The 72,089-nt window shown below is 39.7% G+C and overlaps 1 protein-coding gene across 2 annotated transcripts; it reads right to left on the reverse strand.

Moving 5' to 3' along the window:
* Window positions 1-4,124: 4,124 nt before the first annotated feature.
* On the reverse strand, window positions 4,125-9,023 carry LOC145167506 (F-box protein At3g22700-like). 2 transcript variants are annotated; one of them, XM_079086718.1, is made up of 6 exons: window positions 8,865-9,023; window positions 7,056-8,329; window positions 6,495-6,560; window positions 6,224-6,433; window positions 5,223-5,364; window positions 4,125-4,210 (listed from the first exon to the last, which is right to left on the reverse strand). In XM_079086718.1, the coding sequence occupies exons 2-6, from the start codon at window positions 8,286-8,288 to the stop codon at window positions 4,200-4,202; spliced, it is 1,662 nt and encodes a 553-aa protein (XP_078942844.1). In that variant the 5' UTR covers window positions 8,289-8,329; window positions 8,865-9,023; the 3' UTR covers window positions 4,125-4,199. The 2 variants fall into 2 exon arrangements, with proteins under 2 accessions (XP_078942844.1, XP_078942843.1); XM_079086717.1 differs by lacking the exon at window positions 4,125-4,210 and having other exon boundaries at window positions 5,040-5,364.
* Between the last annotated feature and the right edge of the window lie 63,066 nt (window positions 9,024-72,089).

Here is a 72,089-nt window from a genome sequence, read left to right on the forward strand (position 1 = left end):
GGTAGATCTGTATGATTGGTTATATTAGTATAAGGATGCCTTAGTGATTGTATGTGGAACGTAAGATAGACTGACGACATCTAATCTAGGCTTTATTTCATGTTCTTGTATGATAAAGGGCTTAGAGTAGGATCATCGGTTCGGGTGTCTATCTCACATCTGGATTGTTGGATAGTTATTATGGTATATAGGATGTTGTTGTGATGTAGTGATCTGTTAGATCTGTATGATTATCTGTTTTGTTGGATGTTATGGGTTGTATGTTTTGTTTATGTCGACATGTGGTGGGTGGGTTGAGGCGGTCCTGATTTGTGTTGTATGACAAGATACCCATGGCGGTTCGGATGGACTGAAGGCCCAATAGAGGCGGTTCAGTCAGACCGAAGGCTCAAGAAAGCGGTCCAGATAGGTTGTAGGCTCGGAGGAGGCGGTCTAGTCATGCTGACGGCTTTAGTTATGTATGATGTGGGCTCGGAGGGCAGCCAAACTTATGTTGAGGGCCATGAGGGGTATTCCATACATAAGCTGTGGGTCGGGTATTCATGATTGTTATGTTCTATCTTGTTGTTTGATTTGTGTGGGGTGGTACTTTGGGGGAACTCACTAAGCTTTCGCTTACGATTTCAGGTATTTCAGATGATCGGGCTTGGCGAAGGCGTGATCGTTCGCATCCTTTGGATTTTATGTTTCGGGACACTCTGATTATGGATTATAACTTTTGGTAAAACCTGTTTTGTAAACATTCTTGTTATTGGGTTGATTTTGAAAATAAAAATTTTATTCGGATTTTTGGGACGTTACAAAAAATATGGTTTCATAAACTACTAAAAAATAAGAATACATCGTTACTACCCTAGATGCAGTTGAATATGATTGGATGAATGAGTTCATTGAAAAATATGATGAATCCTTCCATTCAGGATCCCGTAGAAACCTTTTGTGACTACAAGGTTGCACTTACTTTAACTAAGGGGCCTAAGTCACATCGAAACACCAATCATTTCCTCCAGAGATTCAACTATATTCAATATATAGTTAAGGAGGATATATTTATATTCACAGTTTACACAAATCAAAACTTAGCGGACCCATTCACGAAGCCCTTCCAAAGGCTAAGCATGATGTTTACGCTTAAGCTATAGGACTTTGTTATTCTAGTGAATGGATTGAATTTGGATTGAGTATTTGGATGTTGGAACATTCTAAGAAATAATTATGTAACGAATTTGATATATGGAGATATGATACTTTCATTAATATATGTTGTGCTGTATATTATCATGTTTAATCCTTGAATAAAAACTAATTATTCTAAAAGATCCATAGTCGATCATATGTGTGGGATCTAATATGAAGGAAGACTAATATGAATTGGATTGGTTGAATTTTAGAAGATGAAATTTGTAAAGGGGTTACAACCAGGTTCATAGGTACTTGCTAAAGAACAAGTATTGGACATGACTCGTTTGGTATAATATGATTTGCATAAAAGGTATATGTAGACCTGAGATACATATTAGGGACTCAAGTGTGAGGAGTATTGTTCTTTGATATGGTTCCTCCATGCTCTTTAACCAAGCAGTCATAGGTCCATCATTAAGTATAATATGATCTGCATAAAATGTATATGTAGACAAATTTGGATTTGTTCCTCTTGTGTGTTGAGAGTGAAAAATCTAAGGCGCCAGACTAAAGTTTAACACCAAACGAGAATAACCGCAATCCATATCTCATGTTCAACATAGTGTCCGAAACAAAGGGATAACTAATACATCACCTAGTTACATCAATTGAAGCTATGCGCTTTTGAGAATTGGATGTTGTTGAATGTCACTTCGTCATGTGTTATTGGGGGTAGTGAAATGTTGCTAGACATTCACGAATGTATACGTCTTTTTATGATGCAATCTCGAGCAAGAGGAAGATTGTTGGTTCTATATGCTCAATAATGATCATAAAACAATATTGCCAATAATCTATAGTGTCATAGGGTCACACCAATAACAAGTAGACACCAATTAGTCAATTTAAGAATAGAATTTGATCCATGTTAAAATGTAATAACTCTTGCATATATTATTTAATTTATGAAAAATAATATGGTATGAATTAATTCAAGTGTGTAAATCACATTATTTAAAGGTTAAATAAGTTAAATAAATCTGTATAACTATATTAATGTCAAGTTTAAATTATATATATATATATATATATATATATATACACACAAAAAAAAGGTTATTTAAAAGGATTGGAGTTTATACTTTATAAATAGGTTAAAGTAACTTATATAAAATATAAAAGTAAGTTTTTAAAACTCTCTCTCTCTCTCTCTCTCTCTCTCTCTCTCTCTCTCTCTCTCTCTCTCTCTCTATCTCTCTCTCTCTCCTATTAATTTCGTTCAGCTATCATCTAGGGAGATCCAATGAGGTTTGTCTGCCTCTTATTTCAACCATTGCACGTTATTGAAAGGTTCAAGACTTACAACTGCTTTGGATGACTTCTAGAAAGAGATTAATGACAAAAGGTTTGGATTTTATCAAGGTTCTAAGCTTATGGACGAAAATACATACATATATACTACCTTTTCTCTCTAAAGGGTTAGGAAAAAAATTGCACACAAAGTTACTCTTTTGAAACATCACATTCGAATTTGATTTTCAAGCTTAAGAGTTTTGTGACTTGCCTGAGTGAACTAGAATTCAGTGGTGTTGGAATCTTTTTGGTGGATTATATCTTTAGAGGAACATGTCTTTGTGTTCTTGCCATATTCACCGACGTCAAACTTCCTAGAGGATTTAAAGGCTTTAAAGGTTGTGATCCTAAAATCCCTTATGGTTGTTTATATTATCTTTCATGCTCATGTAATGCAGTCCTTTGTCGGATTTTATGTTTTCAGGTTTCATTTTGAAGTCTTCCATTGCAAACTCGAAAGTTTTATGTTTTGAAACTCGATCTTGAACACTACATTTCCGTCATCTTCTTCTCCATTTGAGCCAACAACTAATCAAACACCACACTGATGCAGCTCTCCTGAGAATGTTGAAAACAATTATTAGAAAAACAACAATGATGCAAATGATTAATAAACAAAAAAGACTATTGAGACCCATACACGTCTAAAAGGCTAAATAAGAAGAATGAGAACTGAGATTGATTGAAAGTCGAATGATAGGTTCTTATGACTGGTATGCAATAATGGTCGATTGACGAAAGGTTGTGAGTCTACAGTCGATGACTGGTCGGAAAAAGGTCGTGAGTCTACAAGTGATGAAGAACCGACGATAAGTCGTAAGTCTACAGGTGATGGCATATCAGTGATAGTCTGTGAGTCTGGTAGATCGACGAAAAGTCATGAGCCATTGTGTGGTATATATTGTACGTGTAATGGAATGCATGGTATATTCGGGAACTCATTAAGATGTGTCCTCACGTTTTGAAGTTAAATGTTTTTAAAGTTGTTCCATTGACAGAAAGAATGGCATGACTTGACTGTATAAGCATTGAGATTGATAAGTTTTGGATTTCCGCAAACTCTAATATATATGTTTCTAACTTGAGATTTGGTGTTTGAAACAATTTGATATTTATGCTTTTTTATGAAAATGGTTTTGAATTTTTTACTTATATTTTAAAAGAAATTTTTGATTTGAAAATTCGGAACGTTACAATTTTGTAACTTACAGCCAATCTAGTTTACTGGCCGATAATCAGTAACTTAGCCGAACAATCCATCTTATAACCTAGAATAAGGAACGAAGAATTTAAAGCCATTAGGTATTTTACAATGCTAAAAGAATCGGTTATAAACCCCATGACATCATGTAATCTCCTGGTGCTTCTTGCCATTGATCAATACGACGGGAGAAATAGAATAGACAGGGATAACCCCCATTCCTATCAGCGTGAAATGACATTCATTCAATCAGTCCTCTCCTCCGCTCTCTCTGTCCCTGGCTTCTACTTTCACATACCTTCTGGCCTCGGTCGTTGACTTTGCCCCTTCCACTCCTCCATTTAACAAGCAATTTAGTGGTTGTTCGCTCCTGATGTGTGAATCGCAATGCTAGTCGTAAGATATCATTTCTAATTTAGCAAGGAGAAAGAAACAACCGGATAGATCTTCTTTTAAGGACAGGAAAATTGGGTCACATCTTCTTCTATTTTCCCGGAATTCGTTGATTGCTCCGTACGAATTTTCAATGGAATCCTGTTTGACACAAAAACAAAAAACTTAAAATGTCTTCATATATTTGAAATAAAAATCATTTTTTGTTGCAAAGTGACTTTTGTAGAAATGTAAATTTATTATTGAAGTGTAACCTATTCTATTTCTAGTTCGAATAAAATAAAAATCATTTTTTGTTGCAAAGTGACTTTTGTAGAAATGTAAATTTATTATTGAAGTGTAACCTATTCTATTTCTAGTTCGAATAAAAAAAAATCAATGTCCATAACGATTTTTCAAGCATTATAAACAATAACAGCTAGACATGGAATAACAATGTAGCTAATTAAAACAAGAGCAATATGAAAAATATGTTTAAGATCTCAATCTAATCTTATTCCAAATTTTTAGTTTGTATTATATAGTCAAGCTTCAAAAACACATACTAACTTGAAATCAAGCATCCCATATCACAAGTCTCATGGAACATCATCACTTGATCTCAAATTAGACATACTAACTTGAAATCAAGCATCACATATCACAAGTCTCATGGAACATCATCACTTGATCTCAAATTAGACAGATATCAATCTTATTCACAAGTCTCATGGAGCATCATCATCACTTCATCTCAAATTAGACAGAGTATCAATGTTATTCCCTTTGTGATTGTATGTCTCATAAATGTGGTCATGATGATCTTAATTCTTGTTCCACTTAAAATGTTTTATCCATAGCTTTTTGTGGTTTTGAGCAACCAAAATTATGATTCATGGCTAAAAAGTTATTTTAATTCTATCATTAAAAGAAAATATGGAGACTAGTTCATTTAGTTGGATCTTCTGATCTTACAAAATGTATAACAATATTATGTAAGAGCTCAACTTTAACAACATTGATAAATATAAATCTAAAACTGATCCAAAAAAACGTAAGTTTTAACGAAAGTCTAAACCACAAATATCATAAAAAAAAACAAGTGTTCAACAAGTTTCTAAAATAACAAATATAAAAAACTAAGATTAGTTTCCTAGATTGGCATGATGGTTACCAAATCTTCTCATAAGTTCTGATATTTGTGCCTGCATCGTTTTTCTTGATTTTCGTTCAATTTCTCTTTCCTTTGTGATTTGGTCTTGCAAATCTTCCCGTGCTTTTCGTTCCTTTTCCATCTGGATTTGCAACTCCCGTATCTAAAAAAATGTTAAAACAAGCATATATAATTAATGAACAAAATATTTTTAACTATTAAAACAAACTATATCTATTAACATGTTTAATTCGTTATAGCAACATACATTATTTTTTATCCATAAAAACAACATACTTTGCTTGTTAACAGGGATAGGGGAATGTACTTACACTTTTTTTTATCAACAATACCAAAATATTATTGGGTTTATCCATAATACCAACATGCTTTATTTTAATACGTAAGATTAGTCTACTTTACATTTTGCCATAATGACAACACTTCATTTTTACCAAATAATAGCAACACATAGTAACAACATGCTATATTTTTAACCATGATAACAAAAGAATATATTTTCACTTTACCAATATAGAAAATATACTTACATTATTATCCATAATAGCAACATATTTTATTTGTTAGCCAATAACAAAAATATACTTTATTTTAATACATTATACAACATGCTTTATGTTTATCCATAACACAACGTGCTTTATTTTTATCCATAACAGCAACATACCCGTACTTATCTTTTTATCGATAGTAGCAAGCATTACTTTTTATTCATAATAGCAATGTAGTCTATCTTTTTTAGTAATAGGAACACACTTTATCTTTTATGCATATCAACATATTTTATTTTTTATCCATAATAGAAACATAATATATTTTTTTTCTAACAATATAGATGTACTTACATTTTATAAACAGAATAGCAATGTACTTTATCTTTTAATCCAAAATAACAACATACTATATTCTACTAATATAGGCATTAAAAGTCATTTTTATGTAAATAATAGCAACATACTTTTTTATAAAAAAAACATAATGGATTTAGTAAATAAGTATACCTGCAACTGCGACTGAACATACTCAATCGAGAGCATGGAATGCCCGTAAGATGGTGTTTCTGTCGCTGCGAAATTATGATTAGAGGATCCAATCCCATAAATATGATCCTTTCTCCCTCCCTGGCTTAGGGCCCACAAGTCAACATCATTTCCTGTATGTTCAGTTATGTCCTCCCCATACTTCTCAATCATAGATCTCTCATATGCATCCTAAAATTTACCAAAACAACATTATTATTGTGCTAAAAAAAAAAAAAAAAAATTAACTTACATATTCCTGCCACGACCGAACAGTACACCACTCTAACCCACTTGTTGTCAAAAACCATTTCCGCACCTGGCACAGATGACATTGTTTATGAGTTTATTTTTTACTTAACAAGATTTTCAAGATTAAGATATAACCAAAAAAAAAAAAAATTGTGGGTCTTTATTTTAGAAAAGGAATATTCAAAACAAACGTACTTTCATATTAATTGGTAAACGATTTGGTTTCGATTTCTAGCAAACTGAATCAAAAGAAATTATTTTTCATGAACCGAAGACTGATCCTTTGAAAACTATATTTATGAACTCATAAATGTTAACTGTCTACATATGCCAGATCAAGTAAGAAAACTATTATCTAAATGTATTTTTGCAATCTACATACGCTTTTTCGGTTTTAAAATTTTAGTACGATTTATGAAAATAGTTTAAATACAATACGACAAAGAAAACTATCATAATTGTCTTAAAATTAATTACTGACCAATCCAATCTATGAGTGAGTAGTATATGACTCGTCCAATATACAGAAAACAAATACATAAAACTAAAAGAAGAAACATACATGTAAGGAGTGCTGTTTGGGTGACACGATAGTCTCGATGTATTTCCCTATTGGAGAGATATTGGAATCCATTCTTCTTTGGTATACTTGTTCATTTGGAGGATTGATTGGGTATGTAAACACCATTTCTTTGGTATCTTTCTTCATATCAAATACGTAAACATTACCTTCATTTTGAACGAGCAAATTTCCATTTCTCATAAAGTGTAGTAGCGACCCACCCAAAAGAAAAAACGACATTGGGCCATAAGTTAACACCTTCGTCCAATCTTTATCTCCATCCATCCTCCATAACTCGATCATTTCAGAGTTTGTCATATTATTTTCTTTCCCAATGAGAATGGCAATACAGAAGTGGATGCATCCTTTAAGAACCATGAAACCCAAACATCTTGTCCTTTGGTTTCCAAAACAGGGCATTGCTATCTCTGTGAACTCTTCCGTCTTTGTGTCGAACCTCATAACTGAATATGACTTAATAAAGGTTTCTCGTTCTATATCAACTTGTTTTAAGAAATAGAGTTTTTCATTCAATAGAATTTGACTTGGATGCTCCTGCTTACTTGCAAGTGAAGCCCAGTTGGAATCCCTTTGTTGGAAGTTCTCTGTAGACTCGACCTTTCTCCATGAGTCGGATTTTAGTGAGTATATATAAATATAAATACTGGGATAATAGGTTACACGTAGAAGCCTGTAGTCGTCAAGAGAAGATATATAATACAACCCAAATATACCATGATCATAGGTCGTGTAACATTCTTTATCATGACAACCCTTATTAGACAAGCCTTTACAGTCACCTGTCAAAGGATTCCATAAAATTAAACCAGTACATTCGTCAGAATATTGGAACTTTCCTGTGCCTACGCATAACAGTCCATGCAAAGATGTCAAAATCACCATTTTGTCATTAAATGAGAAAGCTAATGGTAAACGACGGCCTGCTGTTAAACCATCTTCAGGTGTTTCACAGTCGATGCTATGGAACCTTGGTCGATCAGTGTTAGTTAAGATGAATTGTTTGTGGTGGTTTTCATGGTCGTCGTTGGTGGTTACGTGGTGGTGGTAGGTGGTGGCAAAAGCACCTGATTTTAGGAACAAGTACCATTTCTTGCAAACACACATTACATTCGGCAGAGCTTTGACCGGAAGCCTTGGTAGTATCTGGAAAAATAGAATCTCCTGTGGAAGATTTCTGGTGATTGTATTTCTGGGAGGGCGGGGCTCCGCCATCGCCAATACTGCTTAGTTTTGTTTGTGGGGTAGGATTCAACCTAAAAGTCAAGTGGGGTGTTGACCATGTAAATAGAATAACATTAAAACAGTCCACTAAGTATCATTTTACAGTTAAAATCTTGAAATCTACAAAACGTTTGATAACATTTTCATTTCTAACCATGGAAATTCCTTCTCTTTCAAGTTACACTTGTAAATAGAAAACTCACTGTAAATGGCATTCACTATATTTTTCTAGAACATTTTGATTAAATTAGGTCCATAAATCAATGTATACTTAAGTCACGTTTGCAATTAATCATATAGCTCCTCCATTTGGTTTTTTTCATAAATAATGCATAAAAAACAAAAACTATTTAACTATTTCTTTTTCTTTTTTTATATATAGATCTACAGATCCACTAACATAGTTGCAAAACTAAGAAATGAAATCAACAAACTAACAACTAATCATTCATCTAAGCAATAAAAAACTCAAGTCAAATCTTCCACTAATTATTATTTTATCCTAAAAAATGGCATCAAATGAACTAATAACCTCTTCAAATAAAAAATAATAATAATATAACATACAAGGTAGCGCTGTAGGCGAAAAGATGCAAATGGCGTAGTCTCAGGCGACTTGGCCGTTTCTTTTCCGGCGAGTTCTTCTTGTGGAGGAAGCTAGATTAAAACCTAGAAAAGTAAAAGTGTGGAGCATTTTGGGGTTTTTTTTTTTTTATGAGAGAGAGAGTTACAGGGGAAAGGAGATAAAAGTAAAAGTGTGGAGCATTTTTTTTTTATTTTTTTTATTTTTTTTATTTTTTTGTAAGAGAGAGAGAGAGTTACAGGGAAAAAGGAGATAAAAGGAAATCAAAAATTTGAACGGGGCCGGCTGTCAGGGTCACACTCTTTGAAAAAAATATTATATATAAAATTCAGCGAGAATTTTATATACGTCTTTTTTAAACCTCAAAATATTATATTTGTTAGCTTAATTTTTCAATGTCATATTTATTCTTTATAAACTTTCAAAATATCATATTTGCCCAAATCCTTTTTTGTAATGTTTTTAATATTTTATAATCATTTTTATACCTTAGAATTATTATAATAAGTGAAAATTTTAATCATATTATCATTACGTCTATGATAATGGAATGTGAACTTCTAAATTGTTGGAATGTTGTCATCTTGATAAACAAAAAGATTCATCTTCAACCCTCTCTATTGAATGTATATTTTGATTGTTTAGTTTTTGTTGTTGTTGATTATTATCATGTTGTAGATGGATGATATGTTAGATATTACCATTAACATTTTGATGTTTAAAAAATGCATAGACGATATTTTGATATTTAAGAATGGCATATATGATATTTTGATGTTTAAAAATGACATATATGATATTTTGAAATTTTATGAATGGTAAATATGATATTTAGAAATTTTATGAAGGGTAATAATGATATTTAGAAATTAAGTTGAGTAAATATGATATTTTGATGTTTAAGAAGGACATATATGAAATTGTCCCAAAATTAAAATATAAAAAAATATATTTTCATAATTGCTCTATGTGGTTTGTGGTTTGCAAAATATCGATTTTTGAAGACTTTTATGGAAAACGTAATGTCACTGGTCCTGTGGTTTGCAAAATTTAATGAATTATACTTCTGACATTAAATCTAACTTTTCAGCTGTTATATTTTTATGAAAAAACTATTTTACTCTTGTATAAAATCTACAATATACAACAAACCTTAAGGACCATTTGTGTAAATTTTTAAATTTAAAATTTTATGTGTGTGTGTGTATATATATATATATATATATATATATATATATATATATATATATATATATATATATATATATATATATATATATATATATATGTGTGTGTGTGTGTGTGTGTGTGTGTGTGTGTGTGTGACAAAACTTCAAAAATGGTCCCCATGGTTTCACAAAATCTGAAGTTTGGTCCCTAATTTTAAAAAACCTCACGGATGGTCCATGTGGTTTCAAAACTTTTAATGTTAGTCCTTCCAGCTCACTCCGTTACCATTTAGCTTTTAACTCATTTTTCAAAATTATATTGCAGGGGCAATTTTGTCATTTCACTTGTCACCTTCACTCTTTAAAAGAAAGATTGCATGCCCGATTTTTATGCAAACCCTTTATCTGCGATCGTCATCTCTCTTCTCCCTTCCACTGTTGGTCGACCATTGCACCCTTTACAATATCTAATCGCTTCGCATTCAAAGATGGTGACTTGCAGATGTGGGAATGAAGCAATAAAGATCACTTCATCGACGGATCGTAACCTTGGAAGGCAATTTTGGAACTGTACAAGATGTGGGTTCCTTCGATGGTCTGACCCTCATATGTGTGTGTTGTGACATGCTCTGTAGGGAATTGGCCGTTTGTTGACGAGTTGGTCTTTGAGGTTTACCTGAGAACACAACACAGAAGAATCGTTAAAGGACGACCAGGGTTCTCCCGGGACGTCACTCCGACGATCAAGTTAGCTTTCTTTCTGAAAGAGATTTAGGTAAAATTGTATAGGGAAGAAGATGATCCCCTTCCTTGAGCAATAAGGGATCCTTTTATACCTGATGCTAACGGAATGGGGTGACTCTACCCATGTGGGAGTGAGACGTGGCACTTTCCTACTAGGAGAAGTATGCTCACGCCGTCTAACAGCCAGGTGATGTCAGTTTTCGGCGCCATCAGGCTCTTTGTCATGACCTGATTGGTCATGAGAGAATGAGAGGATCACGAGGAATATTCTTCCTCGTGGGGGAAAGTGAGTCGTCATCCTGGTGTTGGCCTGTCCGGGCTAAGACTGAGACCCGGCCAAGGCCCTGGCGAGATAACGTCCCGTTAGTGCTTTTCGTCAGATTTAACGTGGTCGCATACGGTAACGTTAACAAATCCCTTAGACCATTAGGCTTCTGCGTTGGAGACGTAGCAGAGTCGTTCTGGTCTAGTCATAGACACATGGCGGATTACTATTGCAAGTATGTGCGGTTGACAAGACGGAGTTGCTGTTGTTCGGGGGTTTCATCATGAGACGATTCACTGCTCTTTTTGTAGCATTTAAACCCTTGTTTCTCCAGGAATTTCCTCCTCACTTTCTGCCTTCCTCACTTTGCTTCTTTTCTCTAAAGAACCCTTTCGATCTTTCCTTGCATTCTTCCATGGCTGTCGCTTGTCCTTTAGGAAGGGAACTCACTTATGAGGAATGGGAATCCTTCCAGTTCCGGTTTGGGTTTGTCCCTGAACATGGGGTTCAAATTCATTTCCCTAAAGCATCGCTCTATAGTCCCCCTGAGGGCAAGGTCGGCATTCTGATTGCTTTGTTCGAGGTGGGTCTACGCTTACCCACTACAGACTTTTTCAACCTGATCATACGTGAATACGGGGTTTCTGTGAGGGAACTAACCTCAATCGCCATAAACAAGATTATGGGCTTTGATCTTCTCTGTCAGACCCTAGGTTACCAGCCGACTGTCCCGGCGTTCAAGCACTTTTTCAATGCTTCCACCCAGTGTGGGACTCGGACCCTTTCTCGCCAACGAGGAGTCCCTACCCTCATCCATGATCAAAAATCCAAAAAGAATTGGCAGGATAGGTTTTTGTGGGTGAACAATGACCTTGTGGTGCTTAGCTATCCTAAGACCAAGGCGTATGTAGACCGTGCTCCAACGCTCTTTGGTGCTGACAAAGAGTTGGCAGATGCCCTAGAGAAGGTTAGCATTTATGGTGAGGACTGGCTCGACTGCTTCTTGGTTGTTGGTGGGATGAGCGCCGCTTGGAGGGCTCGTGGGAAAATGCCCGAGTTTTTTGTCGAGATACAAGGTATGGTGCTTCTTCTTCTGCTTTCCCTCCCCCCCCCCCTTTTACTCGGCAAAGTACTTTGAAATCGATAATTTTGTTAACCGCTGTTACCTTTTGTTTTTTGTCAGGCGTGGAGAAGATTATCTCCTTAGAGAGAGCTCTATGAGGTTTATTCGACGGTAATCTTGAGTGTCGCGACATCGAACTTGTAGAGACTCTCTCGCCACCTGTTTCCAGTTGGGGTATCGGGGCTATATCTGAGTCTCCCGCCGGTTCAGAAGATGTTGTTGGCGCTGGCAAGGAGCTGGATTTGCAGGACGTTGTTGTTACCAGTACTTCTCAGAAGGATCATGTCCATTCCGGGTCCCCAAGGAGTCTCCGACGTGTCAAGAGGCGATTCGGTTTGTTGGAAACCTCTTTTGGCGGTAACGTTGAGACGGCTAGCACCGAGCCCCCGCTTCGCAAGAAACGTAACTTGAGTTTCTTGCTAGGGGGTTCCAAAGGTTCCACCAGTGTCCCCGATGAAAGTTCTTCGAAACTACTAGAGGGGGCACACAATAGGGCGACTGAACTACCTGTTAATAAAGAGAAGAAAACTACCGATGTGACTGACCCCGATCCTGCTGATGAGAGAGCCAAGGCGAAGTTTGGATCTCTACCTTGTCGTGGTCATGCATCAACTTCTCCTGGTAACACGGGAGTTGTCCCTCCTCCTTCAGGGTCTCACTCGGGTATCTATAGGTCGTCTTGGAGCTTAACCCCTAAAGACCTTGTATCCGACCACGAAACTGCTCTTGAGTGGTGTCGGCATGCTTTTCCGCCCACCACAACTGAAGCTTTGACCGTTCTGGCAGATAAGCACAAGGTTGACGGTCTTCGTTATGTCGCCGCCCAAGTTTCTTCTTACTTGGTATCGGCTGCCGAGCACGTTTCCTGTTGGATTAGTGTCTAAGGCTGTAACTATATTTGGTAAGTACTTTACCCGGTTATGCATAGGTCCTTTTGGGTTGCCTTCACCATAGCAACTTGACAGGATGATTTGTTAAGAGAGAAGAGATATTATTAATATATTATGAGAATAATATATATTTAAGGAATAATAATATTATTTGATTAATATAAGTCATATATTAATTGAGAATTAATTTGGTGACTTAAAGAGGTTAATTGAATAAATGGCATAAACTGTCAAATGTGTGATAGTTGTATTTTGGGCTATGTATCCTTATGGATATTAGGGTGAACGAAATTTAGGGGCTTGGGAACCTTAATTTCGTCCAAGCCTTGTATCTAGAAGGATCTTGGATTGCTTAGGGCCTAAGTCATTCAATTAGGGTTAAAGGAGAAACCCTAATAGCTCATAGTATAAATAGGACCCTTGGGGTGGAGAAATCGGCACTCTTGCAAGCCAAGGAACCCTAGGGCCGATTTCTATCCCTCCTCCCTCTCTCTCAAGATCATCTTCTTGCTAGTTGGTGTTTGTAAGCCATTAGAGGAGTGACAATTGTGACTCTAAGCTCCAAGAAGAAATAGTATCAAGCAAGTAATTCAAGGTATTCTTTCAGATCTGATTTCATATGATTAGATTCAATATATTACATTAGATCTAGTATTGCAAGTCTTGGATTCAATGCATGTTCAATTAGAGAAACCTAGATCCAAGCAATTAGGGTTTGCATGTGCACATAGGAAAGTTCTTATGGCTCAAACCCATCATTTCCGACATAGAGGCTATCCAGTCCTATTCGGACAAGATGAGCATTGAATTTGCGGAGTTGAAGGCTCAGGTGGCGAAGATGGAGGCTGATAAGTGCAACTTGGAGGCCCAGCAAGAGCTTGCGTTGTGCGAGAAGGTGAGCCTGGAAGAACATGTGGCAAGGCTAGACGGGGAGGTGAAGCGCTTGACTGATCGTGTAGGGGACCTGACCTTGGAGAACACTGGCCTGAGCGAATGAACGGCGGATCTAGAGGTAGACCTGGTTGGGGAAATCGTTGCGAGGGGTGTGTTGGATAAGGACATTGTGTGGATCCTTCGTGATGGGCTCTTCCGGATTGTGGCCAAGGTGATCGAAAGCCCCCACTTCCTCAAAGGCTTGGTGTACATGCAGGCTGCTTGCATGGCAGCGGGTATGGAGCAGGGGAAGGGAGCTTTTAGAGAACTGGTAGCTGATGGGAAGTTCTACCCAGAAGTGGAGGTGGATGTGGCCACCAAAACACGGGAGATGGAGGACGTCATTGCTACATTCACAGAGACAAATTTTGTTGGCTATCTTCGTCTTGGCAACATAGATTTGGCTGGGCCCCGTGTTCTCTGCCAGGATGCTCAAAGTGATGAGTCGGGTCCTGGCCCAAGTTCTCCACCTGGTGATGGTACCGCCCCTGCTCACGAGTAGTGTCATTTGCTTGATTTGGTTTATGCAGCTTTTGTGAACAATGTTTATTTTGTCTTTTCTGCCCTTCGTGGCAGCTTAAAAGTCCGGGAGTCAGGCAACGGACAATGTTTATTTTTATTTTATAAATATGAATGTTTTCTGTTATCATATTTTTTTTTATTATTGTTTCGTAAATGGTTTATGTTGGTCATCATGCAATATTTGTGTAGGGCTTGCTTAAATCCCTGGCCCGGTCTGAGTCCTTTTACTTGTGAACTCTTTGAGCTTTGCTCATGCTTGTCTTTGAGAAATTTTTTCTAATTTCCTGCTTAAAGACCCTAGGTGTAGCCGAGATCGTCATCTTGAGACTCACCTGGTTGTGCTTTTTTTATCAGTGGAAGGTTATGACTCTTCTACACTTATTTTACATGTTCTTTTGTACGTTTGTTTTTGGTAACGTTTGCTATAATATGTGTGGTGAACATGTTTTGGGGGAAAGGTTATGAACCTTTTTAACCCCCTGGTTTCCTTCTTGTAACGATTTCGCTCAGGTGACGTTGGATGATCAATCCTTGTTTTCACATGGTAAATGTACACATCCTCTTTATTTTATTTTTCAAGCTTGAAAATAAGGAGCATCTAAATTGCTCTTTTTTTTTCTAATTCATCTATTGTTAGAGTGTCACAAAACTGGAAATGGTAAACTAAGTCTTACTGATTAATTTTACATTCCAAGACCAATAATCCACGCCTTTTCTAACATTTAATTTATCTTTGACACTCGTTAAAGAGTAGAAATGGCGCAGGCTCTGCGCATTCCAAGTTCTTGGTATTGCATGCCCGTCTTGGGCTTCTAGTACATAGGCGCCATTCTTATGGGCTTCTACAATTTTGTACGGTCCCTCCCAAGTGACACTAAGTTTTCCTAATGGTTCGGCGTGGCTGGACTCGTTTTTCCTTAACACCCATTCTCCAATTTTGAAGTTCTTGACCCGGACTTGGCGATTGTAAAAGTTCTCGGTACGTGATTTTTACAATGCTTGGCGCATATGTGCAGCCTCGCGTTTCTCATCTAACATGTATAAGTCCTGGCGTCGCCTTACTTCATTGGCTGTTTCCTCGAATCTCTCTGTTCGCAGTGAGCCAGCTACTATTTCCAATGGGAGGACTGCTTCCGTCCCATAGGTAAGGCTGAATGGTGTTTCTCCTGTGCTCGACCTTGTGGTGGTACGATATGACCACAGCACCATCAGGAGCTCGTCTACCCAGTCAGACTTTGATCTGAGTAACCTTTTCTTTAAACCATTAACTATGGTTTTGTTTGATATCTCGGTTTGTCCATTGGCCTGAGGGTGAACCACGGACGTGAACCGATGGTAGATCTTCTTGTTTTCACACCACTCCTTGAACGGGTTCCCTTCAAATTGTGTTCCATTATCACTTATGAGAACTTTGGGTGTGCCATAGCGAGCTAAGATATTTCTGTTCATGAACTTTATCATTTGCTTTCCCAAGACAGTGGCCAACGGTTCCACCTCTATTCACATAGTAAAATAATCCACAACTACTAACAAGAATTTCACACACCCTAACGCTGGTGGGAATGGTCCCACTATGTCAATCCCCCACTGATGGAAGGGCCAAGGGCTGGTGACGCTGGTCAACGGCATGGGCGGTTGATTCTAGAAAGGAGCGAATGCCTGACATTATTTACATTTCTTGGTTAGGGCTGCTGCCTCGTTGTATATGTCTGGCCAATATACTCCTAGGCGGAGTATTTTGCCCGTGAGTGCTCGAGCCCCTTCGTGCGCTGCCGTGTCTCCAGAATTACTTTCCTACAGGAGCGTCTGTCCTTCTGTCTTAGAGATGCACTTTAGCCATGGGCTTAAATACCCTCTTCAATATAGTTGGTTGTCTCTAATTGCGAAATGTGACGCCCTGACCTTGACTTCTCTTGCTTCTAACGAGTCGTCTGGGCAAGTAATCGACGTATGGTTTGGTTCATTCTGGGGTAGTTGAGACTATATTAACCTTTTGGTTATCAATGCTTCTCTCTGGGAGTACTTCGACTAACACTTTCCTTGTTAGGTGATCGAAGGAAGTTAAGGCTAGCTTGCTGAGAGCGTCCGACCTCGCATTTTTTCCACGGGAGATTTGCTTTATTGAAAATTTTTTGAACATGCTTGTTAAGCTGCGGACTGCATCTAGGTACTTCTGCATCCTTGGATCTTTGGCTTCATATGTTCTGTTTATTTGGTTTGTGATGGGTAACAAATCACTAAGAGCTGCTAATTGCTTTGCACCAACCTCCTTTGCTAACCTCAGGCTTGCTAGGAGTGCCTTATATTCTGCTTCGTTGTTAGATACTTGAAAATTGAATCGTAGTGCGTAAATGATTTCTTCGCCTTTGGGGCTTTGAAGGATCAGGCCTACGCCTGATCCTTCCTTACTTGTTGCGCCGTCGATGTATAATTTCCAAGGCTCTTTCCTGGCTTCAGGCTCCAATTAGTCGATGGAGATTGTCGTTGGTGTTCCCTTAATAGTATCTGGGATTTCAACTATGAAATCTGCGAGGGCCTAGGCCTTGATGCTAGTCCGGGGGTGGTAATTGATATCGTGTTCGCCTAATTCTATGGCCCACTTGGCCATGCGTCCAGACTTTTCCGGCCTTAGCAGAACTTGCTTTATTGGGTAGCTGGTTAGGACATCCACCTTGTGAGCTTGGAAATACCGTCGTAGCCACCTGACAGCGTATACTAGGGCGAGGACCAGTTTCTCTAAAACTGGGTAATTAATCTTTGGCCCTTGAGCCCTACTTACAAAGTGGATGGGGACCTGTTTTCCTTCCCTTTCCACCGCCAACACGGAGGAGATAGCTTCTTCCGATGCTGCTAGGTACATATGTACCGTTTCTCCTGGTAACGGGCAAGCGAGGGTTGGTAACTGGTGTAAGGCATCTTTCAGTCGTTGTAATGCTTCGTCTGCTCTTTCTGTCCATTTGAATTGCTTTTTATCTAAGCACCTTTGCGGCTTTGGTACAAGGGAAGCGCCCTTTCTGCTGATTTGGCAATAAATCTTCCTAATGTCGTTAGCTGACCATTGATCTATTGTACACCTTTGAGGTTGTAGGGAGTTTTTGACTCGAGGAACTCGTGGATTTTGATGGGGTTGGGCAGAATCCCTTCCTTGGATATCTGATACCCAAGGAATTGACCTTCTTCTACACCGAAAGTACACTTGGTTGGATTTAACCTCATATGCGCTTTAGCTAGTGCTTTAAGAGTCTCTTCCACATCGTGGAGTAATGTTTCTTCGTTACGGCTGTTGATTACCATATCATCAACGTAGACCTCGATGGTCCTACCAATTTGATCAGCGAATATCTTGTTCATTAGTATCTGATATGTAGCACCCGCGTTTTTTAGTCCAAACGGCATTTTCTAGTAGCAGAAAGTGCCCTTCTCGATGTGAAAAGTTGTTTTCGCCTCGTCCTCTCGTTTCATCTGTACTTGATGATAACCTTTATACGCGTCAAGGAAACATTTGAATTGAAACCCTTTGAGCGATTGGACTTTCTGATCTATCTCCGGAAGGGGGTAATAATCCTTTGGACAAGCATTATTAAGGTCTGAGTAGTCAATGCATATTTTCCATGACCCATTGGCTTTCTTTACCATAACGGGATTTGTTATACATGTCGGGAACATTGCTTCCCTAAGTATGCCGACACTCACTAGGTTGCCTACTTCTGCATTGATAGCCCTGTTCTGGTCTTCCGCATGGCCCCTCTTCTTTTGTATGAAAGGATTGCTTCCGGGCGTGATGTTGAGACTGTGCTCTATAACCTGTCGGTTTACGCATGTCAAATATGTTGGCTTCCAGGCGAAAACAGTGGAATATTGCTTCAGGAGCGCTACCAGTCGTGCCTTGGTCTCGCCTGATAGGTGAACACCGATTCTCACAAGCTGCTATGGGTATTATGTGTTAACCTGGTGTTGCTCATTGGAACAATCCTCCTTCGACTTTTTTGGAGCTTGCACCAACTCAGGAGCAGCTATGATCTGATGGCAGTGCTACGCCCTAGTGTTCGTGGCAATAATTGTTACTGATCCCTGGCGTGTACTAAATTTAACTATGCCATGTATCGTCAATGGCACGGACTGTAGTAGGGAGATTGCTGACCGTCCGAGTAGAATATTGTGTTCTGCTGGAAACCGAATCACAGAAAATTTGATTGTTCTTATGATTCTGTCCCTTTCGTCACGACTGGTGTAACATCTCAAAATTCAAGACCAAAAATTTTATTTTAAATTAAGTTATTATAAAACCAGTAGAATAAAAACATCCATAATATCATCCCATGTCGAAACCAATGTATCAATAATCGAAATATGTCATCATAAACAATATCATAGTGTAATCCCAAAGATATCATGTGCGAAAAACATAGTGTGATGTGTTGCAATTATGCCGACTCCTTTCCTCTCGAAGAAGAAGTACCTGAAACCAAAACTGTAAACCGTAAGCACAAAGCTTAGTGAGTTCCCCTATCATACCACATAACCACATACTGCCAGGCATATCTGGGTGCCCGACCTACCCCTTCGGTCTTTCCGACCGGATACTGCCGAGCATATGAGGGTGCTGGCCTCTCCTTCGGTCTGTCCGACTGGATACTGTCGAGCATATTTGGGTGTTGGCCTCCCCTTCGGTCTATCCGACCGGATACGTGGTCTATTTCACCCCCTACTACTACCACACAATATCATATCATACTAACACATAAAACATAACAAATAGTGGCATACCAGACAATTATCACACAGACAATCATCTAACTATCAACAACTACTATTGGGCCGGCCTTGGTGTCGTAGACCCACTTCTACCGGGAAAGTAACTCACCTTGTAAAGCTGAATGTAGAATCTCACGGTAATAAATCTCTAGTGGTAGCTTCGACAACTCCCCGAGCTATCATTACCACAATAACACTTAATTAAAAACTAATAATTCTTCTTAGGGTAAAATGACCATTTTACCCTTGAGCTAATCGGGCCAATGCCTAAGGCCCAACACCATAACATGAAAGGCTCCAAATCTAAATAGTCTTCCCAAACCCACAAGTGGCCCACCAATGGCCCAATTTTCTGAATTGGCCCAAGTCCTCAAATGGGCCTTATCGAAAGCCCAATAAATACTTAGACCAAAATAAATAATTTCGAATGGCCCATTATGGCCCAAGAGACCCAATACTTTAAATCTCAGTTCTAAGCCCAGAGACTCTACTCCACAGTGGGCCATGAGGCCTCACAATCTAGGCCCAAACGTCTAAGGCCCAAAAATCCATATACGCCACCCTGCATGCGTACGCGCGGTGTACCTGGCACGTACGCCCTACGTACGCTGGTCTTGACCAAAAAGCGGGAAGTTGACCCAGTACGCGCAGCGTACTAAGGTGTATGCCCAGCGTACTAACCAGCTTCCTCAGGACCCCTTTTTGTGACTTAATCCATTAAGTCCTAACATCTAAAACATAGATCCAGGTCCTTTAAGACGTCTTAATCCATAAAGTTACAAACTTTACGTCTTTGCATGAATAGTTGGGGGTCAAAACGTGAATTAAGTCCTTGAACAAACTTTTTGACCATCAAACACTTGCATGGTTGTGGCTTAACCATCAAGGTCCAATTTTTATGACCCTAACTGCTTCCAAAGGCTCAAAAGGGCAACTCTTATGGTTTGGAACTATCAAGACACAAGAAACCTCAACAATGGAGTCAAAATAACCCAGAAAACACCCCAATATTACAACTAAGCATGAAACGATCAAGTTTGAAGCCTGATACCTCAAATGAGTATGAAATGGTGCTAATCCCCTGGATCTACAAGCTCTCTCTCCAACTTCTTGCTCCTTCTTCAAACTCCTTTCTCTTCCAAAACACCAAAATGCTCTCAAATGGCTTCCAAATCACAAGAACACACAAATAGAGGTTAGGGTTTTGTGGGTGCAGCTTAAGGGTGTGAGGGAGGCCGGACTTAGGGCGTAATGTTCTTTATATAGGGGTTAACCCTAAGTTTTAGGGTTTTAGAGGCTGCATGCGTACGTTGCGCGTACGCACATGGCCTCCGCGTTCTTATCTCTTGAGTACGCTGAGCGTACCTTGCATGGTACGCCCCGCGTACGACACTTCCTCATCCCAACACAAGAGCCCAATGGTCCAAGCCCAATCCAATTCAACTTATTAACCTTATATAAATATAAATATTACCTTATAAATCTTGGGCGTTACAAATCTCCCCCACTTAAATTAGACTTCGTCCTCGAAGTCTGCTGCTACTGTCGGGAATAACTCGGGGTAATGCTCCCTCATCTCGTCCTCTGGCTCCCACGTCCATTCCGAGCCCTTACGGTGCTGTCACTGCACCTTTACCAGCTCCACTTACTTGTTTCTCAGAGCCTTCGTCTTTCTGTCGAGAATGGCTACGGGCATCTCGATGTAGTTCAGGCTGTCATTCACCTGGATGTCCTCCAACGGAACCACTATGGAATCATCAGCTATGCACTTCCGCGGCTGCGAAACATGAAAAGTGTGAAATTGATGTAACTGCATGCGAAATTGATGGGTTTTAAATAAGTATACTAAAAATAACATTTTTTTAAGTATATATATATATATATATATATATATATATATATATATATATATATATATATATATATATATATATATATATAACGAAAACGAAAACGAAAACAAAGTGAGATCATTATGTGTTTTTCAGTTCTTGTGTATTCACATGTATCTAATTTTGTTATATATTTCAATAAACTTATGATTTTGACATATATAATTTCCCTAAAAATATTTCTACATGAATTACAGAATCTGAGTACTCCCCGAGTATTCGCAACTCGGTAGTCGGTCGAACAGGTACCGAGTAACGAGTTCTACAACTTTGTATGTATATATATATATATATATATATATATATATATATATATATATATATATATATCAAATGATACTTTTAATTTATACTTATTAAGTGCAATTGTTTGACATAGGTATCCATGAGTTAAAGTGATATGAGATTTCACTTTCAAACAGTTATGTACTTTCTTAAATAATAATAAAAGTCAGCAGTAGACACGTATAGTTATAATTGTGTTTTTTTAATATGTTTTTTCTTGACGTTAATATTAATAAAAGAGAGAAGACTAGGCCCTGTCGATATGACGAATATCATAATTTTACGAATTGCATATGTAGAGATTGATATATTAGGTATGGTCAAGACATCGGCTAATCCCTTAAAAAATTATCGGATATTAATACGAGCTTAATCAATATAAAAAATAAATACAAAATATTGGGATGAAACTAATCAAAGATAAATAAAAATTCAATGATTATGATAGTTTATAGCAAATCTGTTTTTTATTATTAGAAATATTAATTTAAATATTATAATATAAATAACTAAAAAAATAAAATGCTTTTAATAATGGTTATATTAAATTATATAATTATAAATATTAATACAAAATAATATCAGTATGACAACGTGCAAAACTGATTGGTTTTAAATAAGTATAGTAAAAATAATTTTTTTAAAGTTTATATATATATATATATATATATATATATATATATATATATATATATATGAAAAAATGAAAAAGAAAAAGAAAACATATATTAAATTATAAAAATCTATTCAAATAAGAAAGACATGGAAAGTAAAAATAAAAATAATAATAATAATAATAATTAATACATTTCAAATTGGGTTTTAAGAAAAATGGTTTTGACTTTAACAAATAATGATTTTGACCCAAAGTTTGGGTGCCAATAATGGGCAGTCGTTCTATTTCTCTTCTCTTTAACTTAGATAATAAATAACTGAAGTACGTAAATAATAGGACTAAACAACGTCGTTCTTTGAAAATGGATATATTTTTCTAGGGTTGGTCAGCTTTACTCATGATTCCAGTGAATGAGAGAATGTGCCACTGTTAGGGTGCAAAGTCACGCTTAGATGTGAAGTGTTAGGCTTACCCTCTTGTATGTGTAAATAGGTTGAATCTTTCCTATGAATAGGAAGTGAGTGACTCTTATTATATAAGAAAATATCTGGAGTGTTAGACTAGAGAGAGAATTTGTACAAGACCTACTTTGTATCTTCTTTCTATTGGATTAGTGTCTAAGTCTGTAACTATATTTGGTATGTACTTGACCTGGTTGTGCATGGTCCTTTTGGGTTGCCTTCACCAAAACAACTGGACAGGATGGTTTATGGAGAGAGAAAGGTTATTATGGTTTATTAATATATTATATGAATAATATATTAAAGGAAAAATCTTATAGTTTAATTAATATTAGTCAAGAATTAATTTTGTGGCTAAAAGAGATTAATTAAATAAAGGGGACTGGAACTGTCAATTATAAGATAATTGAATTTGGACTGTGAATCCTTATGGAAATAAGGGGGACGAAATTTAGAGTGAAAGCCCACTCTAATTTCGTCCAAGGGGCCTTATTCCAGAAGGTTCTCGGAGCTGCTTAGGGCCTAAGTCATCCGATTAGGGTTTTGACTGAAACCCTAGCTGCTCAGCTATTTAAGGGAGACCCCAGGGCTACAGTTTTCGGCTACCAGAGAGAACCCTAGAGTTACTATAGCCAAAATTGTGCCTCCTCCTCCTCTCTTCTCAATCATCTTCTTGCCTTGGTGTTTGTAAGCCATTAGAGGTATTACACTTGTGATATTAAGTTTTTGAAGATTGAAGATTCTTGCAACTATTGAAAGGTATCCTCTAAACTTATTTTATTATAGATCTTGTTTTTCATAGTATGCTAGTTTAGGGTTTACAAGCTTTGGATAATATGCATGTACAATAGAGAAACCTAGATCCAAAGCTTTAGGGTTTTGCATGTGCACATATGATGTTCTTTTGCTAAAAACCCATCACTTTCTAGATCTAACATTAGCTTAACAAGATTTATTTACTCTATGTGTTCTTGATGTGTATGATGATTCACTAGATCTTTCTTATTCCGCACATGTCATCATAATCAACACCACTATATTTGGTATCAGTGCGGGTGTTCTTGATTTGATCAAGAACTGATCCATGGTGGCTTTCTAGATTTGGTGATTCTTATTTTTGATCTTTGATCTTCATGATTTAGAGAGTTTTTGGATTCTAGAAATCAAATTCATCTTTGATTCTATTCATAATTCGATTTTCTTCACTAGAATTCAAGTGATTTTTACTTTCTCTCTCTAGAATACTCATTCAAAATCACTTTCTCTCTCTAGAAATTTTCAAGTTCTTGTGATCATGGGGTATTTGGAGTATGATTATTGGGTTATGATCGTTACAGATGTCAAATACAAAGTCAACGAATATCAATTTTATGGGTTATTGTTAAGTGGGTTGATTTCATGTGAAACTTTGGTTTCTTATGGAGGTTTGAAGGATGATCATGGAAGATTGATATTTCAACCACTTTCGAAGATTGATTGCTTGTTTGGATCTTCCAGTCTCATGTTAGCTTGTAGTGAAAATCGAGAGGAAGGAGAAGAAAGAGATTTGTTTAATAAGAGATACACTTCTCTTGTTGAAAGTCCAAATGATCTTCATGCTCTTAAGTTTGTTGAAGATGTTCTTGATGTTCATGAAGTTCATGATAAGAAGATTCAAGTTGATTCTCATGAAGATGAAAAAGTTTTTTGCTCAATTGGAGTTCAAACCAATGATATTTTGTGTTCTTGTGATTCGTTTGAAGGAATGATTCCTTATCGAAAGCCGGTAATCCAAGAAATTCACAAGTGTCAAACTCCAAAAGATTTGATTCAAACTCACAAAGTTGAAGTTATGGAAAGTGGGTTTGTTCATGAAATCAGATCTTCAAGATATAAAAAGATGAGAAAGAAAAAGAAGATAAAGATTAAACGTAAAAAAACAAGCGGGTTTACTCACAAAAATCATCAAATGTTGTTGTGAAGCAAATTTGGGTTCCAAAGCAACCATCTCCATGTGTTGCATTGAATTTGAAGTCAAAACCCAAAAGAGTTGGTGGTTCTTTTGAAGATGTTCTTGGATCGTTGAAGAACATGAAGAACACGAAGAACGAGTTGTACATCACACATAGTGGGTGGTACAATGTTCAAATTGGAGATTTTCTCGTTCCAACAAAAGAACCAAAATCTTCTAAATTTGATCCGTTCGTTGAAAACGGAACTCGATTCGTCAAAAAGGTATCTCAAATTCTCAAATGGATTCCAAAACGTCTATGATTTCGATTCGTACTTTACATTTTTCAATTTTTGATCGATTTGCCTCATTGGATCAAATCCGTTTCAAACTCCGTTGATTGATTCAATTATCTTTTTTAGATCAAATTTCAAAATCACTATCATTTTTTAAAATTCGATTACTGTTCATCCAATTAAAATTCAAGCCCAATATCATTTTTTATATACTGTTCATATCCAACTATGAGCCCAAAAGTTCGATCAATTACTGTTCATCATGGATTCAATGAGCCCACTATAACAAATCAGATAATATAGCCCAATTTGAATTTAAGAGTATTGATTTCGATTTGTTTTGGATTTAAGAGCCGATTTTAGTATTGCTTTAGATTTGTTTTGGATTTAAGAGTCGAAAAAAATTGTGTTACCGGTTCTTGGATTCGTTACTCGATTTTGAATGGTTCTTGAGTTTGTCGGAAATTGTTTGAAATTGATTTCGTTTTGGAATGTTCATATGAATTTGTCTTTGAATGTTGTTGTGATTGTTTCATTCGCATCAGGAAAGTTACAATTCCTTGGGTCAAATGTGTTTGAGTTGAGTCAAAATCGTGTCTTCCAGTCAAAGCCGATTTCAATGAATCGGTTTGGCAATTAATTTGGAATCGATTGTCTTGAGGATCGAATCGATTGTGACGGATGAATGTTCGTTGACATTCGAATTTCGCTTCGCTATGTGTTAAAACTTGATTTTGAATGTCGATTGGTCAATGTCGAAATTGGATTTGGAAGTCAACGTGAGTGAAACGAAAGTCAAAATTCTATTGAATGTAATGCAGACGGAGTTGAAGTTTGGTTTGCAGTTTCGTTTTTGGATTCTGATGTGTATATTGATTGTTGATTGAGTAACGAAAACTCACTTGGAAAACTCGATTGGAGAACTCGATTTTGGAAGTCGATGTTTGAAGCTTTGGTTTACAGTCGAATGGTTGTAAGATGTGCAAAGGGTCGGTGTTGGTTTATTGCTTAATATCGACTGGGTTATTCGATTTTGGAAGTTTGCTGTTGATGTATTTTTGGTGAATGAAAAACGAAGGATCGATGGTTGATTGATTGGTTATGTTGAGGATTCATGGTTAATTGATGATACACTGTCGAAGCAGATGAAGGGTTTGATGACGATGGTTAAAAACGAACTTGGAGGATAATTTTGGAGTCGACATCGCTTTCAATCTTTGCGAATGGTTGACTAGACTAGGAGGATAATTTTGGAGTCGACAGTCGAAGTGTGGTTGATTTATGTTTTGTTGGTATTGGTTATGGGTTGGTGAATGAAAAGCGAAGGGATAGTAACAAAAAGCGAAGAGTCCAAAGGCCATGGATTTGTTTCTGGAGTCGTGTTTCGATAGTCGAAGGATTGTTAATTGTTGCTTCGTTAGTCAAATACTTGCACCTAAAAGCGAAGGGTGCTTCCTTAGTTGAATTCCTTGTCTGACTAACGAATTGAAGAAGATAACCTAATGTTTCGAAATTAGTCCCTTATCTTGTGTCGAAGTGGCATAAATAGTCCAGTTTTGAATTTTGACAAAAATTGAGAAGAATGCAGCAGTTTCGAAGTGAGTCCCTGTAGTTTCGAAATTCAGCAAAAAATACCCAATTTCGAAATTGGGGTAATAAAGCTGAGAAATTGAAGATTTTACAAGATTAGTCCCTTCAGTTTGTGCGAATTTACACTTTATGCCAAGTTTCACAAATGGGGTAGAGTTTCACATATTAAGCTATTTTTGGCGCAACGGGTTTCTGCAGAATTCCGAAAATGACAGTTTTTACCGGGATTTTGGAAAATCTTACAACTCTCACCCAAAAGTCGAAAATTTTCACAAATTGGAAATTTTTTCGAGGCTTTTTCGTGATTGTTTTTCCGTGCAAGTTTTTCGGGTGTTTCATTTTTGGTACACATCAAGGGGGAGTATTGTGAAGATTAATCATCGGGCGCTTCTCACCCTTAATGGGTTTTATAATCATTTTTTGATTATAAAAAGGAGGAGAATGAAGAGTGGGTATTCGAAGCAGGTTTTTTGGGTATTCATTTGCGAATTTGAAGACCAGTGTTATTTCGAGGGGCAGTTTGGTCTTGATCGCGCGAGCTCGTTGGATATTGAAGCCGAGACATCCAATCCTAACTTTGAGGGGGAGAATGTTAGGGTGCAAAGTCACGCTTGGATGTGGAGTGTTAGGCATACCCTATTGTATGTGTAAATAAGTTGAGTCTTTCCGATAAATAGGAAGTGAGTGACTCCCATTATGTAAGAAAAGATTTGGAGTGTTAGACTAGAGATAGAATTTGTACAAGACCCACTTTATATGTTCTTTCTAGATCTAATATGAGCTTAACAAAATTTATTTACTCCATGTGTTCTTGATGTGTATGATGATTCACTAGATCTTTCTTATGTCACAACTAGCAATTTAGGGTTGAGATTGTGAAGCTTGTACAAAACAACTCCTCTATGCAACCTTGTTACATCAAAATAGTGAAATTCAAACTACAATGTTATATAAATTCATATGTGCATACATTTAGAATCAAGTTGAAATAGCCTCTTATAAGCCCAAGTTTGATCCAATAGCTAAACAAAATCGAATTGTGGGCCTTTGCTTAGAGTTCTCGGCCCAAATACCTTTTGGACCGAAAACCCTATCTTTGGGCCTTATTGGGCCGAAAACCCTCTTATTGGGCCAAAATAAGCCCAAACGCCCATGCACACTCCAAACTCGAGAACCCATTAAGCACATAGGGTGTTTTCGGCCACCCTAAAACCGAAAACCCCTCTACTATATTGATGAAATCGGTTTGGGATGAGACAAAAAAAAAGGAAAAAGATAAAGAATTAGTCTTGCCACCTCATAGCTTTACATCCCATGGACCCTCAAACAACCATGCATGGCACTTGTTTATCCACTAAGCTTCCATGCTAGACCATCAAGTGACCACCATGCAATCAAGCTTGTCTTTCCCCTCTTCTTTCCTTTAGATCGGCCGATCACCACAACACACACACACCAAACATTTTTCTTCCAACTCATTCTCAAGCTCTCTCATCTTCTCTCTAAAATTCATGTGTGCCATCCTCAAGGGTTTTCTCTTCAAATAACTCACATGAACTAGGTATATTCCTTGTAAAACTCTAGTGCTTATATACATATTTGTGTTAAGATCATTCCATTTACATACCCATTTTTGTACGTATGATTCTTAGAACATTCCACCATTTTTAAGAACTCTTCAAGTTACACAAGGCTAGGCTCAACAACTTCTTTCTTCTTCCTACAACTCACGAAATCTTCAAGGTGAGCTTCATACCCCCATGTTTTTCGTGTTTTTCATGCTTTTCGGGGGGGGGGGGGGGATACAAGTCAAGTTTTCGTTTAACCATTAGATATTTACATGCACCAACTTTATTAAAGAATGATTTGTGCTTATGATGCTAAATATCTCATGTTAACACACCATAAAAACGTGATTTGCAAGCTTCATGCATGATAGAATAAGTTTATCCTTTGGATAATTGCACGCATCATGGTTATGTGATGAATATGGAACAAATACTTGTGTAAAAAAAGGTTCATTATCTTATGTTAGTTTCATAAAAATCGAGACTCACTAGAGTCAAATCAACATGAGAATATTTTTGTCACAAAACTTTCAAACTGGTAACAAGGTGCAAAACAAAATACAAAGTTTGATATTTTACTAAAAATAAATTTATTAGTAAAATAGTCATAACTATGTTATCATTATTTTGATGGTTTTAAAACCCAAGATATTATGCTATTTTTACACCATATGTTACTACTAGATATATTCACTAATGATTATTTATAAAAAGTGTTATAAATAGTTTAATCAAAATGGTATAAAAAACAAATTTTATGACAGAAACATTGGCGTGTCACAAACTGTATGTCATAAAACTCATATAGCATGGGTAATAAAACTGTATGTCATGAAATCTGTAAAACGCGTGTCATAAACTGAATGTTATAAAAACCTGAAAATCGCGAGTCATGAAACACCTGTCACGAATTTACACTAGTAAAGTTATCTCATTATTCAATAAAGGGAGTCGATAATTGCGTAAATCCGTTAATGCTCTAGTGAGACACTATCTTCACCGTACCTACCAGAGTACACTCTAAGTCCTGTAATTATAACCAGAGTCTCATGGAGGGAGAGCGAGATAGTTGTGTATAGATCTATACGGGGATTGACACCCCCACACGTGAGCTGTTCGCTACAGCTAGACGAGGCCAATCTAGGGTGACAAATATCTTACCAATTTTGATGCCTGAAGAACGTCATGACAGGCATAACAGTCACATCAAGCATGGTTATAATGGCTCACATAGGGATTAACAACACTATTTTGATTTACAGGAAAACATACACTTCACTAGTTTTATGAAATTTAAAAACTACACTCCATTTTCAGTACACTACTGTCACTATTCCGATCTTAGGGTTTTAAGCCTACAGTTTACATACAATCAGAAAATATAGGCTTTTCTGGGGAACATACATACATATACAAGATACAAAGAAACTGTTGGGTCTTATGTACTATAACACTCCTATGGTGCACATACAACCCTATTTGCTTTGGATTTAAGTTTTCTCTAGTTGTACATGCAACAAAAGTTATCCAAAGCATGAAGCCTATAACTAGCATAGAATTGATACTTGAATCATAAAAGTAGTTAGAATATTACCTCTTGTTGTAGCTTCTTGTATTTGGCTGTTAAGAACTTAGCACCTCAAGCGTGATGCCTCAAACAAGTCACAAACACCAAGAACAAATGGAGGATAATGAGAGAGAGGCTAGGAGTTCCAAAAAACGTCTAGGTTTTCACCTTGGAGTACTAGTAATCGATTTTGCAAGCTTAGGGACCCTATTTATAGTTTGGAATCTTTAGGGTTTAAACTTGTAAACCTTAATTCACTTGGGTTTTTAATCCATTAACTTATTAGCCTTATGGACTAGCTCTTCATGGACTCTCACAAAGGTTTAGTACATTTCTAATCATCATGGATCATTAGCCCACACTATAAATATCACCGACTTACATAATCAGTCCCTGTATATTTAATTAGTCTCTTTCTATCACCAAATTAATTCCAAACTAATTCTTGACCAATACTAATTAAATAATATGATTACTCAATTAATATATTATACTTATAATATATTAATAGATCACAAATAACCTCTTTCTCAAATATCCATCCTATCAGATTGTTCTGGTGAAGGCAACCCGAAATGGACCATGCTACTATCGCGTCAAGTACATACCAATTATAGTTATGGGCTTAGACACCTAATCCAACAGTCTCCCACTTGGATAAGTCTAATAACTATTATTGCAAGTATGACTCCAAAATCCGATTAGCGATCGTAGCTCTCAAAAGTCGCTGTTGAACTCTGATCTTATCAGTAATGTGTCCATTAGATAAGGGATCATATATTCCTCCATTCTACAAGATATCGTATAGACATGAGACATGGATTATAATCATTCTCTCTGTCTATCTATTGTTTCGCGATTTCCGATTAATGACGACTGACTAATTGAACAAATCAAATCAGTCCAGGCTTGGCCAAGCGTTTAGGGTGTCATCACTAAATCATCGCGGGGCCCACATATATCGCTTTTATCCCTCTTAGGGTAAAAGGAACGAATAAACTTCGACTCATATTCTTGCTCCATTTACTCATCAAATCACACACAATAATGCGATTTATAACACCAAGTTACTGGTGCGTTTTCACATCATCAATGTGCAACCGACTTGTAAACTGCAACTCATATCTCTCTGTTTCAAGAATATAAGATATTATCGTCTCACAATCACTCGTGATAAAATCCATGAAGTGATTCAGATGAGAGTGGGTTTAATCCAATACTCAAATCAAATTATAGGAGTACTCATGAATACTGCAGCAAACTTGTGCTATGTCTAACACTTGGACAATCTACAGACGGATTCATGACAATCTTGCTTTAATACCTACTTCCAAAGTATGATCAACTATGGATGGTTTGAATAATCTTATTATTCGGGATGTTAAAACATGTGAAGTGAAACAAAAGAATAATCGAATCCAATATGGTCTCAAAACTTTAGAATATAAATAAAACACATTTTATTTAATCACCATATCGATTACACATTATTCATTGTATAATGTTTTGACTGATCAACTTAATACTTGAATTAAAACAATAGTCATCCCATGCTCCAAGCATGCACACTATGTTTACCTATGGTCCTTACTTCGTGAAATATATCAATTGTAAACATTTCCAATGACACTCATTTCACAATGCTAAATCCTTATCGTAAGTGTAAGAATACCAAGTCCTTGCCACTTACTGTAATCTGTTAGATTCTAAGCTTATATGCGGTGATCCTTTTGTAACGGCTATGTACACAAGTCATAGAGATTTTGCCAATTACAAAACGTTCCCCTTTAGATTGTTACAAGACAATTCCATAGATACGAAGTTTCATATTTAAAGCACATTCCTTTGAACATCCTTCTTGCATAAAAGTTTCTAACTTACTCATAGATTCTTGATATCCAGCTCCCATTATGTCACACCCCCAAACCGGAACGGCGGAAACGTTCGGGGGCGGAGGACGTCATGTATAGTATCACAGAAGATCCTATACCTTCTGATATGATGAAAGATAAGTATAAATGACTCTACAATCCTTGATATGAGTACTAAATGAATATAAGTTATATAGAATACATATCAAACAAACAATCGATTGTGTGAATCTGCCCTAAGCCCACAACCAAACAAGGAACAAGAAGTAAGGCAGAAAGCACACATCCCATTGTTTGTTAGATCTTCATTTCATATAACTCTGGTGCATTCCTTTGGTACTCACGGAGTTAACTGTAATAGTTTATTTAGTAAAAATAGTATCCACAATAGTTCCTTCTATAACCACTTAGTTTACACTAGTTATATATGATCTAATATCGAACAGATAGTTAACTGTGTGAATCTGCCCTAAGCCCACAACCAAACAAGGAACAGGAAGTAAGGCGGAAAACACACATCTAACTATCTGTCGGATATTACATATATATAACCCTGATGTGTAAACTAAATTATTATAGAATTAACCACTTAAGGTCCTTTAAGTTGTACTGGTTTAATAAAATGGATTAAACCTTTCACTGTTAAGTTTCTAGTTTAGTTTACTCAATGTTCTATCTGAAAATATGTTTTTGTACTAGAAAGCGATGTATTGAATTTGTATACTATGACCTGACCTATACCTGGTACTCCTTATGATTACTTGGTGTATACAATATATATATATATATATATATATATATATATATATATATATATATATATATATATATATATATATATAAAGATCGAGTAGATAGTAGACTGGGTGCATCTGCTCTAAACCCACAACCAAACAAGGAACAGGGAATGAAGCGGAAAGCACACCTTCTACTATCTGCTGGACTCAATTAATATATATCCTAGATGTATCTACCGAGAAATTATAAAGTTAGCATTATAAGTCACCTTCTAACTGAATGTTTATGTTACACATTTTACATATGTTTAATGTTTTTTCTTGTATCATACATCGTGTTTGCTAACCCTGGTACGTGGTATTCGTACCTTTGTTATTGAAACGCGGTATGAAGTAAGTGTCATTCTTCAAGTTTGCTAACCCTGGTACGTTGTATTTGTACCTTTGTTATTGAAACCCGGTATGACGTTGTACCTCGTGTTTGCTAACCCTGGTACGTTGTATTTGTACCGTTGTTTGTGCAAACCCGGAATGATATGGTATTACTTCGTATTTGTTAACTTGAGTTTTATATATGTTTATGTGTTTCTTGTATCATACTTCGTGTTTGCTAACCCTGGTATGTGGTATTCGTACCTTTGTTATTGAAACGCGGTATGACATAAGTGTCATTCTTCAAGTTTTCTAACCCTGGTACGTTGTATTTGTACCTTTGTTATTGAAACCCGGTATGACGTTGTACCTCGTGTTTGCTAATCCATGTATATGGTATTCGTACTTTGGTTTATGCAAAAACGGTATTCCTGTGTAATTTCATGATTTGTTCTTCTGTTATAGTTATAGTATGTTCCTTCTGTTATAGTATGTTTCTCTCTGTACTAGTTATAGTATGACTCTCTGTACTAGTTATAGTATGAACTCTCTATACTAGTTATAGTATGAACTCTCTGTACTAGTTATAGTATGAACTCTTTGTACTAGTTATAGTATGAACTGAATCCTTAAACTATACCTATTATAGTTTACTAGTATGTTTGTTTGAATTGTTACAATCTTGAAATAAAGACTCATTTATCTACTAAGTTATGATTTCACTTTTAAAAACGGAGTTTTATAAACCATAAAGTAAGATAACTTTTAAAAGAGTTTTTGCAATGAATTGATCACTTAATAACACATAAGTAATCCTTAAAATGATATTAATCACAAAACATTTACACAATTATTATTGTGTTCAACTTGCATTTCCCCCCTTAAAATCATTTAAAACATTTAAAAGATTGATTATAGGGGTATGAACTCACCTTATGTGGGTGATTCTATTACAGCTTCGCGTAAGGATGAGAAGTTCCACGAATGAAGTCCCGAGACACAAACAAATCCTAAAGGACATATAATGGCATATATTGGTATGAATATAGGGTTTAGAAGCAACTACACGGAAGGAAACACCTTTAGGGATTAAGAAACACTTGGATTAAGTGTTAGAATCACATGTGATTCATAAAAGGGGAGTGTACGGCCATGGTGTTCACGGCCTTATGTGTTTACGAAGAGTTTATGGCCAAACTAGTAGCCTTAAGAAGAGTTTATGGCCAAACTAGTAGCCTTAACAAGGGTTAACGGCCAAGGGAGATGCTCCTGGCCGTAAACTCTCATTGTTCTTGGAAATTGTTTGATTTCAAGGATGCAAATTAGAAGCTTCTACTAGATAATAAGTATAGGGTAAGGATGCTTACGATATGGAAGCAAAAAGGGTTGATTTCGGCCCAAAGAACTAGTAGGTGTTCTTGGTGTTCTTGGTGAAAAAGAAGAACACTTGAAGATCTACCAAAATGAAGTGATTTCATGGATGAAATCAATGATCTTTACTAGATAGTGAAAGGAATCAACAATTCAAGGGAAGAACACTTACAATCTTGAAGATCTAGGATTAGAAATCGGATGATAGTTGAGAGAGAATTGGATTTCTTGAGGTGAAAGTGTGAGAAAAGGTGAATAATGAAGGAAATCTTATATATATATATATATATATATATATATATATATATATATATATATATATATATATATATATATATGCGAGGGTTCACGGTCCGAGGGTTTACGGTCGTGAACCTCGTTTACGGTCCGAAGTCGGTTAGAGTTTATGGACGAAGCCTCGTTTACGGTCAGAGCTTCGTTTACGGCCGTGAACCGAGGGTTCACGGTCCGAAGTTGTTTGCGGCCATGCGAAGCTTCTTAATTCCTTTTGGCTTTTCTCTTCCAAACTATAATACACCTATTTAACTAGGCTTCAATACTTATAATTCATCAAATTTCTAGAATCTTGGAAGGAATGAGTTTAACCAAAGAGAATTTTACAAGAATAAAATTTTCGGGTTGTCACATTATCCCCCCGTTAGAGAGAATTTCGTCCCGAAATTCAGAATTCTTAGTGGTTATTAGAGAATTTGGGAAAAGGATGGGTATCTTGGTTCTATCTGATCTTCTGTTCTAAATAGTAGAGAGTATACAGGTTTGGCTTACTTGACTACATTTATCCAATGGTAGGATGTTCACTCGTAGTTCTGAACAACTTTTTCATGGAGTTCATGGTAAGACTCATACTTGAATCACCCATCATCATTTCGTGTATACAAGTCGTATATAATTAAGATTAGTAAGACGATCGGATGTGCGACTCTGCCCCAAGTCCGCAATCAGACGAGAAACAGGAGATAGGGCGGAAACACACATACTAAATCTGCATATTCATAATCATATACCAATCTCACGTATACACTTAATAGTGATAGGTGGGTTGTATTCGTCCTTAGCCGCTGTGCTTGAACTTGATCTGTTGAACAAGTAGTATTTCAGGAAGGTCTGCTGAATATACGACAACAAGGTTTCGGAGGGCAAAGTACTCTTCGCACGAGTACTTCGGGGTTTAGAATACGAGGTAGACGATTCCGAGGTCTGGATCGAACTGCCATTACGAAATGACGACGGTATCGTGAATTTGATGGTTAAGGCATTGGAAACATATGAACTTAGTATGGTGAGGACCATGTCAATTCACGACAAAAGATGACATCAGACTCTTTACAGAAACAAATGTTAGGCTGATTTGAAAGAAACGCTGATTATACGACGGTGTATTCCGAATGTGTTCGACAATGTACTCTGTGTAAACGTTCTAGTGCTTTCTGTTCTCTCCTTGATGTTAACACTTCTACGTATCGTACCGCGATGAGCAAGTACATACATTGAAATTGCTTTGATAACTAGTGTCAGCATTTTAGGTTTCGATCCTCTTTGGTACTTCTATGATCGCCTGGCATGTACAAGTTATGTATAATTAAGATGAATAAGACGGTCGACTGAGTAACTCTGCCCTAAATCCACAACTAGACAAGGAACAAGAATTAAGGCGGAATCACTCACTCTAAGTCTGTAAAATCTTAATTATGCACAACCCTGATGTATATACTAAGCCATCATAGTTTCCCTGAACGGATCTTTAGTTCTCTTGTGAATAATGTGACTTGTTCAGACGAGCGAGTTATTATAATTACTTTTAAATGTTTTCCCCACGTTTTAATCTTATATAAATACAAATTAAATTTTAATGTAATTTTATTTAGAAGACGTACCAAAATTTCAAAAGAGGGTCCTTCGTTACTCCTTTATGTCAAGTCGTTAGATTCCTCCTTCTCCTCCGTCACCTTTCTCTGTTGGACAGTCTTTCTTGGCATGTCCCATTTCACCACATGCATGGCATACCTGAACGATACTAGCATCGGTGGTTGAAGTGATATGCTGAGTCGGAGTTCTGCAGAAGCAAACTCCTTCGTCATTTCTCTCCGTTGGACATTCTTTCCTGAAGTGTCCAAATTCGCCGCACTTGAAAGATACTTGTTTTACTTGGGGGATTGGCTGTGCCGGCGCCCTGCAGAAACGGGCAGTGTGCCACTTTCTGTTACAATTTCTACATTGTAACTCTCGGCAAGCTCCGTTATGGTGATAGTTGCATTTGTTGCACTTTGGGAGATTTCCAGCATATCGCTTGACGGGGGTTGTAGTGGCAGATGAAGTACCAGATGTTGTGACTCTTGTTGTGACCACAGGGGTAGTCAGAGGCTGTCGTATCTTGTTAGAACCTTGAATCGACTTTTCCCCCTTTTTCTTTCGTTTCTTGTTCTTAGGTTTATGGTCTGGGGTGTATTTGCCAACATACACTCGTTGGTTCTCGTGATTGTTACTACAATTAGCATAATCGGCACCACTTCTGCTTCCTCTGGCGTTAATAGCATCAAAATGTGCCATGACGGCTGTCACAACAGTTGTGACGGCAGCCTGAAAAGTAGCGGAATCTATCTGCAGAATTGGTGCCTCGCCTGTTGGTTGGTTTCCTTCTTCTGAACACATGATTATGTTGCATAGCGAAGAATGATTTCATGAATAATGATGGTCATCACTAGATGTGTCCCATCATCTTAAATGTACTAAACAACTTCACGCTTTATTAGACTACTCTCAATGTTTCTGTCAACATTTCCGACATATGTCCATACTAGTAAGTAGAAGTGGGTTTTGTACGAATGATATTTGAACTAAGTTATCCTTGTTTCTTAGTGTATCTGGTTCTGACTTTCATAGGGTTCTGGAAAATAATTCATAATGATAGTCTATATATAAAATAAACTTCATGAATCAGAAGTGGTTATTGTCACACCCCGTTAAAGCGGAAACACGAAGGGTGACAGGCTAAGGTCTCATAAGACAAGGTACATAGGATTACCAACCATAATCATTGAGAATTTTAAGTTTACATCATGATCAAAGCAAAATTACATTTTAGTTCCCTAGTACAAAGTCTAATACATAACAAAAGAAACATCAGGTGCAAATTCTTGTGGATGTCTAATTTAGATCACTGACCGTTCCCTGAAAAGCATGCAAAAACGAGGGTCAACTATAAAATAGTTGGTGAGGTCACAGTTTTATAAAGGTACATCATTTCAGTAAGAAAATGTAGATTTGTTCACAAAAGTTTCAACTCAAAATGAGTGTTGAATGCCAAAGCACTCCGTTCATAACCAAGCCTAACGACCGTTCTTGCCCCATTCCATCATGTCCATGGTTTCCATGATGTCAGTTCCCGGAAATATGCACTCACGGTTCTAGGTGAGTGGGGGCTGTCTACCCCTAATAGCGCTATCCATAAGACCGTCGGCTCGAAATACGAGTTAATAAGTTGTAGTTCGGTTCTCGAGGACTTAACATACAAAGTTCATAACAAGTTCATATCAAGTGTTCATAGCATAAAGTTCATAACACAATTTCATAACAGCAAGTTCATAAAAGAGTATTGTTCCAAGTTCATAAAACAATATCGTTCCAAGTTCATTAAGTTCATAAAACAATATCGTTCCAAGTTTATTAAGTTTATAAAACAAGGCTTAGCAAGTTCACAAAATAGAGTTCAACAAGCTCATAAAACAAAGTTCCATAAGTTCATAAAATAGTATGGATAACTCATAAAAGAGTAGCATGCTTTCCACCCCAAAAAATGAAAACAGTAAAAAGGGGCTGTGAATACTCACTAGGGAGAGTTTGCGGTTCGAGCTTCGCGGTTCGGTGTTGTAGAGATCGATTTCTACTAGTGCCCTATGGAACAAATAGTTTCTAGTGAGATACAATTCACTAATCCATTATCTAATAACTACCTATCCAACTAGTGGTGTCGTAAAAGTGCCTAAAGTGTGTACGATTGATTATCGGTATTATCGAATTCACGGTGCCTTGTGTTCAAAAATCTATAAAGGCATGAAAATGAACTCCAAAAATTGTAACAAATTATATTCTAGTTCTAACAGAGGTTATGAGTGTCTTGAAATTTTATAGGAATTTTTGAAGGCCATTAGTTATTTATTTGCAATTTATGTCTGAATATTAGGAAAAATTCTAAATAAATAGAAAACAGTTGCAAAAATTCCGAATTTAATTTCCACAGGTTCTTACAATGTTCCCCAAGCATAGAAAAATATTGGTTTGTGCTCTTGAGCCCTAAGACCCGATTTTGTAAATTCATGCCCTAATTAAATGAAAAATATGAATAAAATACCAAACAGTGACCAAATTGTATGCAAATTTATGTGGCATCAACATTTTGTACTTAAATAAGTTATGTAATTTTTCAGATTTTTATCTCATATGTAAGTATTTATTTTGATATTTTGTCCATTAAATCCTTATTTTTGTAGAAGAATAAATATTATGTTCTAGCACTTGGGGTTTTACAGAACATCTCTTGAAACCATGAGATTACATAAAACAATTTGTTTAAAAATTATTTTGGAGCTAAATGGGATATTCACCATTAATTATTTTAGGACTCTAAGTGCTTGTTGGTCCAGATGGTGCCGATCCTTTTGTAATTCATATGAGGTATTCAAACCACCAGGATCGTAGATATAATTTATTTTAATGGAGTTTGACAAGGACTGCTAAAGGAAACGATCCGATTTGGATAGAGGTAGAATCTATTCGCATAATCTGCACACTTATTTCCCATTCGAGAAGATTACCGAATGGAAAGTATTTCCCGGATTTACGTAGATATATATATATATATATATATATATATATATATATATATATATATATATATATATATATATATATATATATATATATATATATATATATATATATTCAAGATCGAGTAGATAGTAGATAGTAGACTGGGTGCATCTGCTCTAAACCCACAACCAAACAAGGAACAGGGAATGAAGCGGAGTATCCTAGGCACTCTAAACAACTTATATATATTCAAGATCGAGTAGATAGTAGACTGGGTGCATCTGCTCTAAACCCACAACCAAACAAGGAACAGGGAATGAAGCGGAAAGCACACCTTCTACTATCTGCTGGACTAAATTAATATATATCCTAGATGTATCTACCAAGAAATTATAAACTTAGCATTATAAGTCACCTTCTAACTGAATGTTTATGTTACACATTTTACTTATGTTTAATGTTTTTCCTTGTATCATACATCATTTTTGCTAACCCTGGTACGTGGTATTCGTACCTTTTTTATTGAAACGCGGTATGACGTAAGTGTCATTCTTCAAGTTTGCTAACCCTGGTACGTTGTATTTGTACCTTTGTTATTGAAACCCGATATGATGTTGTACCTCGTGTTTGCTAACCCTGGTATGTTGTATTTGTACCGTTGTTTGTGCAAACCCGGAATGATATGTTATTACTTCGTATTTGTTAACTTGAGTTTTATATATGTTTATGTGTTTCTTGTATCATACTTCGTGTTTGCTAACCCTGGTACGTGGTATTCGTACCTTTGTTATTGAAACGTGGTATGACGTAAGTGTCATTCTTCAAGTTTGCTAACCCTGGTACGTTGTATTTGTACCTTTGTTATTGAAACCCGGTATGACGTTGTACCTCGTGTTTGCTAACCCTGGCACATTGTATTTGTACCGTTGTTTGTGCAAACCCGGAATGATATGTTATTACTTCGTATTTGTTAACTTGAGTTTTATATATGTTTATGTGTTTCTTGTATCATACTTCGTGTTTGCTAACCCTGGTACGTGGTGTTCGTACCTTTGTTATTGAAACGTGGTATGACGTAAGTGTCATTCTTCATGTTTTCTAACCCTGGTACGTTGTATTTGTACCTTTGTTATTGAAACACGGTATGACGTTGTACCTCGTGTTTGCTAATCCATGTACGTGGTATTCGTACTTTGGTTTATGCAAAAACGGTATTCCTGTGTAATTTCATGATTTGTTCTTCTGTTATAGTTATAGTATGTTCCTTCTGTTATAGTATGTTTCTCTCTGTACTAGTTATAGTATGAACTCTCTGTACTAGTTATAGTATGAACTCTCTATACTAGTTATAGTATGAACTCTCTGTACTAGTTATAGTATGAACTCTCTGTACTAGTTATAGTATGAACTGAATCCCTAAACTATACCTATTATAGTTTACTAGTATGTTTGTTTGAATTGTTACAATCTTGAAATAAAGACTCATTTATCTACTAAGTTATGATTTCACTTTAAAAACGGAGTTTTATAAACCAAAAAGTAAGATAACTTTTAAAAGAGTTTTTGCAATGAATTGATCACTTAATAACACATAAGTAATCCTTAAAATGATATTTATCACAAAACATTTACACAATTATCATTTAAAACATTTAAAAGATTGATTATAGGGGTATGAACTCACCTTATGTGGGTGATTCTATTACAGCTCGTAAGGATGAGAAGTTCCACGAATGAAGTCCCGAGACACAAACAAATCCTAAACGACATATAATCGCATATATTGGTATGAATATAGGGTTTAGAAGCAACTACACGGAAGGAAACACCTTTAGGGACTAAGAAACACCTGCTGAGATGCAAGAACTGTCCGGTCAACTTAACGAACTGCTCAGCAAGGGGTTCATAAGACCAAGCTTATCACCCTGGGGAGCACCAGTCTTGTTCGTAAAGAAGAAATACGGATCATTCCGTATGTGCATCAATTACAGAGAACTCAACAAGCTGACAGTAAGGAGGAGCATAACGATCATCTACGACAAGTCCTAGAAACCTTACGATCGGAGAAGCTTTATGCGAAGTTCTCTAAATGCGAATTTTGGATCCGAAGAGTCGAATTCTTAGGACACGTGGTTAGCAAAGAGGGAATTCACGTGGACCCTTCCAAAATTAAAGCCATCGAGAACTGGTCAGCACCGAAGACGCCTACAGAAATTCGTCAATTTCTAGGCCTCGCTGGCTACTACCGCAGGTTCATTCAAAACTTCTCTTGAATTGCAAAACCTCTTACTGCATTGACCCAGAAAGGCGTGACTTTCGACTGGGAAGAGAAGCAAGAGAAGGCATTCCAAACGCTAAAATGAGCCTTGTGCACTGCAACGATACTGTCCCTCCCTGAAGGAACAGAAGACTTCGTGGTCTATTGCGATGCGTCAAACCAAGGGCTCGGCTGTGTTCTGATGCAACGAGGTAAGGTCATCGTCTACGCCTCAAGACAGCTGAAGACACACGAGGTCAACTACACCACACACGATCTCGAATTAGGGGCAGTTGTGTTTGCCCTAAAGATCTGGAGACACTACCTGTATGGTACGAAGAGCACTATCTTTACAGACCACAAAAGCCTGCAACACATATTCAACCAGAAAGAGCTCAATATGAGGCAACGACGGTGGGTCGAGCTACTCAATGACTACGAATGCGAAATTCGTTATCATCCGGGTAAAGCCAACGTGGTAGCAGACGCCCTAAGTCGAAAAGAATATTCTGGTCGAAGAGTTAAGTCATTGACCATGACTATCCATTCGCATCTATCCGCACAAATTAAGGAGGTTCAGCTCGAAGCTTTGAAACCTGAAAATGTGGCGGGAGAATCCCTGCGAGGAATGGATAAGAACTTCGAAGCCAAGGGTGACAGAGCCTTATATCTCATGGACCGGATCTGGACACCTAAACATGGTGGCTTCAGAGATTTGGTCATGAAGGAAGCGTACAACACTCGATACTCCGTCCACCCAGGTTCAGATAAGATGTATCTGGATCTCAAAAAGTCATATTGGTGGCCTAACATGAAAGCTGAGATTGCTACCTTCGTGAGTAAATGCCTTACTTGCGCTAAGGTCAAGGTCGAATACCAGAAACCATCAGGTTTACTTCAGCAACCGGAGATACCTGAATGGAAGTGGGAGCGGATCACTATGGACTTCATAACCAAGCTACCCAAGACAACGGGAGGATTGGATACCATTTGGGTCATCATCGACAGATTGACCAAGTCCGCACACTTCCTACCCATCAAAGAAAACGACAAGATAGAGAAGCTCACAAGAACATACATTCGGGAGATAGTACGACTGCATGGTGTTCCTATATTCATTATCTCCGACAGAGATAGTAGATTCACTTCGAGGTTCTGGCAGTCGCTACAAAGCTCCTTAGGAACGAGGCTGGACATGAGTACAGCCTACCATCCTCAGACCGACGGACAAAGTGAGAGAACTATCCAAACCTTGGAGGATATGCTGCGAGCGTGTGTGATCGACTTTGGGAAGGCGTGGGATACCCACTTACCTCTCGTCGAATTCTCTTACAACAACAGTTATCACACGAGCATCAAAGCTGCTCCATTCGAAGCCCTCTACGGCCGGAAGTGCAGGTCCCCTCTGTGCTGGGCTGAGGTGGGTGACACTCAGTTAGCTAAAGGACGAGTTCCTAATAGCACTCTCACGGGTCCGGAAATGATTCGGTAAACGACAGAGAAGATCGTTCAGATTCGTGAACGATTGAAAGCCTCTAGAGACCGACAGAAAAGCTACGCAGACAAACGGAGGAAACCTTTGGAATTCCAGGTGGGAGACCGAGTCCTATTGAAGGTCTCACCCTGGAAGGGCTTGGTACGCTTCGGAAAGCGTGGAAAGCTAAATCCAAGATACATAGGGCCTTTCGAGATTCTCGCTAGAATCGGCCTCGTAGCTTACAAACTCAACTTACCTCGTGAACTTAGTAACATACATCCTGTCTTCCACATCTCAAACTTGAAAAAGTGTCTATCCGACGATACTCTTGTAATTCCACTCGACGAGATCGAGATCAACGAGAGCCTCAACTTCGTGGAAGAACCTGTAGAGGTCATGGACCGAGAGGTCAAGCGAACGAAACAAAGCCGCATCCCAATCGTGAAGGTTCGCTGGAACGCCAAGCGAGGACCGGAATTCACATGGGAGCGCGAGGATCAAATGAAACTTAAATATCCTCATCTTTTTACTTAGTTACTTGTATTAACTTAGCTGCTTGAACCCTAATTTCGGGACGAAATTCCCTCTAACGGGGGGATGATGTGACAACCCGAAATTTCTAACTTGTGCATCCTTCATTTTTATTAAAGTTAGCCTCGTTTTTGCTATTTTATAATGAAGTTTTGGGTCTATATAAGTACATTAGGCTTAGTATAATCAACATATGAGTCTTAGGAGGGGTGGGAACGTGTGTAGCATCACATAAATCGAGCCAAACACACCCAGCAAGGTGTGTGCGGCCAGCCAGCCGCACACAGCCGACCGCACACTCCTTCTTCCGCAGCACACTCGTTTGGCAGCACTCACATACCTATAAGAAAGAGCCTTGGCCTTCATTTCACCCTTTTACACCCTCTTAGTCAAGAACCCGTTTTCTCTCAAGTGGATCCCGATTTTTCACCTAGATCTTCAAGCGGTAAGTGTTTCTAGCCTTTGATTTATAGATTCATTACTCCATCTAGTGTAAATCACTGATTTCCTGCATGAAATCAGCTCATTCTAGTGAATCTTCAAGTGTTCTTCAAGAACACCAAGAACACCTACTAAGTTCTTGGGCTCCAAACACCCCCATACGCTTCTACACTGTAAGTACCCTACTCCTACATGTGTTTAGATATATTAGAGCCTTGTTAAAAGCCCCAAAACTCGATCTGAAAGGAGTGTGCGGCCGCACACCTTCATGTGGTCGTACACCCCTTATTTTGGTGCTTTAAGGCCTCAAACTCAAGTAGTATTCTAGCACATAATCAAGGGCACTTAGGGGAAACAAGATACGAACTTAGAAACACGATTTGGACCATTTTTTCTAGGAGTGTGCGACCGCACACACCATGGACGTACACACCTGGCCGCACACGCCATGTGCAACCGCACACACCCTTTTAAGGGTCCAAAATGACAACAAAACCCCAATCCGGTTAAGCAATGGTCAAAACACCTTCACTAGAACCTCCCAAAGGCTTGGAACCACGTTTTTGACACACTCCATAGTGAGTGTGCGGCCACACACAGGCTTGGCCGCACACTCTGGCCGCACACACACAAAATCCATACTCTTGTGGCCTTACACTCCAATATAGGGCCATACACTCCTTATGTGCAACCACATGAGTTGGAAACACTTAATTCTAAGTGTTTTTATGTCCTTAAGACATGTCCCTATCACCATTAGTGGTTATATCTACTAGTGTATTCATATAAGTGTTATTACATGGAAAATAGGATTCGCTTGTGCTCAAGATTTCAATTGACACCCGGCGATCCTACATCGATCTTTCATTTGAGTTACTCACTGCAGGTGAGTTCATACCCCTTAATTAATCTTTTAAATGATTTTAAATGCTTTTATGGGGGGGGGGGGGGGGAATACAAGTTGAACACTTCTAGTTATTGTTTTAAATCTCATGTGATTAATAACTAGAACAAACAGGAAGATTTGCTAGTACTTTCAAATTGCTATCAAACTTACGGATTTTCAAGCTTTCAAACCTTTTATTAAACTCTTATGATGTTAAAACAGTTTTCAAACTCTTTTATACTTGCAATATTTTCAAATCCATATCTACACAAGTATATTTATATAAGTAAGACTTAAAGGACTTAGGACTGATAGCTCACCTTACTTCCTGTTCCTTGTTTGGTTGTGGACTTAGGGTACCCTGTTATTTGTCCGAATGTCGTTTAATTCTTAGTTATATATCATGTATATATGTGTAGGATATAAAAGCTTTCACTTCAGTTCAGTACCTTTGTGTAACAAAGGCATCCAAACAACCTTACTATTTAACTATAGTAGGTATAGTTAAGGGATTACTACTCACTACTACTATTACAACGATCCATACAAGAGTCAGTACATTTATGAGTCACTACATCAGTACTACATAGAGCATACTATACACTATACAAGAGAACATACTATACACTATATAGGAGAACATACTATACACTATACAAAAGAACATACTATACACTACTCAGACATTAAATACTAAAACAGAATGTGACATACTACTTCTCGATACGACACTTCATTGTGCTATCACCGTGTAACCAGAGTCTCCTGGAGGGAGAGCGGGCATTATGTGTATAGATCTATACGGTACAGACCCTCCCACATCCCGACTGCTAGCTACAGTCCGAGCCGTTAAGGCCCAGGGGTGACAAAATGTCACCATACTACGTGTGACCTGGAGGGTCATCAGTTATTCAGCCGTCGATCAGCATGGTTACATACGAGTTCACATTCAAACCTTAAATTAACTAAATAAGGATTTAAGGCTAAAATAGACTTTTCGAGGCGTACCGCCTGGAGTCTACATATTACTACTATGGACTTTCCGAGGCGTATCGCCTGGAGTCTACATATTTTCTACTTTGGACTTTTCGAGGCGTACCGCCTGGAGTCTACATATTACTACTTTAGACTTTTCGAGGCGTACTGTTCATTTAGTACCATCTGGAGTCTGTATTTCATTACTTTGTGACGTTGTCACATACTCGTTTCAGTAAACTATATTTTTATACTAATAGTTTTCACTGGGGAAAACCCTTATATTTACAAAAGAACAATTATACTAACAATCGGGTCTTGGTAGAAGACTACCTTTTTACTGGAAAACATAGGGTTTTCTAGGAAGTATACTATTTCCAAAACAATTGAAATCAATTACTACACTACATTGTTATCAACATTTTATGCAAGCAATGACACTAAATACTTATGAACTCACCAGCTTTATGCTGATACTCGCTTTCAAAATAACTTGTATTCTCAGGGCATCAGTAGACAGGTACAGATGAAGCTTTTGAGAAGATGGAGCACATACAAGACTCATATTTTATTTTGATTATACTTTTGGTGTCTTACAAACTATACAGAACGCTCTTGTATTACAATTATTATATTAATGCAGTGGATGTTGTTGCTTGTCTTTACTATTATGCATTGTTATGATACTGTACATGACGTCCTCCACCCCAGAACGTTTCCGCCGTTCTCGGTTTTGGGGTGTGACAGATTGGTATCAGAGCACTGTTTATAGTGAATCAAGCATATCAACCCATAAAAGATATACGAACTATAAACACATCGGGATTAAAACACTCTGACCTAGAATATATACCTTTAAATAATAAAACATTTAACTAAGTATATATATATATATATACATCTATTCATACCAGGGTCAGTATCATACTAGCACAGAACAAAAGTATTATGATTGTTGGACATCACAATTAGGTTAAGAGGCATATAGTCAAACCTAAGGGGATATAGCCTGATCAACTATATTTACTGAGGAGTGAGTAGCATGTGCCTAAGAATGATTGTCATGTTGCGACAAGTCTAAAAACTTACCAACACTACCACAACGAGAACATTAGAACAGAGTACCATAGGGGTATTCTGCATTACCATAGATTACATATGTGAGAACTAAAAAGGTCGTTACTAGTAGGGCAATAGTTGCTAAGTGCATACTCTAAGGTTACATGCGACTAAGGCGCTATAGGCTCAGAATCCGTGATCTTTGCTTTACTTCCTGTTCCTTGTTTGGTTGTGGATCTAGAGTTAGGGTCACCTATTCGAAGGTCTATCCTGTTTTGGTTGCATGTAATTGGTATGCACTATGCAAGTATTGAGTCAACTAATAACGATCATCTTATATGTATCTTAGGTTAGTACGTCTACTAACTATTCCTTCTCCATTCTCGCATAAATACTAAGGCTGACTTAAGGGTTAGCCCGAAGGGTGCCCGTCGCCGGTAAAAGATTATCTGCTCATTCTCTCTCTCTTCTTGAAAGAATAGCCTTCCTCTTCAGTATCTCTATTTCACTTATCTGTAAACATTCCTAACCCTGAAAGTACTCTAACTAGATCTCTAAGCTGCCAACATTTTCCTTTATGGTTTGATGTGAGACCTACTGTTAGGTCATTCTTCCTGAACTCATTGTACATCATTAATACCAGTAATATTGGCAGTTGTCAAATCTGTGGGAAAGGTTGTACTTTTGCATTTCCCTGCTCTATTGTTATGACTCTATCTGATATTTGGACTGTGGCGATTTAGTCCATGGAGCGCACTCATCATACTCACAATCGATTCTTACTATTATCATCATCTCTATCAATTTGCAGTAAAAGATGCCGCCTCGTCCTCGTCCGACCAGGGGCAGACCTGCAAATCGAACTCCACCACCACCGCCTCCACAGCAGTTCGATACAGTGATGTTCCAGGCAGCTGTGACCGCCGCCATGGCCCAAGTAAACTCTGGCGGTGTTAATGGAACGGGGACTGGCACTAACTCAAGCCAGGGTGAAATCCATCCACGTGCATGGGAGTGTACTTATAAGGATTTCATCAGTTGCAAACCTACATTCTTCAACGGAACCGGAGGGATCCTTGCACTGTCCCAATGGATCGAGAGAACAGAAGCAATCTTCGAGATGTGCTCATGCCCTGAAGGAAGCAAGATAAAGTTCGCTGCTTGCACCTTCACCCAAAGGGCCCTGACGTGGTGGAATGGCCATGTCAAATCCCTCTCGCTGGTAACAGCCAACGCCATGGGCTGGGACACACTGAAGGACCTTCTGACAAGGGAGTACTGCCCTAGGGGCGAAATCCAGAAACGCGAGGAGGAACTCTGGAACCTCAAAATGCAGGGTTCCGACATAGTGGCTTATACAGCCAGGTTCTGCGACCTGGTGGCTCTATGTCCTAATATGGTCCCCACCGAAAATGAAAAGATCGAGAGATACATCTGGGGTTTGGTGCCCCCGTATCGTGGGAACGTTCTAGCTTCAAACCCTGCAACCTTTGATAGTGCCAATGAATTGGCCCAAAGGCTGATTGATCATGAAGTTCCTTCTACCCCATCAACAACTACAACCACTACCACAACACCAACCCACGCGATCGACAACAAAAGGAAGCGTGGAGACCGAAGGAGGGGCAACTCAAATCAACCCTCTTCCAAGAACCAACAGACGGTGGCTGTCCATGCTGCCACTACTCCTGCTGCCCATGTGCCAGCCAAAACATATGCAGGGAACTTACCCAAGTGCACCAAGTGCTCTTTCCATCATAACGGCCCCTGCCGTGAGATGCACTCCACTAATTGCGAACAGAAGGGCCATACCGCCCGGTTTTGCAGAGCACAACCCAAACCCATCACCCAGGTTCCCGGTACCGGAGTAAGTCAGGCCTGCTACGGGTGCGGCGAGACAGGACATTACAAAAGAAACTGTCCGAAAGCTGGGAACGCGGGAGGAGCAGGGAGACTACTTGTTATTGGCCACAATGAGGCCGTGGCAGACCCCACGGTAGTCACGGGTACGTTCCTTCTCGATAACTCTTATGCTTGTATCCTATTCGATAGTGGGGCAGAAAGAAGCTTCGTAAACCAAAAATTCAAACAATTACTTAAACAATCACCGCAAACACTAAAAGAAACCTTCGTCGTAGAAATGGCTAACGGCAAGACAGAGAGTTCTCACGAGATTTACTTAGGTTGTTCTCTCACGCTAGATAATCATTCGTTCCCAATCGACCTCATACCAGTAGCTATCCAGAGTTTCGACGTCATCATAGGCATGGACTGGCTGAGTCTTTATCGTGCCGACATTCTGTGCTTCGAAAAAGCAGTCCGCCTGAATCTACCGAATAACGAAACCTTGTTGATCTACGGAGACAAACCCAGTACGAGCCTTCGTATCATCTCGAGTATTCAAGCCCAGAGGTACTTGCGTAAGGAATATCATGCATTCCTGGCGCACGTTGTCGATACGAGCCAGAAAACAAAAGACCTAAAAGACCTCCGCGTAGTACGCGATTTCCCTGACGTCTTTCCGGAAGAACTCCCAGGATTACCCCCGCAACGTCAAGTCAAGTTCCGAATCGACTTAATTCCAGGAGCGACCCCCGTAGCCAAATCCCCCTATCGTCTAGCACCTGCTGAGATGCAAGAACTGTCCGGTCAACTTAACGAACTGCTCAGCAAGGGATTCATAAGACCAAGCTTATCACCCTGGGGAGCACCAGTCTTGTTCGTAAAGAAGAAAGACGGATTATTCCGTATGTGCATCGATTACAGAGAACTCAACAAGCTGACAGTCAAGAATCGTTACCCTCTTCCTCGCATCGACGATTTATTTGATCAGCTGCAAGGGGCGAGCTACTTTTCCAAGATTGATCTAAGGTCCGGGTATCACCAGTTACGAGTGCTAGAGGAGGATGTCCCGAACACAGCCTTCCAAACTCGTTACGGACACTACGAGTTCGTAGTGATGCCATTCGGACTGACCAATGCGCCCGCAGTATTCATGGACTTGATGAATAGAGTATGCCGTCCTTACTTGGATCAGTTCGTGATCGTCTTCATTGATGATATACTTATCTACTCTCGAAGTAAGGAGGAGCATAACGATCATCTACGACAAGTCCTAGAAACCTTACGATCGGAGAAGCTTTATGCGAAGTTCTCTAAATGCGAATTTTGGATCCGAAGAGTCGAATTCTTAGGATACGTGGTTAGCAAAGAGGGAATTCACGTGGACCCTACCAAAATTAAAGCCATCGAGAACTGGTCAGCACCGAAGATGCCTACAGAAACTCGTCAATTTCTAGGCCTCGCTGGCTACTACCACAGGTTCATTCAAAACTTCTCTCGAATTGCAAAACCTCTTACTGCATTGACCCAGAAAGGCGTGGCTTTCGATTGGGAAGAGAAGCAAGAGAAGGCATTCCAAACGCTAAAACGAGCCTTGTGCACTGCACCGATACTGTCCCTCCCTGAAGGAACAGAAGACTTCGTGGTCTATTGCGATGCGTCAAACCAAGGGCTCGGCTGTGTTCTGATGCAACGAGGTACGGTCATCGCCTACGCCTCAAGACAGCTGAAGACACACGAGGTCAACTACACCACACACGATCTCGAATTAGGGGCAGTTGTGTTTGCCCTAAAGATCTGGAGATACTACCTGTATGGTACGAAGAGCACTATCTTTACAGACCACAAAAGCCTGCAACACATATTCAACCAGAAAGAGCTCAATATGAGGCAACGACGGTGGGTCGAGCTACTCAATGACTACGAATGTGAAATTCGTTATCATTCGGGTAAAGCCAACGTGGTGGCAGACGCCCTAAGTCGGAAAGAATATTCTGGTCGAAGAGTTAAGTCATTGACCATGACTATCCATTCGCATCTATTCGGACAAATTAAGGAGGCTCATCTCGAAGCTTTGAAACCTGAAAATGTGGCGGGAGAATCCCTGCGAAGAATGGATAAGAACTTCGAAGCCAAGGGTGACGGAGCCTTATATCTCATGGACCGGATCTGGACACCTAAACATGGTGGCTTCGGAGATTTGGTCATGAAGGAAGCACACAACAATCGATACTCCGTCCACCCAGGTTCAGATAAGATGTATCTGGATCTCAAAAAGTCATACTGGTGGCCTAACATGAAAGCTGAGATTGCTACCTTCGTGAGTAAATGCCTTACTTGCGCTAAGGTCAAGGTCGAATACCAGAAACCATCAGGTTTACTTCAGCAACCGGAGATACCTGAATGGAAGTGGGAGCGGATCACTATGGACTTCATAACCAAGCTACCCAAGACAACGGGAGGATTGGATACCATTTGGGTCATCGTCGGCAGATTGACCAAGTCCGCACACTTCCTACCCATCAAAGAAAACGACAAGATGGAGAAGCTCACAAGAACATACATTCGGGAGATAGTACGACTGCATGGTGTTCCTATATTCATTATCTCCGACAGAGATAGTAGATTCACTTCGAGGTTCTGGCAGTCGCTACAAAGCTCCTTAGGAACGAGGCTGGACATGAGTACAGCCTACCATCCTCAGACCGACGGACAAAGTGAGAGAACTATCCAAACCTTGGAGGATATGCTGCGAGCCTGTGTGATCGACTTTGGGAAGGCGTGGGATACCCACTTACCACTCGTCGAAATCTCTTACAACAACAGTTATCACACGAGCATCAAAGTTGCTCCATTCGAAGCCCTCTACGGCCGGAAGTGCAGGTCCCCTCTGTGCTGGGCTGAGGTGGGTGACACTAAGTTAGCTAAAGGAAGAGTTCCTAATAGCACTCTCACGGGTCCGGAAATGATTCGGTAAACGACAGAGAAGATCGTTCAGATTCGTGAACAATTGAAAGCCTCTAGAGACCGACAGAAAAGCTACGCAGACAAACGGAGGAAACCTTTGGAATTCCAGGTGGGAGACCGAGTCCTATTGAAGGTCTCACCCTGGAAGGGCTTGGTATGCTTCGGAAAGCGTGGAAAGCTAAATCCAAGATACATAGGGCCTTTCGAGATTCTCGCTAGAATCGGCCTCGTAGCTTACAAACTCAACTTACCTCGCGAACTTAGTAACATACATCCTGCCTTCCACATCTCAAACTTGAAAAAGTGCCTATCCGACGATACTCTTGTAATTCCACTCGACGAGATCGAGATCAACGAGAGCCTCAACCTCGTCGAAGAACCTGTAGAGGTCATGGACCGAGAGGTCAAGCGAACGAAACAAAGCCGCATCCCAATCGTGAAGGTTCGCTGGAACGCCAAGCGAGGACCGGAATTCACATGGGAGCGCGAGGATCAAATGAAACTTAAATATCCTCATCTTTTTACTTAGTTACTTGTATTAACTTAGCTGCTTGAACCCTAATTTCTGGACGAAATTCCCTCTAACGGGGGGATGATGTGACAACCCGAAATTTCTAACTTGTGCATCCTTCATTTTTATTAAAGTTAGCCTCATTTTTGCTATTTTATAATGAAGTTTTGGGTCTATATAAGTACAATAGGCTTAGTATAATCAACATATGAGTCTTAGGAGGGGTGGGAACGTGTGTAGCATCACATAAATCGAGCCAAACACACCCAGCAAGGTGTGTGCGGCCAGCCAGCCGCACACAGCCGACCGCACACCCCTTCTTCGGCAGCACACTCATTTGGCAGCACTCACATACCTATAAGAAAGAGCCTTGGCCTTCATTTCACCCTTTTACACCCTCTTAGTCAAGAACCCGTTTTCTCTCAAGTGGATCCCGATTTTTCACCTAGATCTTCAAGTGGTAAGTGTTTCTAGCCTTTGATTTATAGATTCATTACTCCATCTAGTGTAAATCACTGATTTCCTCCATGAAATCAGCTCATTCTAGTGAATCTTCAAGTGTTCTTCAAGAACACCAAGAACACCTACTAAGTTCTTGGGCTCCAAACACCCCCATACGCTTCTACACTGTAAGTACCCTACTCCTACATGTGTTTAGATATATTAGAGCCTTGTTAAAAGCCCCAAAACTCGATCTGAAAGGAGTGTGCGGCCGCACACCTTCATGTGGTCGTAGACCCCTGATTTTGGTGCTTTAAGGCCTCAAACTAAAGTAGTATTCTAGCACATAATCAAGGGCACTTAGGGGAAACAAGATACGAACTTAGAAACACGATTTGGACCATTTTTGCTAGGAGTGTGCGACCGTACACACCATGGCCGCACACACCTGGCCGCACACGCGATGTGCAACCGCACACACCCTTTTAAGGGTCCAAAATGACAACAAAACCCCAATCCGGTTAAGCAATGGTCAAAACACCTTCACTAGAACCTCCCAAAGGCTTGGAACCACGTTTTTGACACACTCCATAGTGAGTGTGCGGCCACACACAGGCTTGGCCGCACACACACAAAATCCATACTCTTGTGGCCTTACACTCCAATATAGGGCCATACACTCCTTATGTGCAACCACATGAGTTGGAAACACTTAATTCTAAGTGTTTTTATGTCCTTAAGACATGTCCCTATCACCATTAGTCGTTATATCTACTAGTGTATTCATATAAGTGTTATTACATGGAAAATAGGATTCGCTTGTGCTCAAGATTTTAATTGACACCCGACGATCCTACATCGATCTTTCATTTGAGTTACTCACTCCAGGTGAGTTCATACCCCTTAATTAATCTTTTAAATGATTTTAAATGCTTTTATGGGGGGGGAATACAAGTTGAACACTTCTAGTTATTGTTTTAAATCTCATGTGATTAATAACTAGAACAAACAGGAAGATTTGCTACTACTTTCAAATTGCTATCAAACTTACGGATTTTCAAGCTTTGAAACCTTTTATTAAACTCTTATGATGTTAAAACAGTTTTCAAACTCTTTTATACTTGCAATATTTTCAAATCCATATCTACACAAGTATATTTATATAAGTAAGACTTAAAGGACTTAGGACTGATAGCTCACCTTACTTCCTGTTCCTTGTTTGGTTGTGGACTTAGGGTACCCTGTTATTTGTCCGAATATCGTTTAATTCTTAGTTATATATCATGTATATATGTGTAGGATATAAAAGCTTTCACTTCAGTTCAGTACCTTTGTGTAACAAAGGCATCCAAACAACCTTACTATTTAACTATAGTAGGTATAGTTAAGGGATTACTACTCACTACTACTATTACAACGATCCATACAAGAGTCAGTACATTTATGAGTCACTACATCAGTACTACATAGAGCATACTATACACTATACAAGAGAACATACTATACACTATACAGGAGAACATACTATACACTATACAAGAGAACATACTATACACTACTCATACATTAAATACTAAAACAGAATGTGACATACTACTTCTCGATACGACACTTCATTGTGCTATCACCGTGTAACCAGAGTCTCCTGGAGGGAGAGCGGGCATTATGTGTATAGATCTATACGGTACAGACACTCCCACATCCCGACTGCTAGCTACAGTCCGAGCCGTTAAGGCCCAGGGGTGACAAAATGTCACCATACTACGTGTGACCTGGAGGGTCATCAGTTATTCAACCGTCGATCAGCATGGTTACATACGAGTTCACATTCAAACCTTAAATTAACTAAATAAGGATTTAAGGCTAAAATAGACTTTTCGAGGCGTACCGCCTGGAGTCTACATATTACTACTATGGACTTTCCGAGGCGTATCGCCTGGAGTCTACATATTTTCTACTTTGGACTTTTCGAGGCGTACCGCCTGGAGTCTACATATTACTACTTTAGACTTTTCGAGGCGTACTGTTCATTTAGTACCATCTGGAGTCTGTATTTCATTACTTTGTGACGTTGTCACATACTCGTTTCAGTAAACTATATTTTTATACTAATAGTTTTCACTGGGGAAAACCCTTATATTTACAAAAGAACAATTATACTAACAATCGGGTCTTGGTAGAAGACTACCTTTTTATTGGAAAACATAGGGTTTTCTAGGAAGTATACTATTTCCAAAACAATTGAAATCAATTACTACACTACATTGTTATCAACATTTTATGCAAGCAATGACACTAAATACTTATGAACTCACCAGCTTTATGCTGATACTCGCTTTCAAAATAACTTGTATTCTCAGGGCATCAGTAGACAGGTACAGATGAAGCTTTTGAGAAGATGGAGCACATACAAGACTCATATTTTATTTTGAGTATACTTTTGGTGTCTTACAAACTATACAGAACGCGCTTGTATTACAATTATTATATTAATGCAATGGATGTTGTTGCTTGTCTTTACTATTATGCATTGTTATGATACTGTACATGACGTCCTCCACCCCAGAACGTTTCCGCCGTTCTCGTTTTTGGGTTGTGACAGATTGGTATCAGAGCACTGTTTATAGTGAATCAAGTATATCAACCCATAAAAGATATACGAACTATAAACACATCGGGATTAAAACACTCTGACCAAGAATATATACCTTTAAATAATAAAACATTTAACTAAGTATATATATATATATATATATATATATATATATATATATATACATCTATTCATACCAGGGTCAGTATCATACTAGCACAGAACAAAAGTATTATGATTGTTGGACATCACAATTAGGTTAAGAGACATATAGTCAAACCTAAGGGGATATAGCCTGATCAACTATATTTACTGAGGAGTGAGTAGCATGTGCCTAAGAATGATTGTCATGTTGCGAAAAGTCTAAAAACTTACCAACACTACCACAACGAGAACATTAGAACAGAGTACCATAGGGGTATTCTGCATTACCATAGATTACATATATGAGAACTAAAAAGGTCGTTACTAGTAGGGCAATAGTTGCTAAGTGCATACTCTAAGGTTACATGCGACTAAGGCGCTATAGACTCAGAATCTGTGATCTTTGCTTTACTTCCTGTTCCTTGTTTGGTTGTGGATCTAGAGTTAGGGTCACCTATTCGAAGGTCTATCCTGTTTTGGTTGCATGTAATTGGTATGCACTATGCAAGTATTGAGTCAACTAATAACGATCATCTTATATGTATCTTAGGTTAGTACGTCTACTAACTATTCCTTCTCCATTCTCGCATAAATACTAAGTCTGACTTAAGGGTTAGCCCGAAGGGTGCCCGTCGCCGGTAAAAGATTATCTGCTCATTCTCTCTCTCTCTCTTCTTGAAAGAATAGCCTTCCTCTTCAGTATCTCTATTTCACTTATCTGTAAACATTCCTAACCCTGAAAGTACTCTAACTAGATCTCTAAGCTGCCAACATTTTCCCTTATGGTTTGATGTGAGACCTACTGTTAGGTCATTCTTCCTGAACTCATTGTACATATTAATACCAGTAATATTGGCAGTTGTCAAATCTGTGGGAAAGGCTGTACTTTTGCATTTCCCTGCTCTATTGTTATGACTCTATCTGATATTTGGACTGTGGCGATTTAGTCCATGGAGCGCACTCATCATACTCACAATCGATTCTTACTATTATCATCATCTCTATCAATTTGCAGTAAAAGATGCTGCCTCGTCCTCGTCCGACCAGGGGCAGACCTACAAATCGAACTCCACCACCACCGCCTCCACAGCAGTTCGATGCAGTGATGTTCCAGGCAGCTGTGACCGCCGCCATGGCCCAAGTAAACTCTGGCGGTGTTAATAGAACGGGGACTGGCACTAACTCAAGCCAGGGTGAAATCCATCCACGTGCACGGGAGTGTACTTATAAGGATTTCATCAGCTGCAAACCTACATACTTCAAAGGAACCGGAGGGATCCTTGCACTGTCCCAATGGATCGAGAGAACAGAAGCAAACTTCGAGATGTGCTCATGCCCTGAAGGAAGCAAGATAAAGTTCGCTGCTTGCACCTTCACCCAAAGGGCCCTGACGTGGTGGAATGGCCATGTCAAATCCCTCTCGCTGGTAACAGCCAACGCCATGGGCTGGGACACACTGAAGGACCTTCTGACAAGGGAGTACTACCCTAGGGGCGAAATCCAGAAACGCGAGGAGGAACTCTGGAACCTCAAAATGCAGGGTTCCGACATAGTGGCTTATACAGTCAGGTTCTGCGACCTGGTGGCTCTATGTCCTAATATGGTCCCCACCGAAAATGAAAAGATCGAGAGATACATCTGGGGTTTGGTGCCCCCGTATCGTGGGAACGTTCTAGCTTCAAACCCTGCAACCTTTGATAGTGCCAATGAATTGGCCCAAAGGCTGATTGATCATGAAGTTCCTTCTACCCCATCAACAACTACAACCACTACCACAACACCAACCCACGCGACCGACAACAAAAGGAAGCGTGGAGACCGAAGGAAGGGCAACTCAAATCAACCCTCTTCCAAGAACCAACAGACGGTGGCTGTCCATGCTGCCACTACTCCTGCTGCCCATGTGCCAGCCAAAACATATGCAGGGAACTTACCCAAGTGCACCAAGTGCTCTTTCCATCATAACGGCCCCTGTCGTGAGATGCACTGCACTAATTGCGACCGGAAGGGCCATACCGCCCGGTTTTGCAGAGCACAACCCAAACCCATCACCCAGGTTCCCGGTACCGGAGTAAGTCAGGCCTGCTACGGGTGCGGCGAGACAGGACATTACAAAAGAAACTGTCCGAAAGCTGGGAACGCGGGAGGAGCAGGGAGACTACTTGCTATTGGCCACAATGAGGCCATGGCAGACCCCACGGTAGTCACGGGTACGTTCCTTCTCGATAACTCTTATGCTTGTATCCTATTCGATAGTGGGGCAAAAAGAAGTTTCGTAAACCAAAAATTCAAAAAATTACTTAAACAATCACCGCAAACACTAAAAGAAACCTTCGTCGTAGAAATGGCTAACGGCAAGACAGAGAGTTCTCACGAGATTTACTTAGGTTGTTCTCTCACGCTAGATAATCATTCGTTCCCAATCGACCTCATACCAGTAGCTATCCAGAGTTTCGACGTCATCATAGGCATGGACTGGCTGAGTCTTTATCGTGCCGACATTCTGTGCTTCGAAAAAGCAGTCCGCCTGAATCTACCGAATAACGAAACCTTGTTGATCTACGGAGACAAACCCAGTACGAGCCTTCGTATCATCTCGAGTATTCAAGCCCAGAAGTACTTGCGTAAGGAATATCATGCATTTTTGGCGCACGTTGTCGATACGATCCAGAAAACAAAAGACCCAAAAGACCTCCCCGTAGTACGCGATTTCCCTGACGTATTTCCGGAAGAACTCCCAGGATTACCCCCGCAACGTCAAGTCAAGTTCCGAATCGACTTAATTCCAGGAGCGACCCCCGTAGCCAAATCGCCCTATCGTCTAGCACCTGCTGAGATGCAAGAACTGTCCGGTCAACTTAACAAACTGCTCAGCAAGGGCTTCATAAGACCAAGCTTATCACCCTGGGGAGCACCAGTCTTGTTCGTAAAGAAGAAAGTCGGATTATTCCGTATGTGCATCGATTACAGAGAACTCAACAAGCTGACAGTCAAGAATCGTTACCCTCTTCCTCGCATCGACGATTTATTTGACCAGCTGCAAGTGGCGAGCTACTTTTCCAAGATTGATCTAAGGTCCGGGTATCACCAGTTACGAGTGCTAGAGGAGGATGTCCCGAAGACAACCTTCCGAACTCGTTACGGACACTACGTGTTCGTAGTGATGCCATTCGGACTGACCAATGCGCCCGCAGTATTCATGGACTTGATTAATAGAGTATGCCGTCCTTACTTGGATCAGTTCGTGATCGTCTTCATTGATGATATACTTATCTACTCTCGAGGTAAGGAGGAGCATAATGATCATCTACGACAAGTCCTAGAAACCTTACGATCGGAGAAGCTTTATGCGAAGTTCACTAAATGCGAATTTTGGATCCGAAGAGTCGAATTCTTAGGACACATGGTTAGCAAAGAGGGAATTCACGTGGACCCTACCAAAATTAAAGCCATCGAGAACTGGTCAGCACCAAAGACGCCTACAGAAACTCGTCAATTTCTAGGCCTCGCTGGCTACTACCACAGGTTCATTCAAAACTTCTCTCGTATCGCAAAACCTCTTACTGCATTGACCCAGAAAGGCGTGGCTTTCGACTGGGAAGAGAAGCAAGAGAAGGCATTCCAAACGCTAAAACGAGCCTTGTGCACTGCACCGATACTGTCCCTCCCTGAAGGAACAGAAGACTTCGTGGTCTATTGCGATGCGTCAAACCAAGGGCTCGGCTGTGTTCTGATGCAACGAGGTAAGGTCATCGCCTACGCCTCAAGACAGCTGAAGACACACGAGGTCAACTACACCACACACGATCTCGAATTAGGGGCAGTTGTGTTTGCCCTAAAGATCTGGAGATACTACCTGTATGGTACGAAGAGCACTATCTTTACAGACCACAAAAGCCTGCAACACATATTCAACCAGAAAGAGCTCAATATGAGGCAACGACGGTGGGTCGAGCTACTCAATGACTACGATTGTGAAATTCGTTATCATTCGGGTAAAGCCAACGTGGTAGCAGACGCCCTAAGTCGGAAAGAATATTCTGGTCGAAGAGTTAAGTCATTGACCATGACTATCCATTCGCATCTATCCGCACAAATTAAGGAGGCTCATCTCGAAGCTTTGAAACCTGAAAATGTGGCGGGAGAATCCCTGCGAGGAATGGATAAGAACTTGGAAGCCAAGGGTGACGGAGCCTTATATCTCATGGACCGGATCTGGACACCTAAACATGGTGGCTTCAGAGATTTGGTCATGAAGGAAGGACACAACAATCGATACTCCGTCCACCCAGGTTCAGATAAGATGTATCTGGATCTCAAAAAGTCATACTGGTGGCCTAACATGAAAGCTGAGATTGCTACCTTCGTGAGTAAATGCCTTACTTGCGCTAAGGTCAAGGTCGAATACCAGAAACCATCAGGTTTACTTCAGCAACCGGAGATACCTGAATGGAAGTGGGAGCGGATCACTATGGACTTCATAACCAAGCTACCCAAGACAACGGGAGGATTGGATACCATTTGGGTCATCGTCGACAGATTGACCAAGTCCGCACACTTCCTACCCATCAAAGAAAACGACAAGATGGAGAAGCTCACAAGAACATACATTCGGGAGATAGTACGACTGCATGGTGTTCCTATATTCATTATCTCCGACAGAGATAGTAGATTCACTTCGAGGTTCTGGCAGTCGCTACAAAGCTCCTTAGGAACGAGGCTGGACATGAGTACAGCCTACCATCCTCAGACCGACGGACAAAGTGAGAGAACTATCCAAACCATGGAGGATATGCTACGAGCCTGTGTGATCGACTTTGGGAAGGCGTGGGATACGAACTTACCTCTCGTCGAATTCTCTTACAACAACAGTTATCACACGAGCATCAAAGCTGCTCCATTTGAAGCCCTCTACGGCCGGAAGTGCAGGTCCCCTCTGTGCTGGGCTGAGGTGGGTGACACTCAGTTAGCTAAAGGACGAGTTCCTAATAGCACTCTCATGGGTCCGGAAATCATTCGGTAAACGACAGAGAAGATCGTTCAGATTCGTGAACGATTGAAAGCCTCTAGAGACCGACAGAAAAGCTACGCAGACAAACGGAGGAAACCTTTGGAATTCCAGGTGGGAGACCGAGTCCTATTGAAGATCTCACCCTGGAAGGGCTTGGTACGCTTCGGAAAGCGTGGAAAGCTAAATCCAAGATACATAGGGCCTTTCGAGATTCTCGCTAGAATCGGCCTCGTAGCTTACAAACTCAACTTACCTCGTGAACTTAGTAACATACATCCTGTCTTCCACATCTCAAACTTGAAAAAGTGTCTATCCGACGATACTCTTGTAATTCCACTCGACGAGATCGAGATCAACGAGAGCCTCAACTTCGTGGAAGAACCTATAGAGGTCATGGACCGAGAGGTCAAGCGAACGAAACAAAGCCGCATCCCAATCGTGAAGGTTCGCTGGAACGCCAAGCGAGGACCGGAATTCACATGGGAGCGCGAGGATCAAATGAAACTTAAATATCCTCATCTTTTTACTTAGTTACTTGTATTAACTTAGCTGCTTGAACCCTAATTTCGGGACGAAATTCCCTCTAACGGGGGGATGATGTGACAATCCGAAATTTCTAACTTGTGCATCCTTCATTTTTATTAAAGTTAGCCTCGTTTTTTCTATTTTATAATGAAGTTTTGGGTCTATATAAGTACATTAGGCTTAGTATAATCAACATATGAGTCTTAGGAGGGGTGGGAACGTGTGTAGCATCACATAAATCGAGCCAAACACACCCAGCAAGGTGTGTGCGGCCAGCCAGCCGCACACAGCCGACCGCACACCCCTTCTTCGGCAGCACACTCGTTTGGCAGCACTCACATACCTATAAGAAAGAGCCTTGGCCTTCATTTCACCCTTTTACACCCTCTTAGTCAAGAACCCGTTTTCTCTCAAGTGGATCCCGATTTTTCACCTAGATCTTCTAGTGGTAAGTGTTTCTAGCCTTTGATTTATAGATTTATTACTCCATCTAGTGTAAATCGCTGATTTCCTCCATGAAATCAGCTCATTCTAGTGAATCTTCAAGTGTTCTTCAAGAACACCAAGAACACCAAGAACACCTACTAAGTTCTTGGGCTCCAAACACCCCCATACGCTTCTACACTGTAAGTACCCTACTCCTACATGTGTTTAGATATATTAGAGCCTTGTTAAAAGCCCCAAAACTCGATCTGAAAGGAGTGTGCGGCCGCACACCTTCATGTGGTCGTAGACCCCTTATTTTGGTGCTTTAAGGCCTCAAGCTCAAGTAGTATTCTAGCACATAATCAAGGGCAGTTAGGGGAAACAAGATACGAACTTAGAAACACGATTTGGACCATTTTTGCTAGGAGTGTGCGACCGCACACACCATGGCCGCACACACCTGGCCGCACACGCGATGTGCAACCGCACACACCCTTTTAAGGGTCCAAAATGACAACAAAACCCCAATCCGGTTAAGCAATGGTCAAAACACCTTCACTATAACCTCCCAAAGGCTTGGAACCACGTTTTTGACACAGTCCATAGTGAGTGTGCGGCCGCACACAGGCTTGGCCGCACACTCTGGCCGCACACACACAAAATCCATACTCTTGTGGCCTTACACTCCAATATAGGGCCATACACTCCTTATGTGCAACCACATGAGTTGGAAACACTTAATTCTAAGTGTTTTTATGTCCTTAAGACATGTCCCTATCACCATTAGTGGTTATATCTACTAGTGTATTCATATAAGTGTTATTACATGGAAAATAGGATTCGTTTGTGCTCAAGATTTCAATTGACACCCGATGATCCTACATCGATCTTTCATTTGAGTTACTCACTGCAGGTGAGTTCATACCCCTTAATTAATCTTTTATATGATTTTAAATGCTTTTATGGGGGGGAATACAAGTTGAACACTTCTAGTTATTGTTTTAAATCTCATGTGATTAATAACTAGAACAAACAGGAAGATTTGCTACTACTTTCGAATTGCTATCAAACTTACGGATTTTCAAGCTTTCAAACCTTTTATTAAACTCTTATGATGTTAAAACAGTTTTCAAACTCTTTTATACTTGCAATATTTTCAAATCCATATCTACACAAGTATATTTATATAAGTAAGACTTAAAGGGCTTAGGACTGATAGCTCACCTTACTTCCTGTTCCTTGTTTGGTTGTGGACTTAGGGTACCCTGTTATTTGTCCGAATGTCGTTTAATTCTTAGTTATATATCATGTATATATGTGTAGGATATAAAAGCTTTCACTTCAGTTCAGTACCTTTGTGTAACAAAGGCATCCAAACAACCTTACTATTTAACTATAGTAGGTATAGTTAAGGGATTACTACTCACTACTACTATTACAACGATCCATACAAGAGTCAGTACATTTATGAGTCACTACATCAGTACTACATAGAGCATACTATACACTATACAAGAGAACATACTATACACTATACAGGAGAACATACTATACACTATACAAGAGAACATACTATACACTACTCAGACATTAAATACTAAAACAGAATGTGACATACTACTTCTCGATACGACACTTCATTGTGCTATCACCGTGTAACCAGAGTCTCCTGGAGGGAGAGCGGGCATTATGTGTATAGATCTATACGGTACAGACCCTCCCACATCCCGACTGCTAGCTACAGTCCGAGCCGTTAAGGCCCAGGGGTGACAAAATGTCACCATACTACGTGTGACCTGGAGGGTCATCAGTTATTCAGCCGTCGATCAGCATGGTTACATACGAGTTCATATTCAAACCTTAAATTAACTAAATAAGGATTTAAGGCTAAAATAGACTTTTTGAGGCGTACCGCCTGGAGTCTACATATTACTACTATGGACTTTCCGAGGCGTATCGCCTGGAGTCTACATATTTTCTACTTTGGACTTTTCGAGGCGTACCGCCTGGAGTCTACATATTACTACTTTAGACTTTTCGAGGCGTACTGTTCATTTAGTACCATCTGGAGTCTGTATTTCATTACTTTGTGACGTTGTCACATACTCGTTTCAGTAAACTATATTTTTATACTAATAGTTTTCACTGGGGAAAACCCTTATATTTACAAAAGAACAATTATACTAACAATCGGGTCTTGGTAGAAGACTACCTTTTTACTGGAAAACATAGGGTTTTCTAGGAAGTATACTATTTCCAAAACAATTGAAATCAATTACTACACTACATTGTTATCAACATTTTATGCAAGCAATGACACTAAATACTTATGAACTCACCAGCTTTATGCTGATACTCGCTTTCAAAATAACTTGTATTCTCAGGGCATCAGTAGACAGGTACAGATGAAGCTTTTGAGAAGATGGAGCACATACAAGACTCATATTTTATTTTGATTATACTTTTGGTGTCTTACAAACTATACAGAACGCGCTTGTATTACAATTATTATATTAATGCAATAGATGTTGTTGCTTGTCTTTACTATTATGCATTGTTATGATACTGTACATGACGTCCTCCACCCCAGAACGTTTTCGCCGTTCTCGGTTTTGGGGTGTGACAGATTGGTATCAGATCACTGTTTATAGTGAATCAAGTATATCAACCCATAAAAGATATACGAACTATAAACACATCGGGATTAAAACACTCTGACCAAGAATATATACCTTTAAATAATAAAACATTTAACTAAGTATATATATACATCTATTCATACCAGGGTCAGTATCATACTAGCACAGAACAAAAGTATTATGATTGTTGGACATCACAATTAGGTTAAGAGACATATAGTCAAACCTAAGGGGATATAGCCTGATCAACTATATTTACTGAGGAGTGAGTAGCATGTGCCTAAGAATGATTGTCATGTTGCGACAAGTCTAAAAACTTACCAACACTACCACAACGAGAACATTAGAACAGAGTACCATAGGGGTATTCTGCATTACCATAGATTACATATGTGAGAACTAAAAAGGTCGTTACTAGTAGGGCAATAGTTGCTAAGTGCATACTCTAAGGTTACATGCGACTAAGGCGCTATAGACTCAGAATCCGTGATCTTTGCTTTACTTCCTGTTCCTTGTTTGGTTGTGGATCTAGAGTTAGGGTCACCTATTCGAAGGTCTATCCTGTTTTGGTTGCATGTAATTGGTATGCACTATGCAAGTATTGAGTCAACTAATAACGATCATCTTATATGTATCTTAGGTTAGTACGTCTACTAACTATTCCTTCTCCATTCTCGCATAAATACTAAGTCTGACTTAAGGGTTAGCCCGAAGGGTGCCCGTTGCCGGTAAAAGATTATCTGCTCATTCTCTCTCTCTCTCTTCTTGAAAGAATAGCCTTCCTCTTCAGTATCTCTATTTCACTTATCTGTAAACATTCCTAACCCTGAAAGTACTCTAACTAGATCTCTAAGCTGCCAACATTTTCCCTTATGGTTTGATGTGAGACCTACTGTTAGGTCATTCTTCCTGAACTCATTGTACATCATTAATACCAGTAATATTGGCAGTTGTCAAATATGTGGGAAAGGCTGTACTTTTGCATTTCCCTGCTCTATTGTTATGACTCTATCTGATATTTGGACTGTGGCGATTTAGTCCATGGAGCGCACTCATCATACTCACAATCGATTCTTACTATTATCATCATCTCTATCAATTTGCAGTAAAAGATGCCGCCTCGTCCTCGTCCGACCAGGGGCAGACCTGCAAATCGAACTCCACCACCACCGCCTCCACAGCAGTTCGATGCAGTGATGTTCCAGGCAGCTGTGACCGCCGCCATGGCCCAAGTAAACTCTGGCGGTGTTAATGGAACGGGGATTGGCACTAACTCAAGCCAGGGTGAAATCCATCCATGTGCACGGGAGTGTACTTATAAGGATTTCATCAGCTGCAAACCTACATACTTCAACGGAACCGGAGGGATCCTTGCACTGTCCCAATGGATCGAGAGAACAGAAGCAATCTTCGAGATGTGCTCATGCCCTGAAGGAAGCAAGATAAAGTTCGCCGCTTGCACCTTCACCCAAAGGGCCCTGACGTGGTGGAATGGCCATGTCAAATCCCTCTCGCTGGTAACAGCCAACGCCATGGGCTGGGACACACTGAAGGACCTTCTGACAAGGGAGTACTGCCCTAGGGGCGAAATCCAGAAACGCGAGGAGGAACTCTGGAACCTCAAAATGCAGGGTTCCGACAAAGTGGCTTATACAGCCAGGTTCTGCGACCTGGTGGCTCTATGTCCTAATATGGTCCCCACCGAAAACAAAAAGATCGAGAGATACATCTGGGGTTTGGTGCCCCCGTATCGTGGGAACGTTCTAGCTTCAAACCCTGCAACCTTTGATAGTGCCAATGAATTGGCCCAAAGGCTGATTGATCATGAAGTTCCTTCTACCCCATCAACAACTACAACCACTACCACAACACCAACCCACGCGATCGACAACAAAAGGAAGCGTGGAGACCGAAGGAGGGGCAACTCAAATCAACCCTCTTCCAAGAACCAACAGACGGTGGCTGTCCATGCTGCCACTACTCCTGCTGCCCATGTGCCAGCCAAAACATATGCAGGGAACTTACCCAAGTGCACCAAGTGCTCTTTCCATCATAACGGCCCCTGGCGTGAGATGCACTGCACTAATTGCGACCGGAAGGGCCATACCGCCCGGTTTTGCAGAGCACAACCCAAACCCATCACCCAGGTTCCCGGTACCGGAGTAAGTCAGGCCTGCTACGGGTGCGGCGAGACAGGACATTACAAAAGAAACTGTCCGAAAGCTGGGAACGCGGGAGGAGCAGGGAGACTACTTGCTATTGGCCACAATGAGGCCGTGGCAGACCCCACGGTAGTCACGGGTACGTTCCTTCTCGATAACTCTTATGCTTGTATCCTATTCGATAGTGGGGCAGAAAGAAGCTTCGTAAACCAAAAATTCAAACAATTACTTAAACAATCACCGCAAACACTAAAAGAAACCTTCGTCGTAGAAATGGCTAACGGCAAGACAGAGAGTTCTCACGAGATTTACTTAGGTTGTTCTCTCACGCTAGATAATCATTCGTTCCCAATCGACCTCATACCAGTAGCTATCCAGAGTTTCGACGTCATCATAGGCATGGACTGGCTGAGTCTTTATCGTGCCGACATTCTGTGCTTCGAAAAAGCAGTCTGCCTGAATCTACCGAATAACGAAACCTTGTTGATCTACGGAGACAAACCCAGTACGAGCCTTCGTATCATCTCGAGTATTCAAGCCCAGAAGTACTTACGTAAGGAATATCATGCATTCCTGGCGCACGTTGTCGATACGAGCCAGAAAACAAAAGACCTAAAAGACCTCCCCGTAGTACGCGATTTCCCTGACGTCTTTCCGGAAGAACTCCCAGGATTACCCCCACAACGTCAAGTCAAGTTCCGAATCGACTTAATTCCAGGAGCGACCCCCGTAGCCAAATCGCCCTATCGTCTAGCACCTGCTGAGATGCAAGAACTGTCCGGTCAACTTAACGAACTGCTCAGCAAGGGCTTCATAAGACCAAGATTATCACCCTGGGGAGCACCAGTCTTGTTCGTAAAGAAGAAAGACGGATTATTCCGTATGTGCATCGATTACAGAGAACTCAACAAGCTGACAGTCAAGAATCGTTACCCTCTTCCTCGCATCGACGATTTATTTGACCAGCTACAAGGGGCGAGCTACTTTTCCATGATTGATCTAAGGTCCGGGTATCACCAGTTACGAGTGCTAGAGGAGGATGTCCCGAAGACAGCCTTCCAAACTCGTTACGGACACTACGAGTTCGTAGTGATGCCATTCGGACTGACCAATGCGCCTGCAGTATTCATGGACTTGATGAATAGAGTATGCCGTCCTTACTTGGATCAGTTCGTGATCGTCTTCATTGATGATATACTTATCTACTCTCGAAGTAAGGAGGAGCATAACGATCATCTACGACAAGTCCTAGAAACCTTACGATCGGAGAAGCTTTATGCGAAGTTCTCTAAATGCGAATTTTGGATCCGAAGAGTCGAATTATTAGGACACGTGGTTAGCAAAGAGGGAATTCACGTGGACCCTACCAAAATTAAAGCCATCGAGAACTGGTCAGCACCGAAGACGCCTACAGAAACTCGTCAATTTCTAGGCCTCGCTGGCTACTACCACAGGTTCATTCAAAACTTCTCTCGAATTGCAAAACCTCTTACTGCATTGACCCAGAAAGGCGTGGCTTTCGACTGGGAAGAGAAGCAAGAGAAGGCATTCCAAACGCTAAAACGAGCCTTGTGCACTGCACCGATACTGTCCCTCCCTGAAGGAACAGAAGACTTCGTGGTCTATTGCGATGCGTCAAACCAAGGGCTCGGCTGTGTTCTGATGCAACGAGGTAAGGTCATCGCCTACGCCTCAAGACAGCTGAAGACACACGAGGTCAACTACACCACACACGATCTCGAATTAGGGGCAGTTGTGTTTGCCCTAAAGATCTGGAGATACTACCTGTATGGTACGAAGAGCACTATCTTTACAGACCACAAAAGCCTGCAACACATATTCAACCAGAAAGAGCTCAATATGAGGCAACGACGGTGGGTCGAGCTACTCAATGACTACGAATGTGAAATTCGTTAGCATTCGGGTAAAGCCAACGTGGTAGCAGACGCCCTAAGTCGGAAAGAATATTCTGGTCGAAGAGTTAAGTCATTGACCATGACTATCCATTCGCATCTATCCACACAAATTAAGGAGGCTCATCTCGAAGCTTTGAAACCTGAAAATGTGGCGGGAGAATCCCTGCGAGGAGTGGATAAGAACTTGGAAGCCAAGGGTGACGGAGCCTTATATCTCATGGACCGGATCTGGACACCTAAACATGGTGGCTTCAGAGATTTGGTCATGAAGGAAGCGCACAACACTCGATACTCCGTCCACCCAGGTTCAGATAAGATGTATCTGGATCTCAAAAAGTCATACTGGTGGCCTAACATGAAAGCTGAGATTGCTACCTTCGTGAGTAAATGCCTTACTTGCGCTAAGGTCAAGGTCGAATACTAGAAACCATCAGGTTTACTTCAGCAACCGGAGATACCTGAATGGAAGTGGGAGCGGATCACTATGGACTTCATAACCAAGCTACCCAAGACAACAGGAGGATTGGATACCATTTGGGTCATCGTCGACAGATTGACCAAGTCCGCACACTTCCTACCCATCAAAGAAAACGACAAGATGGAGAAACTCACAAGAACATACATTCGGGAGATAGTACGACTGCATGGTGTTCCTATATTCATTATCTCCGACAGAGATAGTAGATTCACTTCGAGGTTCTGGCAATCGCTACAAAGCTCCTTAGGAACGAGGCTGGACATGAGTACAGCCTACCATTCTCAGACCGACGGACAAAGTGAGAGAACTATCCAAACCTTGGAGGATATGCTGCGAGCCTGTGTGATCGACTTTGGGAAGGCGTGGGATACGCACTTACCTCTCGTCGAATTCTCTTACAACAACAGTTATCACACGAGCATCAAAGCTGCTCCATTTGAAGCCCTCTACGGCCGGAAGTGCAGGTCCCCTCTGTGCTGGGCTGAGGTGGGTGACACTCAATTAGCTAAAGGACGAGTTCCTAATAGCACTCTCACGGGTCCGGAAATCATTCGGTAAACGACAGAGAAGATCGTTCAGATTCGTGAACGATTGAAAGCCTCTAGAGACCGACAGAAAAGCTACGCACACAAACGGAGGAAACCTTTGGAATTCCAGGTGGGAGACCGAGTCCTATTGAAGATCTCACCCTGGAAGGGCTTGGTACGCTTCGGAAATCGTGGAAAGCTAAATCCAAGATACATAGGGCCTTTCGAGATTCTCGCTAGAATCGGCCCCGTAGCTTACAAACTCAACTTACCTCGCGAACTTAGTAACATACATCCTACCTTCCACGTCTCAAACTTGAAAAAGTGCCTATCCGACGATACTCTTGTAATTCCACTCGACGAGATCGAGATCAACGAGAGCCTCAACTTCGTGGAAGAACCTGTAGAGGTCATGGACCGAGAGGTCAAGCGAACGAAACAAAGCCGCATCCCAATCGTGAAGGTTCGCTGGAACGCCAAGCGAGGACCGGAATTCACATGGGAGCGCGAGGATTAAATGAAACTTAAATATCCTCATCTTGTTACTTAGTTACTTGTATTAACTTAGCTGCTTGAACCCTAATTTCTGGACGAAATTCCCTCTAACGGGGGGATGATGTGACAATCCGAAATTTCTAACTTGTGCATCCTTCATTTTTATTAAAGTTAGCCTCGTTTTTGCTATTTTATAATGAAGTTTTGGGTCTATATAAGTACATTAGGCTTAGTATAATCAACATATGAGTCTTAGGAGGGGTGGGAACGTGTGTAGCATCACATAAATCGAGCCAAACACACCCAACAAGGTGTGTGCGTCCAGCCAGCCGCACACAGCCGACCGCACACCCCTTCTTCGGCAGCACACTCGTTTGGCAACACTCACATACCTATAAGAAAGAGCCTTGGCCTTCATTTCACCCTTTTACACCCTCTTAGTCAAGAACCCGTTTTCTCTCAAGTGGATCCCGATTTTTCACCTAGATCTTCAAGTGGTAAGTGTTTCTAGCCTTTGATTTATAGATTTATTACTCCATCTAGTGTAAATCACTGATTTCCTCCATGAAATCAGCTCATTCTAGTGAATCTTCAAGTGTTCTTCAAGAACACCAAGAACACCAAGAACACCTACTAAGTTCTTGGGCTCCAAACACCCCCATACGCTTCTACACTGTAAGTACCCTACTCCTACATGTGTTTAGATATATTAGAGCCTTGTTAAAAGCCCCAAAACTCGATCTGAAAGGAGTGTGCGGCCGCACACCTTCATGTGGTCGTACACCCCTTATTTTGGTGCTTTAAGGCCTCAAACTCAAGTAGTATTCTAGCACATAATCAAGGGCACTTAGGGGAAACAAGATACGAACTTAGAAACACGATTTGGACCATTTTTGCTAGGAGTGTGCGACCGCACACACCATGGCCGCACACACCTGGCCGCACACGCCATGTGCAACCGCACACACCCTTTTAAGGGTCCAAAATGACAACAAAACCCCAATCCGGTTAAGCAATGGTCAAAACACCTTCACTAGAACCTCCCAAAGGCTTGGAACCACGTTTTTGACACACTCCATAGTGAGTGTGCGGCCGCACACAGGCTTGGCCGCACACTCTTGCCACACACACACAAAATCCATACTCTTGTGGCCTTACACTCCAATTTAGGGCCATACACTCCTTATGTGCAACCACATGAGTTGGAAACACTTAATTCTAAGTGTTTTTATGTCCTTAAGACATGTCCCTATCACCATTAGTGGTTATATCTACTAGTGTATTTATATAAGTGTTATTACATGGAAAATAGGATTCGCTTGTGCTCAAGATTTCAATTGACACCCGCCGATCCTACATCGATCTTTCATTTGAGTTACTCACTGCAGGTGAGTTCATACCCCTTAATTAATCTTTTAAATGATTTTAAATGCTTTTATGGGGGGAGGGATACAAGTTGAATACTTCTAGTTATTGTTTTAAATCTCATGTGATTAATAACTAGAACAAACAGGAAGATTTGCTAGTACTTTCAAATTGCTATCAAACTTACGGATTTTCAAGCTTTCAAACCTTTTATTAAACTCTTATGATGTTAAAACAGTTTTCAAACTCTTTTATACTTGCAATATTTTCAAATCCATATCTACACAAGTATATTTATATAAGTAAGACTTAAAGGACTTAGGACTGATAGCTCACCTTACTTCCTGTTCCTTGTTTGGTTGTGGACTTAGGGTACCCTGTTATTTGTCCGAATGTCGTTTAATTCTTAGTTATATATCATGTATATATGTGTAGGATATAAAAGCTTTCACTTCAGTTCAGTACCTTTGTGTAACAAAGGCATCCAAACAACCTTACTATTTAACTATAGTAGGTATAGTTAAGGGATTACTACTCACTACTACTATTACAACGATCCATACAAGAGTCAGTACATTTATGAGTCACTACATCAGTACTACATAGAGCATACTATACACTATACAAGAGAACATACTATACACTATACAGGAGAACATACTATACACTATACAAGAGAACATACTATACACTACTCAGACATTAAATACTAAAACAGAATGTGACATACTACTTCTCGATACGACACTTCATTGTGCTATCACCGTGTAACCAGAGTCTCCTGGAGGGAGAGCGGGCATTATGTGTATAGATCTATACGGTACAGACACTCCCACATCCCGACTGCTAGCTACAGTCCGAGCCGTTAAGGCCCAGGGGTGACAAAATGTCACCATACTACGTGTGACCTGGAGGGTCATCAGTTATTCAGCCGTCGATCAGCATGGTTACATACGAGTTCACATTCAAACCTTAAATTAACTAAATAAGGATTTAAGGCTAAAATAGACTTTTCGAGGCGTACCGCCTGGAGTCTACATATTACTACTATGGACTTTCCGAGGCGTATCGCCTGGAGTCTACATATTTTCTACTTTGGACTTTTCGAGGCGTACCGCCTGGAGTCTACATATTACTACTTTAGACTTTTCGAGGCGTACTGTTCATTTAGTACCATCTGGAGTCTGTATTTCATTACTTTGTGACGTTGTCACATACTCGTTTCAGTAAACTATATTTTTATACTAATAGTTTTCACTGGGGAAAACCCTTATATTTGCAAAAGAACAATTATACTAACAATCGGGTCTTGGTAGAAGACTACCTTTTTACTGGAAAACATAGGGTTTTCTAGGAAGTATACTATTTCCAAAACAATTGAAATCAATTACTACACTACATTGTTATCAACATTTTATGCAAGCAATGACACTAAATACTTATGAACTCACAAGCTTTATGCTGATACTCGCTTTCAAAATAACTTGTATTCTCAGAGCATCAGTAGACAGGTACAGATGAAGCTTTTGAGAAGATGGAGCACATACAAGACTCATATTTTATTTTGATTATACTTTTGGTGTCTTACAAACTATACAGAACGCGCTTGTATTACAATTATTATATTAATGCAATGGATGTTGTTGCTTGTCTTTACTATTATGCATTGTTATGATACTGTACATGACGTCCTCCACCCCAGAACGTTTCCGCCGTTCTCGGTTTTGGGGTGTGACACTTGACATATAAGATTCTCT

This window comes from Lactuca virosa, chromosome 3 (genome assembly GCF_052849685.1).
Source record: "Lactuca virosa cultivar CGN04683 chromosome 3, Lactuca_virosa_CGN04683_v6, whole genome shotgun sequence".
NCBI lineage: Eukaryota > Viridiplantae > Streptophyta > Magnoliopsida > Asterales > Asteraceae > Lactuca > Lactuca virosa.

Excerpts from the sequence above, each read along its gene's own strand:
- LOC145167506 (XM_079086717.1), bottom strand. The coding sequence starts at position 8,288 with ATGGCGGAGCCCCGCCCTCCCAGAAATACAATCACCAGAAATCTTCCA. Across the intron at positions 6,561-7,055 it reads CCAAACAGCACTCCTTACAT|GTGCGGAAATGGTTTTTGAC; the intron begins GTATGTTTCTTC and ends CATCTGTGCCAG. Across the intron at positions 6,434-6,494 it reads TTCGGTCGTGGCAGGAATAT|GATGCATATGAGAGATCTAT; the intron begins GTAAGTTAATTT and ends GGTAAATTTTAG.